At 40.6% G+C, this 72,089-nt stretch overlaps 1 pseudogene; it reads right to left on the bottom strand.

Annotated features, from left to right (window-relative positions):
• Nucleotides 1-48,055: 48,055 nt before the first annotated feature.
• Nucleotides 48,056-48,467, bottom strand: LOC148002397 (ubiquitin-ribosomal protein eL40 fusion protein pseudogene; annotated as a pseudogene).
• Between the last annotated feature and the right edge of the window lie 23,622 nt (nt 48,468-72,089).

Raw genomic sequence — 72,089 nt, 5'->3', positions numbered from 1 at the left:
ACAAGCATAAGAGCCTGAGTTCAGGTGTGCAGCAGCCATGTAAAGGCCGGATGTGGTGGTTGCTCGGCTGTAAGTCTAGCACTGGGTATGTGTTATCTGGCTTACAACCACCCTCACTCCAGTTCAAGGAGATCTGGCGCCCTCTGCATTCGAGTGATGCACTTACGAATGAGCAGCCAAAAAAGACACAAAAGGGCAAATAAATAAATATATTTTTAAAAGTAGAGAACAATTGAAGACACATGGTGTTGCCCTCTACCCATGACATGTATGCAGATGTCTTCAGAATTACTGAACCTCATGATCTCAAAAGTTTAACAACATAACTACAGGTTCACAGAGTTGTAAAAAGCAACATAAGAGGTTTCTTGTGCTTTGCTCAGTTTCCTCCAAAAGTCACGTTATGGCAAGACATAGTCTATCATCACAATAAATATACTGAAATTCACACAACCATACACTGGGTTTAGACTTCCGCTGTTTTATCTTCGTTCATTCGAGAATGTTTGCTCATCCATACTTTTGTCAAATGAGTCATGTGACCACACCACAGTCCAGGCAAAGAACAGTTACATCACTATAATGGCCCCTTCTCCTCACCTCCGATTAACACACATACTTGTCTCTACCTCTCCTAGGTCTCCATCCACTACCCACCTCAGACCCCAAATGACCACTAATTTGTTTTTTGCCTCCATAGTGAGGTAATTCCAACAAAGTCATACTTGTGGCATCATACTGCTTGAAGTGTTTACCACTGTCTGAGTCCATTCACCCCAACTGTGAAGCCATCTCTCCCAATGGAGTGCACCAAGTGATTGTTACAGTTCATTCCATTGTCTGGGACATATGCGTTCATTCCAGTATCAGGCAATTTCAAATAAAGCTGTTATGAAAATTCATGAATAAGAAGCCTGGTGAGGGAGAGAGCTACCATATAAAAGGAATCAGAATAAGAAGACACACAGACCATCTTCTTACTTCAACTTCCCCAGTATGCCTGATTCAAAACAAACTCACTATAGCTCTGTTCTTGTGAATGGAAAATTTGGTATTTATCTATTCTTCCTTCCATTGAACTGAAAAACACCTACCCTCTTGAACATCCTAGGGATATAACATTAAATAAAACAGACCAAAAAACCTGTTTGTGTACGAATAATATATTCAACTGGACTTAATGGATAATATTCTGTAACTATACATTTCAAAAACTTGGTCAAAACCAAGCATCCTGTCACATTCCTAGGCTACACAGCAAAACAAAACATGGGTGGAGGAATGTAGCTCAGTCAGTGAAGTGTTCCCTGTCTCCCTCTCTCCATCTCTGTCTATCTCTGTCTCTGACTCTGTGTCTTTCTGTCTCTCTGTCTTTGTCTCTCTATCTTTGTCTCTATCTTTCTGCCTCTCTAGCTCTCTCTTTCTCATGTGTGTGTGTGTGTGTGTGTGTGTGTGTGTGTGTGTGTGTGTGTGTGTGCATGCGTGTATAGACTAGAGACTATGGTCCATCATCAGAAGCTGTTCATGTTATACATGCACACACAAAACTTTAGAAAGTAGTTAAGGGTGTTGCTGCTAATTTCAGATATATGAAAAAAAAATCTTAAGTTTTCTCAGGCAACAATATTCATGAGTTAGAGAAATGGAGGAGGAGGAAAAGATCCTATTCATAACAGGAAGCTATACTATACAATGCTTGGCAACAGCCCTGTGAGAAATGAAAATGAATAAGATTATGAAAACAAACCCAAAGTTAAAAGAATTACATAGATCACATTTGAATGGGAAATATCAATAATGTAAAAGAAAATTACATCTTTTAAGATTTTTTAAATTATGCATACAGGGGCCGAGGGGTTAAATCTGTATTAGTGCAGTCCCTATAGAGAGGGCCTTAGATACTCTGGACCTGGAGCTATGGTGGTTGTAAGTGACCTGACCGGGGTGCTGGCAACTGATTTCCAGCATCTGCATGGCTGCTTATATCTGTAACTCCAGTGCCAGGGGATCGAACACCTTCCTGACCTCCGAGGGCGCAAAGCACCACATGATACACATCCATGCATGTAGGAAAAATATTTCTAGTGATAAAATAGTAATCAATAAATCTAAAACAATATTTTAAAGCCCAAGGTAGGCCAGGAATAGTGGGGCAGGCCTCTAGTGGCAGCATTGTAAACACTAAGGCGGAGGATTGAGATTTCATGGCAGACTGAGCTACACAGGAAGATCTTCTCTAAAAAATAAAAAATCAATGGTAGTGGGGAGGAATCCTAATAGCATTTAAAACTTTGAAAATTTTATTCTCAGCTGTAAGTGGCAGAAACTTGCAGGTAAGTAGATCTCAAAAACAAAGCATAATTTTAGAAAGACAAGGTTGGAGCTGTGCATAGAGCTCAAAAGCATTTGGCTAGTAAGCGACTATGCTAGGTTCAATCCCTTGTTTATATTATATTCTCTTGGTTTTGTTGTACTAGATTATAAACTGAGAGCAAAGAAGAATATTTTACGTCCTTGTCTGTTAACACAAAGTACATGACTTGATAAACAAAAGATACTGACTTTTTCAAATAAGTCAATAAGGAAATTATCAGTCCTTTCATATACTACTTAAGATTAGGGCAAACAATGGGAATGACTTACACAGATAGACAGACAGACAGACATATCAACAGATAGATATTGTAATGATAATGAAAAAAATACAGCAAAGAAAACAGGAAAAAAAGAGCATTGTTAGCAGGAACCAGGAGAAAATATACACAAGGATCTGAGCCAAAGGCTTGACCAGGCAATTCATTAAAGAAGAAGCTATCTTAGACAACCCTGCAGTAATCGGAAGCATTTAAATTAAATATAATTACAAATATATAATTATAATATCATTGTATAATAAAAGTGTAAATCTTGTGGGTTTAGTTCATGATAAAGTTGACAAGTGCTGGCAAGGTCATTACACAATGGCTTCTTTAGTACATGGCTGGTGGCCAGAACCAAAACAGCCACTTCAGGAGATAGTAAGGTATCACTTCATAACAATAAAGTGATAAACACTGTGCACAGCAGAAACAATTCTCCTGATTATAATTTTGCCAAAGGAAGCATCAAACTTTTTGGTCTTACAACTCTAGATGCTAAAACACTTGAAGACCTTCATGTGCTTTTTAAATATGGTTTCTGACTATATTTCTCACATGACAGGTTAAAATAGATTTTTAAGGCATAAGCCAGAGTGCATCTTCCACTAGCCATAAAAGCACATTTTTTAAAAACTTTTGTTATAAAAGATTTTCAAATTAAAGAACAAACAAACAACAACAAAACCAAAGATAAAATAAAAGTCATCAGGCACTGAGACTGGAGAGACCTAAAATCTACCCATCTCAGTGATTTGCTATTCAGTTAGGACAGCCAAAGCTCACCAGAGTCCAGGTTAGATCTGAGATGAGTGGAGCTGACACCAACCCACAAAGATGGCCCCTGACCTCATTTCTTCCAACACATCTGTACTGAGGCAGCAAGGAAAACAGAAAACTTGGGTGTTTGAGTATATTGAAATCAAGAGAGGGAACTATAAAAAAAAAAAGCAACAACAAAAACACATCTGCAAACTGTCTGAAACCTTTATCCTTGCATTTCAGAGCAGAAGCAGGAGGGGCTTTTAAGTTCAAGACTAGCCTGAAGTAAAAAAAGAGATCCTGTTCTGAAAAACTCTGCCAAGGTGTAGGCTGTGTCTTGGCAGTAGTAGAGCATCTCTGTGATATGTACAAGTCTCTCCTCTTTCCCAGCCCTAGAACCACACGCATACAGAGATATCTCAAGAGTCACGAGATAGACATCTTTGTCAATATCACTGGTGCTCCACCAGTAGAAATCTACTGCTCAGCACACACTGGACGCTCTCTGTAGTCGTCTTCAGGTTGCACGGCAAGTGAGCAGGGTGCTGTACCTGCTGGGTAAAGGCAAGAGATTATGTGCCAAACATCTTACACCACACAGGACAGCACCCACGTTTCCCTTGCTTACAAGATATCTACTATCAATCAACCAACTTTCCTTTTCCTGTTATTGCCCCACCACTACTTCCTGGAACCCAGAACCTCGTATATGCTAGACAGGTTTCTCACACTATGCTACCCCAACCTGCATACAACTTCCAGGCTAAAATTCAAAGGCCTGGTGCTAAGAAACTGCTCTGCTGTCTGCATCTAGAAACAGGCAAACCTAAGTAACATTTCATACTTCACTCATGCTCACCGTCCCTATTATCCACTACTTAGTCTCCCTTCTGATTTCACATCTGAGAAAAAGGGTCTATTTATCTTTTCCCTATTAACCTCCTCTTTTTCTTGCCATATTACTACTCCCTTATCTCTTCTCAACAGTTCTGCTTTATCTTCATGTCTTATGAATATAAATATATACATGGATACACATATAGACTTAGCACATGAGAGGAAAAACTTGGGTATTTGTTTTTCGGGGTGATATATTTTACTTAACATGATCATATCCAGTTCTATCCACGATTATATCCAGTTCTATCCATTTTCCAGCAAGGAATATAACTTTTTTTGTTCACAGATGAATGAAATCCATTGTGAGGCTGGTAAAATGGTTCAGTAGGTAGAGACACTTGCCATCAAGCCTGATAACCTGAGTTTGATCCCTGGGACCTGTAGGGTGGAAGAAGACAATTAACTAAAGAAACTTGTCCTTTGACTTCCATATGTACCCTGCAGTGTGGCTAGACATATATACCCCAATAGTAAAATAATAATAAAAAGAATGATAATGATAATCGTCTCAAAACTCCACTATGTACATGTATGTACCACATTGTCATTAGCTACCTGTCAACTGATGGGAGTCTAGACTGATTCCATACCCTGGCTATTGGGAATAATCACAAACATGGTGCACAGCTATTTTCATGGTCTGTTGACTTAAGGTCCTTTAGGTACATGCACAGGAGTGGTGAAGCTGAATCATATGGGAGTTCTATTCACAGATTTTGAGGAACCACATACTAATTTCCACAATGGCTGCACCAATGTTGAGTAAGCCGCCCCCACCCCATCCTCATCAACACCATTCTAAGCTCAAGAAATTTTAATTTGCATTTCCCCAAAGACCTAGGATATTGAACATTTCCTCAAATATTTATTAGCCATTTATAGTTTGTCCATTGAGAGCTGTCTATCTGATTGGATGGTCCTGACTATGGTAAGATAGAATTGCAAAGCAGTTTGAAACAAGTCACTATGTACGTTGAGTGTCGGAGCAGATAATTGTGCAACCTTCCCAGGTTGGTGCATGGCATACATGTGTGTGATGCACCTGTCCTCAAAAGATGTCTCAGAAGCGGTAGAACACATGAACATTAACGCCCCTTGGTCTCTAGAGTGACGTTTTAATCACCCTTTCAACTTTTGAGAGCTAAAATGTGTTGCTACTTCCTAGCGCCTGGAGGGACATTGGAACCCTCCAGGAGATCCAAAGTGCTTCTGGAACCTTTTGCATGCCTTCTAGGGTTGTTCAGGTACAACCTGAACATTTCTGAGGACCAAGAACAAGAATAAAGGGACACTGGGGCAGAGCTCCCTGGACCCTGCTGCAGAAAAATTAGGTCCCTACCTTTAAAGCAAAGATACTTCTGGTTCAGTATTCTTAGGTCAAACGAAACAAAACAAAAAGGTCACAGAGTGGTGTTCTTATCTGGTTGAACCCTGCCATTCTTTCTGACGTGTAGCCACAGTCCCTTTACTTGGAAGAGAGGATATCTAACCTAAAGAGTTGTGTGTTGATTCAAAACAAGATGCATGTCAGACATGGTGGCACATAAGTGTAACTCCAAGTCTCAGGTGGGAGAGGCAAGAGAATCAGGAATCTAAGCCTAGTTCTCAGGAAGCAGAGGCAGGAGGATCAAGAGTTCAAGGCCAGCTTTGAACACATAGCAACTTTGAGACTCTATCTTTTAAAAAAAGAAAGCAAGCAAACAAGGATGGAAGACATACGATGGGCACAAAAACACCAGGGAGTAGTACTTGATCTAAGATGGACACATTCCTGGACCAGAGACATCTTTTGCGATTATGAGTCATTATATGGAGTGATTGAACGTGTTTCGAGAACTCATTTTCAGAAAGCCACAGAAGGTTAGAAGTGGGGCAGCCTCCAGGTCTAAATGAATTATGCCGCGTGTTTTAAGATGGTGACTGTGGAGTCACAGAAGCCTGGGAGCAAACCATGGCTGTCAATTAATCACTGTATGACTTCCCCTCTACCAGCTTCCCTCATCTCTCTTACTTCAAAGCAGGAAAACCTAAAGGCATTCACAGTCTAGTTTCAAAACCTCCATTGTATAAGATGCAATTATCTACCATGCACAGGGCTTCACATTTCAACTCAGCAAAGGAAAAACAATTGACATTTACTGTCTCATTCATCTCCTGCAGTGTTTGGGACACAAAGCTCAAGGATCAGTTGTGCTACTGCATACTTTTCTCTACAAAAGGACACTAGACAATAAAAATTTTATCCCCAAAGGGAGACTAAAATCATGAGCCACTATTTATCCCTGTGATTGTTTGCTTCCTTCCCTCCGTAGCAGTCCATGACATAGATCTGACCTTTATGCTGGGTTTCTTCCTCTACCATATTGTCATCGCAGAGATACAAGTGTTGGCTGTCTTCACCCTCTGCAGCATCAGTTCCTGGAAACCAGAACCCAGACTGGCCATCTCTCTGTAGCTCACTGAAAGGTTCTTGTACCAACACCAACAGAAATACCTTAGTAAAACCATTTCTACATTCATTCATTCATTCATTCATTCATTCATTTATCATAATGACCTGGGCAAGGAGTTCTCTTTCCTAGTGTTCCATATATGTGACATAAACCTTGCTAGAAGTCAGTGCTAAGGCCAAGTTTGGTTTGCCTAAGCCTATGCTTCTCACTGGTTGGGTTTGCCTTCATTTTTAGAAAGCTCAAAGCATAATGCTGCTTTGAATCAACTACAATCGCAGTGTTTTTTTGAAGCCATTTTTCCCCTCCTGATGTGGAGACGGGACATAATAAAAGAAAGAAGACTCTGCTGGGCCATGCTTAAGATGCAATTCTGAATCACAGACTGTATTTATCATAAGAAGACACTACTCAGACTTGAATGTGCCTGCAAATTCCTGGGAATCTGATTTCTATTCTAAATAGATCACTGGATCTGACTCAGTAACTCAGGAGCTACTGCATTTCTAACCTTGGACCCCAGGTGATGCCACTTAGGCCTGGTCTACAAATTGAGTTGCACAAGGTGAAAGAAACGTTCCCTTGACTCAGCACAATTTCTGTGTACACCTCCTCCACAAAATATGACCAGAGTCTCTAGAAGTGTAGGGACAGACACCAAAAGCACGTAGGATGCTATTAAGAAGTACAAGTCACCCCCAACCTAATTTCCCTTTGTCTCTCTACTAACCCTCTGAGTTCCCGATGAAAGTGGTCAGAGAGTCTCCTGGGAAGCTCTCTAGATGCTTTTGTTGCAGGTGGCCTCAATTTTCAAAATGACTGCTTTTTCCAAGGTTTTCCCAAGGTACACTGCTCGGGACAGCTGTTATCACTAATATTTGGCTAGGATTTTAACATCTTAGTGTTTTCATACCAGCCCTAAAAAGGTCCCATCCCTCATCTTCAATTCAGAGTTGGTTCAGTTCCAGAAAATCTTAGACCCTCACCCCTAGGCCCAGAGCAACCAGGTGGTCTTCCTATTCCTATCCAGACGCCACACCTCAGGCCAGCCAGGTAGAGACAAAGTTGCTCATGCACAGATCGACCCCCAGGCACCAGGGCAGGTTCCCCCGATGCCCCAGCCCTCACTTACCTTACCTGTCGGGACCAGGATGGCCAAGGACAAAAATAGGTAAAGGGGGAGGGCAGTGAGCCTAGCCACCATGCTGGGAGCAAGTGCAGGGCCCCAGAGGAGGACAGCTATCCCAGGAGGGCCTGAGAGGTGGGTGGGGAGGAGGGGCCAGAGAGGAGGAGCCTATCACAGCTGCAGGACCCCGCCAACAGCTAGAACCACTTGAGCAGGTTGGCCGCAGTCTGGGGGTGGGACATGGGGGAGAGGGCGAAGGCGGGGCTAACAGACACCCTTGGGTCACCTGATCCGTGTTGGGTGGTGTGTCTACTTGCTGCCCACAGACCCCTCCCCATCCTACATCGCTATGGGAAAGTCAGAAAGGCCTTCAGGTATCAGAAGCCAGGGGGTTAGAAACAGCAGTGGAGATGGTGCTCAGAAATGGCCACCTGTGAGACCACCACATCCTGGCCCAGAGCTTGCGACCTTGAGCCTCACCATCCTCCTCTACTTCAGTTCTCCCAGCTATGAGGACCCCAGCACCTCAGCAGCGCTTGCTACTCCAGGTTGAAAGCTGCAACAAAATCCCTGCCCAAGACTAAAAGAATTGGTCTGTTTGTGTAGCTGCCGGGAACCTGGTGGAAGATGACAATAGAGCAGGCAACAGGGAGGGTGAGCTCAGTCCAGAGTAAAAGCTGTAGGGAACAGTTCCCAAGGCGTGAGTTAGGGATGGCCTTAGTGAAGGGAAAGTTCACAGCTGCTCAATCTGCTGAGACTAACAGTCTTTCCCCATGAATCTCTCTCTCTGCAAATGGAGTCCATCTCCCTGGTGGTGAGAATGCAGATACTCTCTGCTGTGACAACCAAAAACCTACTGCAGCCTGGAATTGAAAGCTCCCAATATGAGCAGGGCTGCAGCCAGCTCTCAGGACAAAGAAACACTGCTCAGGGTGGCAGCATGGAACCTGTCTATACCATCATGCTACATAAGCTGCCCTGGGGCCACTTCAGAGCACTGCTCCTATTCCTATTCCCGTGGGGTGGAAACAACACACACACACACTCTCTCTCTCTCTCTCTCTCTCTCTCTTTCTCTCTCTCTCTCTCTCTCTCTCTCTCTCTCTCTCACACACACACACACACACACACACACACACACACACCCTAATGAAAACAATACTAAAAAGAAGAGAAATTTTCTGAGCCTTTAACAAAATCCTAATTCCCAGACTCAGCCAACCAAATACTATATGCTTAAAGGGGAAGTGAAAATTTATTGGGAAGGGTGTTCTCTATTCAGAAAATAAGGTTCAAACAACATCTGTCTTCAAACTACACAACAGAGCTGTGGGGGAACTCAACTCCATCCACTACCAGAAGCCACGCGTTTCCTACCTTGAGCTGGTACTAGAAGGTCTCAGCCCCATGTCAACAGCTGCCCAGAGTAAGCCCACAGCTGCTGGATAAACCTCCGGGACACCAGGGTTTCCTCTGAACATAAATAATAACAATTACGTGTTTCTATGCTTCACACAGCTCACCAAACATTCTTTCTTAAGGGCTAGGCTTTCCTACACATGAACCTGTACACATGAACACACATAAATATTTTTTAAATAAAATTTAAATGTATTTTTCTCCTCTATGACTTGAAAGCTTCCAGTTGGACATTCTCCCCCTGAATGTCTTTTTCATAAACATTCTAGCATTTAGATGTCAGCATTGACTACATTCGGCAGCTGATTAAATACCACAGATTATGTCCCTCCTTGGTTATGCTGTTACCCTCAGTTCCCAGTGACTGGTTCCATTTCAGGCCTCTCTGAGCTCTTAAACAGCCACGCACAACCTTTGACACTGTGACACATTGTCATCTACAAAGTTCACGCTTCAAGAACCATGACTGAGTTGCAAAAGAAAACTCTCTGAAGGTTTTAGATCAGTTTACAGTTTTGTGCTGGGCCATAGCCCACTCCTCAGGTTTCAAACTGTACATAGACCCACTTTCCAATAACTGTGTGCTCTTCCTGGGCCAGGAAAATACAACCCCCAACAAAAGGCCACTCAGAAACACATCTGTAACACAAAATCTCTTTGAGGAAATTTTTGATTCGTGCCTTTAAATCTCTTTAGATAGAGAGAACTCACACTGAATATTTTAGGAGATTGTTAGAAGAATTTGAACGTTCTAGAACGTTTAAAAGAAATCCATGCCTTTGGCTTTACAAAAACAAATGTTCATCAAACTTCATCAAGCAGAAAAGGAGCCAGGAGGTAAAAGCTTTTTAATGAAACTTTCTGTTTTCAGTCTCTCTGTTTTCCAGCCCAGCTGTTCACTCCCCCCCCCCATCCTCCAGTTTGCTATGTTTTAAATCCTCTAAAGATTAGTAATGATGGCCGTCATTGTCTTCTAAGAAACAGACTAATCCAGGCACTCAAAACATAACCTATACTAACAACAAATCCTGGCAATACATTTATAAATGAAAATCAGAAACTTGAGGGTGAAATAAGTTGCCTTAGCATGGCCAAGATTCAAACTTGACAACAACAGTCCTACCCTAACTATTACTCTATACCCTGTTAAACACAAAGTGTTTTCTTCCCTCCTGAACTATTTCTCTAAACAACTCCTGAACCTGCAGAAAATGTCCCAGCAGAACCAGAAGGTCATCTTTGCTAGGTTAATGTTTTTGTCAACACACTGACAGAAAAACTGTGAAGTTGAAATGCTGTGGAGAGAGGTGTGACCTCTGACACTTCCTCCTGGCAGAGATCATTGAGCAGGGAGAGGGGGAGAAAGGTGCGGGGGAGGATGAATCTAGGCAGTTTCCCAGTCCATCAGGGTGGATGAAAAGTTGTTCCCTCTGGGCATTCCCCTGCCTTCTTCCTGCTACCTTTAGTGCTAGTGAGTCACAGAACCAGGATAAGGTGGTTCAGGGGAGGTGAAGGCCACAGCTGTGGGGACAAGAACCAGAGCTAGTAGCAGACAAAGGTGTCTATACTATATTCTCTCCCTAAGGCTCTTCAGCATGTTTGCCTAAGCCTGCACAGCTAACTACCACAATCAAAGCTAAATGGCTGTACCCTCCATCCTGCAATGCCTATGACGCCTCAACATGGCTCACCTTCTCTGAACTTGCAAACCGAAATTTTTCATTAAACTTGGGAGGAGAGCTGGCTGTATAATCCAGGCTGGCCTAGAATTCTCTATATGACCCAGGCTACTCTTGAACCTAGACAATCTTTCTGTCTCAGCCAGCCCCAGCCTGCCCCAGCCTGCCCCAGCCTGCCCCAGCCTGCCCCAGCCTGCCCGGTACAGGGATGGGCCCAGGTGAATGTCCATGCCTAGTCTGTCAACTCTGCTATTATTTTCTTAAACAAAACCTCAAATGCCAAGTTTTTCAATGCACTTGCCTTGAGCTTTAGAACTCACATGGTCATCCAGTCCTACCACATACCTCCCTCCACTCAGGGGTGGCATGTGACCAGACTCGGGGTAATTAGGAAGGATTTCTCCTTCCAAAGGAGCAACGGGAGCATCTGGCTCTGAAGGCACTGGCCATGCCTCTGAATAGGACTGGGTGTTTCTGTTCCCCAGGTCTTTCCTGTCTGGAGTTAGGAAAACTGCATCTGCCTGTGGAGGAGCTGGGGTTCTGGTGCCCATTGGATCCAAAAGCAATGCTGGGTCCTTGAAATCCAGAACCTGTACCTCTCCCATAGGTGGCCCCTGTTTGATTTGATGGACCAAATAAGCCGATTCTGTGTCCTGGTAGGATGGCCAGTTACCAGGTGCTGGGTATGGCAAAGGAGAAGCGTGATCAGAATCTGTAGATGTGGTGCCAACATCCACAAAGCTTGGATTAGCCTTTCATTTGAAAGACACATCAATACATCAATTCTGCTGTGGCCTTCCAGGGCCTCCCCTGGTTCAATTGGTGGGTATTCTACATGCTCTCCATTCTCATTGTGATAATTGAAACTGTCCTCAGTACAGATTTCCAGGGCTGCAGCATGGCTCTGGAAGGCTGAAGGAACGCCCATTCAGAGCCTGCCCTACATGTGGACCATATATATACACCCACCGAACTAGATAAGATGGATGAAACAAGGAAGTGCAGGCTAACAGGAACTGGATGTAGATCTCTCCTGAGAGACACAGCCAGAATATGGCAAATGTATAGGTGAATGCCAGCAGCAAACCACTGAACCGAGAACGGGACCTCCCGATTGAATGAATCAGAGAAAGGATTGAAAGAGCTTGAAGGGGCTTGAGACCCCATATGAAAAACAATGCCAACCAACCAGAGCTTCAGGTGACTAAGTCAATACCCAAAGACTGACCCTGGGCTCCAACTGCATAGGTAACATTGAATAGCCCAGTAAGGGCACCAGTGGAAGGGGAAGCCCTGCATCCTGCATCAACCTCCAGTGAACATGATTGTTGGGGGGAGGGGGGTAATGGAGGGAGGATGGGGAGGGGAACACCCATATAGAGTAGGAGGGGAAAGGTGTTAGGGGGATGTTGGCCTGGAAACCAGGAAAGGGAATATCAATTGAAATGTAAATAAAAAATACCCAATTTAATAAATATTGGAGAAAAAAATGACTCTGGAAACTGGGACCTAGCCAATGATATCAATCCTGTGTTTGCACAAAATACCTAAGCTCAAATTCTCCCAGACTATGTAATTTCCTCAAAAGTCAACAATCAAGAATAAGAGGGAATGGCTAAAAAGAAGTATTAAGATTCACTGAATCATATAACAAGATCTTTGTTCACTGGGGCAAGTATTCATCATTCTAGTCTAGGTTTCTACTGCAATAATGAAGAGAGTTGAGGTTTTCTTCAGTTCTCTATCTCTCTCTCATTCTGTGCACTGTCCACTAGCCACTACCTGTACCCAAGTGTATTTGTGATACTCTGCTGTACTGGCTGGATTTCGTCACCCTGATGCAGACCAGAGAAGAGATTGCCTCAATCACACAGGCCTGAAGGCAAGTCTGGGGGAGGGGTGTTTTCTTGGTTAATGATTGGTGGGAAGAAGAGCAGTTCACTATGGGTGATACCACCGTAGGGTACCATCTCTGGTTGTGTAAGAAATCAGGCTGAGTAAGATAGAGGAACCAAGCCAATAATAATGTTCCTCCACAGCTTCTGCTACAGTTCCTACCTCCTTCTAGGTTCCTGTCTTGCTTTAGTTCCTGCCTTAGCTCCCCTAATGCTCTGTGTGACCCAAGACAGTAAACCAAATAAACCCTCTCCTCCCCGAGTCTGGTCAGTGTTCGTCCCTTCGGTGACTTGTTATATTCAATTGCTAAGGTTTCTTTTCATTTTTTGAGACACAGTCTCATGTAGCTGAGGATAACCTTGAGCTTCAGTTCCTCCCGCCTGCACCTCCCAAACACTGGGATACCAGGTGTGATACTAAACCCTGTTTGTATGGCACCAAGGTCAAAACTCTGGACTTTGTGTCCCCAAGGCAAGTGTCCTACCAGCAGAGCTTCAACTCTTGCCCTCAGTTGGTGCTTATAGAAATTATGGTTGCAAATAAAACACATCACAGAAGACAAAACTCCAGGCTAAAAAAATGACTCAGCAGGGAAAGCCACTTCCCTACAAGAGCTTAGAGCAAACCCAGAATCCATGTGGTAGGGGGAGAGCACAAACTCTGACAAACTGGATTCCGACCCAGACACCTCCCCACCAGCTGCCTCCAACCCCCAATTCCCACACAGTAATGTAATTTTAAAAACTGAAACCAATCAGTAAGAAGAGAACCTAGAGCCCAAGCCCATCCCACAGCAGGGGTATTGCAGCTGGGAAACCTCTTGAATTTGGAAGTGGACAGCTTCAAAGCTTCAAAGAGTAAGAAAATACAAATCATGCAAGAGTGGATCTAAATAAATGCCTTCTAATGAGACATAAATCAATATCCTGGCGTTTGCCACAGTGCCTGGTGGGAATCTAAATAGTTAATTTACCCTCCACACTGAGGTAGGTTTGAATGCTCACAGATAGAATTTGTCTCCTAGAAAGAAAAACTGTATCACAAAACAGAACAGCCATGCTGGCCTGCCTGTGACTAATCCCTTCCCAGGAACTATTCTCTTCTCTACCTGAATATGCATATGTTTCAGAAGAGGCCTGCAAACATGAATAATGTATGACCTCTGTTGGAGGAAGAGATTCCAGGACTAGGAAAATGTTCTTCTCCTTGGAGGGGTACAGCAAAGCATCCAGAGGGAGCTAGGACCATGATCCTGAGATACTTTAGTTTACAAATGTTGTCCTCAATACTGGGCATGTGTGATGCAATGTTTCAACCCTCAAGACAATGATACTGACAGAATCTGGAGGAAAGAAGCCTAGGAGACAGTGTTAAGTATGGAAACACTGGAATGGGAGGCAAAGCCCACGCTGAAAGGGGAGGTAGTAGAGTTGTCACTCAGAGTAGTGGTAGGATAATTCTGACTTGCATTTTATGTTATTCCATTGTCTGTAGTTTGTCTCATTTTATTAAGCGTGAGGCACACCAAATCTGTTAATCACTCTGGTCATGTCTCACACTGCTCCTTTTTGGCACATGCCTGTGTCTTAAAAATCGTAGTATTTCGAGCACTCAGCCCTCTTTCCAAGGGGCCCTAGGTACAACGTGGGGAGAGAGAGTCTTTAAGCTAGAGGGTAAGAGGTTAGAGGAAAAAGGATAGAGGCCAAATGCTAAGTCTGTTCTAGAGTCTAGACTACACAGCGGGTGAGATGGAGACCAAGACCCGGTACAGATCGCAGAACAGGAGGGGACACTTGTATGTAGAACCCTTGGAAATAGGGCAGAGTGCTTGAAATACTATGATTTTTAAAGGCAGAGCCCCTGGACACCAACAGCATCTGGGAAGGACCAACAATCACAGAATATTAGAATGAGAATTGTTACCTGAATAGCCATAAGAAGCTGCTGTGCATGTGCAGGTGTGTGCCCGTGTGTCTGTGCAAAAAGCATGTGAGGAGAAAGTTGTGTTTCCCTACTAGACCCATAAAGGCCTTCATACACTTGCGTGCATGCGCGCGCGTGCGGAAACACACACACACACACACACACACACACACACACACACACAAAACACTGTCATCCGTTCACTCCGGTTCTTCACTGTCTCCTTTGATGCTTTCCAGAAATATCAAAATTGTAGGAGAGGGGCAGAGTGAGCTGTAACCGGAGTGACTGATAAAATGAACCAAATACAAACAACCAGGTAACATGAAATCCAAGTAAGAAACACCCTATCTACTCTGCATAAGAGATCACCCCTGTATCCATACTTCAGAGCAGTATTGACTATGGCTCGGCCATTTAACTCTGACATAAGCACCTTTCATAATTTCGGTAAGACTATTGGTAAAACTGGGAAGATAATTATACTTACCGCCTATAAGTTGAGAGAGTTTTAATTAAGATCATATCTGCAAGTGTTTTATCACAATGCTCTGCAGATAAAGTGATCAGCAAATTTTTGCTCTGTCACTCTATCTGCCCACGATCTACTTTGACCAAGAAGCAACTATGGGAAGCCACAAAGTAACTACTGTGGGCTAAGCTGGTATTGCAAAATACAAAGACAAAAGAGCCCACATGAAGTCAATAGTCTCATAGGAGCACCAACTGTACAGACACCTGCAGAATAGCCTATTGCAGCACTAGCAGAATTACCCACTGGGGAGACTAAGAAATGGATTTGTCTCTGGCAACACTGTGGGTAAACCAGTCAGCATGATTTCTGGTGATGGTGCCAGGAGAAACCTGAGGCGACTAAAAGCCTCATCTACCTCCCCCCATTATAGTACTCATAATTTAATCCTTAACAATACCTGTTTGAAAGACTGAATCATGATGCCTCCTCTCCAGAAATCATTAACCTGAAAAGCTTCCACTGAGGCAGTTAGTTATGACTGGATATTTTTATGAAGCCCCAAGAACAATGTTTTTCACAGCAATCCCCAGTAGTTCTGCAAAAACATATAATCACTGCTGGTGCTGGTTTCTATGCCTGACATATAGTGTAGGAAAAAGAAAGAATCTTTTAAATCTTGTTCAGCCTGAAGCTCCAGAGGTCCAGCTTAGCTCTTGGTTTTGAACCAGCGCCCTTCTTAGAAGCCACCAAAGGTTATTATCAAATGGTTTCTTGCCACTAGAGATAGTGTCCCTCCTAAATGTCCTTCCAGTGCATAGCACAGTCACACACTCCACATTACTCACTGGTAGAGATTCTTCACCGACTGCTCACTGTTAGTCAGGCTGAAATACAGGGCTTTTCTCTTCACGTCATCTGCTTCACCTTGGCAGAAGCCCACCTTAGCAGGAAGCTGCAGCTGGACACTGTAGGATTCTTTGGGGTGAGTTCCAAAAACTGAAGACCAATGGGAGGATAGAGAAAGAGGGCAATAGAATCACATTCATCGGATGCCAGAACGGCCTGGAAAGTGTTCAGCTGTGGACAAAAAGGAATTGCAGACATCCTTAAACAAAGAAATAAACAAAAGAAGAAAATGAGAACACACGTAAGGTGTTCCAACAAGGGGGCGGAGGCCAGATCCTTTTTAGGATTTCCCCATGTTGGTTTTGAACATAATCTTGAATCCCCTCGTCAAATTACAAATATAATTTTGTAAACCATGTTTTTTTTAAAATCTTTTCTACCAATTTAGATCAATAGTTAAATAATGCCTAAATGAAACACTGGTTTAAAATCTTTAGGATTGCCGGGAAGAGGATGAAGAAGAACTAACTAACACTAAGGATATTTGAAAAAGCCATATGAAGGGCCAGAGAGACAGACAGTTACAGGCTGCTCTTCCACGGGTCCTGGGTTCAATTCCCATCACCTACTCGCCCATGGTAACTCACCCCTGCTTGTAACTTCAGTTCCAGGACTTCTGACAGCCTCACACAGACATACAAGTAGGTAAAATGTCCAAGAACATTAAAATTAAAAAGCCATATGAAAAGCTACTTGCCAACTTACAACGAACGTTTAAAGGGAATTGACTTACAAGGTGGATAATTCTCCTTCCATTGGCTACAAGTTCTCAAAAAGTCCAGAGCCAGATGTAGGACATCTCACTCTCAAGTTGTTGGTCGAGGATGTCACAGAGATGATACCAGAGATGTCAATTCTCGTTGCTCAGGGCTACCCATCAGAATGTGATGGTAAGATCCTATAGCTGATGACACCACACAAGTAGGTCAAAGAACTTGAAGAAATCACACAGACCTTCCTGCACAGTACTTAGCAGGAAGCTTCCACCCCTGCTAGCTACCCTTTATGATGCTAGAAGATGCTATGCAGACTATTCTCACTCCACTGTGACTACTCAGGGCTACATAACAAAAGCCCTGGCAAGATGTACTCATGGGTGTGCCACAGATGGCAGGAATGTTATGAGGATCACCAATCGTTTTCTGGGTGGATTTAAGGTCTGCACTACAAGAGGAAACTTTTGCCTGGCACTGTAAATCTGGTCAAGAAACCATGGCGGAGAGGCTCATAAGCCCTGGGAATGAACCATAACTACTATTTTCTTAAATGGATATATAATATCAAACTATACCAGTTACAAGCTCATAGATTAACACAGCTCTCGGTGGTCATTGGGGGAGCATCTTCATACAGTGGATGGTAGTTAATACACACTCATAACTAGTCCGACTATTGAGAATGAACTCTCTGTGGAGAGCTCAGCCACAGATGCTCCCACCGTACCAAGTTCCCTCAAGGCTCAGGGAATATTGGAAAGAAAAGAGGTGGAAAGAGTTTAAGAGAAAAAAGTCGGAAGGAATTGGATCAAAACAATGACATGTGCTCATGATATGGCCGTTGAACTCCCAAACTCAGTGCAGTTGGTGTCCAGCAGAAGAGCAAACCACTCAATATTCCAGCACGGATGTGGTAGGGCACTGAAGCCCCTGCCTGCAGCTGAGAAGATTCTGACAGTTGAGAACTGCTAGGGGAGGGTTTTCTTTAGGGGTATGGTCCCTAGTGAGTGGACCATGCTGCAGTGGTGGCCCCTCACCCATGAGTAGGCTTCGCTGTATTCAAGGGATTATTAGAGCAAATACAGGGGGTGAAGTGGATATACTGAAATATACTGTATCAATGTATGAAATTCTCAACAAATAACATTAAAACAGTTTATTTAAAAGAGTTAAGGTTGTAAGCTTCTCCAGTCCAAACTCTTTTGAGAGTTCTGGACAAGGAACAAAATTGACTTGCTCATTCCTATACCCTCAGTTTTTATTTTCTGTCTGAACATCTTTCACAACCATATATTATATTAGCATCCATGCATGCACCCACCCATGCATCATCCATCTATGCATCCATCCATCCATGCATCCATTCAACCATCCATGCATCCAGCAAGCCATGCATCCATCCATCTATGCATCCATCTATCCATCCATGCATCCAAAATCCATGCATCCATCCATCTATTCATCCATCTATCCATCCATCTATGCATCCATTCAGCATGCATCCAGCAAGCCATGCATCCATCCATCTATGCATCCATCCATCCATCCATCTATGCATCCATCCAGCATGCATCCTGCCAGCCAACCATGCATCCATCCATGCATCCATGCATCCAGCAAGCCATGCATCCATCCATCTATGCATCCATCCATCTATCCATCCATCCATCCATCTATGCATCCATCCAGCATGCATCCAGCCAGCCAGCCATGCATCCATCCATCCATGCATCCAGCAAGCCATGCATCCATCCATCCATGCATCCAGCAAGCCATGCATCCATCCATCTATGTATTCATCCATCCATCCATCCATCCATCCATCCATCAATCTATTCATCCATCGAGCATGCATCCAGCCAGGCAGCCATGCATCCAGCCAGCCAGCCATGCATCCAACATCCATGCATCCAGCAGGACATGCATCCATCCATCTATGCATCCACCCATTGCCTACTGCTGGCAACACTCAGTCAGGAAGCAGTCAGGAACATCCTTACTGATCTCACAGTCAAACTCCCTTTCCTCTTCAATCTCTTTACAACATGAGTTATCTTGTCACATGGCAGATGAAGAAAGAGACCCAGGGGGTTGGTTAAGGTCAGGCAATGATTAATGGTGGAAACCAGCTAGACCCAACAGCTCATCCCCTGCAATAGACAGTCATCTGAACTCTACCAAACAAGCCATTCCAGGACACCTGCTCTGACCCAATCTCCCTTCCATGGCTCAGCTCCACTAAGCCCTCCACACAGTGTTTAAGGGTCCCCACTCCTACAAAGTGCTTTGATGCTGTGTCCATATTTCCCTGCACCAAGAAAATCCTAACCAGCAAGCACTGACTCCTGGGGGTTGAGGACTGGGATTCCCTCGGAACCCCTTCCATCCTTCAGCACCCACTATGTTGGTTTTCCAGTATGTATTTGGCTCCTGTTGGTTGTCTGGTTTGGCTTTGGCCTCCACTCACTAACCCATCTGAATAGTAATTCATCGGGGTTGGGTACCCGCTAAACGAACATTATGTTTGATACTGCAGTCAGGACAGAGCCAAAAAACTATGCCCCAAGAGCCTGAATTATAGGAGAGAGAAACAGCCAGGACTGGAATTTTAGGAGAGTGACTGGGGACAGGCATGGTGGCAGAGGCCACAGAAAAAGGGGGGTGTTCAGGACATCAGAGTGGGGGTAGGGCAGCATCACAGTGGCAGCCAAAGAATGAAGATAAACACTGTGGGAGCCAAAGCAGACCTAGTTGAGAGTTGGAGTCTGAATTAACACCAGGGTGACTGTGGAATTACTCCCTGATATTTCATTTAATCACTTTCAAAGGGACCTTTTCTGCCATTACCACCTTCTTCCACCAAAGAATTAGTTAAGGGATGCTCCATTGTCTTAGACTCTGTAGTTGGCTTCTCTCACTAGATAATATATGCCTTACAATTTAATAGGGGACTGGGGAGACATTTCTCTTACAAATAATCGATTTATAAAGAAGGTGGATGACAAGAAGGAAAAGAAATCACTTACTGGTATCATTACCTCTTCATTTTGCTACACAAGACAAACTGACACAGCAAGAACCTCAAAACTGAATACAAGGAACGAATGTGTCCTTGTGTTTTTTTCTGTCTTGTTCTAGAACATCTCAAATGTTACTTTTACCTTTCTGACACATAATGCTAAAGTACAGCTTTGAGGTTTGGTTAATAAGTCAAAGAAATGCAGATATTAATATGGTTTCAAGAAAAAAAAAAACCTCTGTAGCTCCTCTGTATTCTCTAAATGGAAGAGTCTGCTTACCTTCCTTGTTTTTCAAAAAAAAGTTCATGAATTCAGTCCCCACATTCTACATTTGTTGCGGCTGTAGTCCTCAAGAATGTCATCAGCGGGGCTTGACCCTCCCCAGAAAGGTCAAAACCTCTAAGTTTCCAACTCAGGTACACACAGAACATGCGTCATCCATCATCAGTCAGGGTAGGGCCAGAGGCTGCCAAAGCTTTATTTCAGTCACAACAAAGTTCAAGTAGGAGATAAAAAGCCGAACTAATAATCCCATCCTTGAATAACCAACTGTGGAGGCTCCTGGTATGGTGGCCACAATCAACATCACAAGATAAGGGAGAACCAAGGTTCTAAATTTAGAGAAATTCCATATGATAAGGGCTGTCTATATGTGGAGATCAGAAGGCAGTGGGGAGGAGGTCTGGGAAGAAGTGAGGAGGCTGTGATGGGAGAGCCTGTCTTTTAACTTGGAGATCTGCACATGTAGTGCCTTATTTGCTCTATGTCTTTTCTGTGTCACCTTTTGGCGAAGCACTCACTTCAGATGGCAAGTTTTTAATTTCCTCATCCCCACTAAAAGAGGCAAATAACAGAGGAGAAAACAACAAAAACTTCCTTTTAATATAGTTTATGATTCCAAAGTACATTCCGGAAGAGTTGAGCTGCTTGAAATCTGCCACACATGAACCCCTTGTCAGGGCTACAGACTTCCACACAGAATCACTAAGAGGCCACTTCATAGGCTCTGAAGAGCCCCTCCTTAGAGACACCCTCTGTCTGACTCTTTTCCAAAGGGAAAGGCCCTCACATTCCCAGAGACAAGTTTTCCAAGAATCCTCCACACAGGTTCTGAAGGTAAGCCCTCAGTTGCACTGCCAAAACCTGTACAAGAGTCATTGCCTCCCAAACTCCCCAAAGAGAAAGAGAGAGTGCCAGCTAGGAGAGGAGCTCTCCACAGCATGCAGAGCAGTACAAAGAGGATCAGGTCAGAGTTGTCCAGCTGCAAGGTCTCCAGTTTCCTGTTCAGACAGAAAACCAGAAGGGTTCTCAAACATACCATCCAACAAGGGTAAAACATCAACCAGCAGAATATCAACTTTACAACAAGGGATTTGACTATTCAGCCTTACCAAAATGATAACAAAATAAGAAATGAGGTGACTCCTTCCTGGGGGACAAAGTTCAATGCTCAGTCTTCCTTAAGGACACATTCTCTGGAGATGTAAGGCCACTGATTCTGGCCTCCGATGTTTGGTGTGAACACCAACCACCACTTTGTATGTTACTTTTTCCCCATTCCCGTGGGGACACTGATGTGCTTGGCGTGTTCCAAATTCACCCTCGTACTGCAGAGTTAAGAGAATGCCTAATGCTTTCACGATGGCATAGTGTATCCTCCTTCATATGTAGTCTTCAAGGACACCTACGCAGTTCTCTTCAACCCATTTTCATATATCTAGTTATTCTCTATCCTCTCTGTCTTCACTGACATGTGGTAAATTACACACGTACCGTTTCTGTGGACTCTAGCTCCATAAATTAAAAGCTCCAGCTAAATCCAAAGTTCTTGATCAACAACTGTCACCTCTGCACCAACTCAACACCCACCATTCCATGTTAAAGCATCCAGGGACCAGCTGTGATGCATACTATTAGCTGTCAATCTGACGCTATATACAACCATCCAGGAAACAGGCACCAGGCATGTCACTGATAAAGTATCTTGATTAGATTAATTAAGGAGGGAAGACCCACCCTAAATATAGACACCACCATTCCCTGGGCTCAGGCTTGCACTGCATACAAAGAAGAAAGAAAGCTTAGAAACAACACCCATCTTTCTCTGCTTCCTGGCTACAGATACAATGTTTCCGTCCTTTTCTGAAGCAACTTCCACGCTCCTATCCCTCTCCCAGGATGCAGCCCAGACTAGGGCAAGCTCTCCTACCACTCACCCTCGGTTCCCATTCCTGTGGTCCTTCCAACCCAAATGAAATTCCTCATCAACAAAAAGCTTCAACATACTATCTAACTCAGTTCTAGATAACACCCTCCTCCCCAGTGAGAACACAACAGCCTTCCCCTGACACCAAAAACACACAGAGCAACAACGACAACGACAACAACAACAACAACCACAACAACAACAACAACAACCACAACCACAACCACAACCACGACAACAACAACAAAAAACGGTACCCATCATTACTCAGATCTTCCGGCCATAACCTCTTTGCTCTATGAAGTGACAGTTTAAGAAATCTCAGATTAACTAAATGAACAAACACTTTATTTGTTCATTTTTGTAATGCAGTTGCACCATGCCATTCTTGCATGCCAGGTAGAACACTCTGTCACACCCATGTGAACATCTGGAGGGAATGAAGAGAGCAGAAACATTTCACACTGTAAAGATGTTATTCCTCTGCTGTCATTTCCAGTGACTAATATTAATATTACTATATGAGATATAAGAAAACTATGTAGAGATCACAGAATGTTCCAGGCAAAGGAGATTGGTGTGTGCCAAAATCTACCTCAAAAATAAAAAACAAAATCTATCAAAGCAAGAGTTCAATCCCAGGGTCTTCAAAGTATTCAGAAGAGCCTTCCACAGGAGCAATTGAAAACACATTTTGTGCTCAAAACCTCATCGAACGGAACAAATCCTGAAGACCATTCAGCCTATGGCAATATCTGAAAAACAATATGGATGTTTGGAAAAGTTAAAAAACAAGAAAGCTACAGAATTTTCCCCACCAAATTCCCCTACAAAAAGATAAGAAAAACAGAGGGGAAAAAAACCAAGACAGTAATTTGGAAAACCCTCCGTTTAGAAAGTACTTATAGAGAGGGCAAGAGAAGGCTCAAAAGGTAAATAAATCCCTTGCCTTGAAATCCAAGTTCAGTTCCAGGAACCCATGTAAAAGGAAAGAACTGGTACCAGGAGGGTCTCCTCTCAATCTCTGAATGTGCACCCCGCTACATGCACACATAAATCATACAAAACCACATACCATACTTGTCCTATACACATACCATACACACACATACATGCAGCGGTGTGTAGACATATGACCCATGTGCATAAACACAATTTTAAAAATTTAAAGAGAAGTCTGATGGTGTGAATAAACAGACTATTTAACAGTTGTCTAAGTAGTTTGCCCTTCGACCCTTACTAAGGTCACCAGAAAGTCTGTGGCTCAGGTAGTAGAGTTCCTGGTCACCCTGTACTCTCAGTCAAATCCCCATCAAACGGGTAGGGTGTGATGCTGCACACCCACTATCTCAGCACAGGTCAGTCAGGTCAAAAGGAGAGATTCAAGAGCATTCCTGACTGCTCTGTATTCTCTTAGTGGCCAGTCTCTGATCCACATTTTTATCTTTAAGCCATTAAATACAGCATTTCAAACTGTGGTGAAGTGCTAAATTGCTTAAAACATAAAAATGTAACATTTTGATGATCCTTTTTTAGTTATCATTTTATGTGTAAAGGTATTTTTGCTTGCTTGTATGTCTCTACAACACATTCTTGCCTGGTAATGACAGAGGCTAGAAGAGAGCATTGGGTACTCCTCTAATAGAGATAATGACAGCTGTGAATCACCATGTGGGTCCTGGCAGTGGAGCCCACCATAGTCCTCTGAGAGAGAAGCCAGTGCCTTTGGCTGCTCAGACATATCTTTGGTCCCAACCATTTTTACATGGGTTGTTCAGTAACATTAATACAGTGTGCAACACTGGAAAAAAAATCCTGAACAAAACACCAATGGCTTATGCTCTAAGATCAAGAATCGACAAATGGGAACTCATTAAACTGCAAAGCTTCTGTGAGGAAAAGGACACTGTGGTTAGGACAAAACGGCAACCAACAGATTGGGAAAAGATCTTTACCAATCCTACAAGAGATAGAGGCCTTATATCCAAAATATACAAAGAACTCAAGAAGATAGACCGCAGGGAGTCAAATAACCCTATTAAAAATGGGGTTCAGAGCTAAACAAAGAATTCACAGCTGAGGAATGCCGAATGGCTGAGAAACACCTAAAGAAATGTTCAACATCTTTAGTCATAAGGGAAATGCAAATCAAAACAACCCTGAGATTTCACCTCACACCGGTGAAAATGGCTAAGGTCAAAAACTCAGGTGACAGCAAATGCTGGCGAGGATGTGGAGAAAGAGGAACACACCTCCATTGTTGGTGGGATTGCAGACTGGCACAACCATTATGGAAATCAGTCTGGAGGTTCCTCAGAAAATTGGTCATTGAACTGCCTAAGGATCCAGCTATACCTCTCTTGGGCATATACCCAAAAGATGCCCCAACATATAAAAAAGACACGTGCTCCACTATGTTCATCACAGCCTTATTTATAATAGCCAGAAGCTGGAAAGAACCCAGATGCCCTTCAACAGTTGAATGGATACAGAAAATGTGGTACATCTATACAATGGAATATTACTCAGCTATCAAAAACAATGACTTTATGACATTCGTAGGCAAATGAAGGGAACTGGAAAATATCATCCTGAGTGAGGTAACCTAATCACAGAAAAACACACTTGGTATGCACTCATTGATAAGTGGCTATTAGCCCAAATGCTTGAATTACCCTAGATGCCTAGAACAAATGAAACTCAAGACGGATGATCAGAATGTGAATGCTTCACTCCTTCTTTAAAAGGGGAACAAGAATACCCTTGGCAGGGAATAGAGAGGCAAAGATTAAAACAGACACAGAAGGAACACCCATTCAGAGCCTGCCCCACATGTGGCCCATACATATACAGCCATCCAATAGGCAAAATGGATGAAGCAAAGAAGTGCAAGTAGACAGGAGCCGGATGTAGATCTCTCCCGAGAGACACAGCCAGAATACAGCAAACACAGAGGCATATGCCAGCAGCAAACCACTGAATTGAGAATAGGACCCCCGTTGAAGGAATCAGAGAAAGAACTGGAGGAGCTTGAGGGGGCTCGAGACCCCATATGTACAACAATGCCAAGCAACCAGAGCTTCCAGGGACTAAGCCACTACCTAAAGACTATACATGGACTGACCCTGGACTCTGACCTCATAGGTAGCAATGAATATCCTAGTAAGAGCACCAGTGGAAGGGGAAGCCCTGGGTCCTACTAAGACTGAACCCCCAGTGAAAAAGATTGTTGGGGGGAGGGCAACAAGGCGGGGGAGGATGGGGAGGGGAACACCCATAAAAAAGAGGAGGGGGGAGGGGAATGATTGCCCGGAAACCGGGAAAGAGAATAATACTCGAAATGTATATAAGAAATACTCAAGTTAATAAAAATAAAATAAAATAAAATGAAAAACCTAAAAAAAAATACAGTGTCCAACAGACATTACCACCATTCTTCAGTAAATCCCTTTCATCTTGACCTAGGATGCTCCTGTTATTTCCCCAGTCCCAAAACACACTCTCCTATTTTCAGTATCTCCTAAATACTTGAAGTATCTGGTCTGAGTGGGATGGTAGAGCAGTTTAATTTTACAAATGACTGCTTTTCTTAGCATCTTGTTCTCCTGACTATGCTGTTGCACATCCTAAATTTCCTAAGTTTAAATAATATTTCATATGTGTATGTGGCATGTTTTGTTTTTTGATCATATATCAATGTATATTTGGGATTGCTTTCACCTTTTAGCTACTATGAATGCTGCTGTTGGGAATACATGTGTACAGATAAAGGTTTCATTGTGAGCAAGTGGACCATGACATCAGACAGAAGAACTCAGAAGGTTTAGTGATCTCAAACACCATGAATCTCAGAATTGATAACGGTAGGAATGAGGCCATTGGCTGCTCTAGAACATGTAACCAGGACGCCACACTGAGAAGACCAGGACTATTAGTCACATAGGAAAAACACCTGGAGTCCTTCCCCATGCAAGTAGAGCATCACTAGCTTCTCAAACTGATCCAGTGGGAAGCATCTTCCCTTGGATCCCACTCTACTCCTCCAAAAGTATATTTCCTATTCACATTTAATAAACTACAGAAGCTACGTTACCTAGAGTAATCGGAGAGTGTCTGTTTTACTGAGCTGTAACTCTTGGGGAAGAGCTTTCGCTCCAGAAGCTGTCATCAGAAGCTTTCATCTCGAACTTGGCGCAGCCTCATGCCATCAGGAAAGCCTACTGCTGCTAATGCCACCCTGGCACTGGCACTGGCACTGGCACTGGCACTGCCACAGTAGCAGAGGAGACCCAGGACCCTGGATAGCTCTCCTGTATTTTCCTCCCAAACCTCCCCACTTTCCTGGTAAGAGCTGTTAACACTCTGCCCATTCCCTGCCATACCAGAGACCCCAGGAAGCAACTCAACCCATTTTCACCAAGTGCCACATCTACTTTGAGTTTGGGTCTATACTCAGAAGTGGACATAGATAATGTAGTGCTGTAGTAATGCTTTTGATTTCTGCCATGTTTTTTCCCACAGTAGGAGCATCATTAAATCCTCTCGCCTATTTCCTCTATTGGGAGATGAAAGTAAGAGGATCAGGAATTCTGGCTATTTGGGTTACATAGAGTCTGACTCAAGGGAAAAAAGGGCTGAGGCTAGAGTTAAGTGGTAGAGCACTTGCTTAGGGCACACATGACACTGGATTCAATACTTAGATTATGCCCAACGCCCCGAACCCAGTACCCATCCATTTGGGTGTGAGGAGGCCTCTCCTAGTGGTTTTGTATGATTGGTGACTGGGAGCATATTTTCCTGTGCTTATTGGCCATCCATACATCAAACCTGTTAGATTACTTTTTCAGTGATGATAAAATTAGTTTTAAGTAGCCTATATTTTCATTTCTTTTTTTTTTCTTAGATCCGATTGGTAAGATATAATTGCTCACTTAAACATACAAAGCCCGGCACTATCCATCTCTTGAGAACATTAATAACAACCTGTAAATACACAGAGCAGAATCTTAACATCACCTGCCATCTTGTCCTGCCACGGCTTCTCAGTCCCCTCTCCTCCGCCCTGTCTCCTCTTCTCTCCCCTAGTCTCCTCCTCTTCCTCCAAACTTCTCTCCAGCCCATCCTTGCTTCTCCTCCAATGACAGGCCTCCTTCTATCCTGTACCTGCCTCACCTGAGACATCATCCTACATTTCACCTTTTTTGTCTAATAAACAAAAAAAACTTTTCTCTCAAATATAACCTGAGCACAACTAATATCTTTTTGTAATTAAGAGCATAAAATATATCTAACACCCAGTCCAACACTATATCAGTTAAAGAGAATATTTAGTTATCCATTCCAGCTTAAGAAAGGCTTAAAATCTGTATTATATCTTGGCTAGCTTGTATACTATCTGATAACTATCCAATAAAATATGTATATTTAGAGTTACACAGCCTGATAGGCTATGAGACTATAATGTCTTCAACCCCATCAGAAATCTGGGAATGACAAATATCTGTACACATAGGAAGCCTAACATGGCTTCCAGAACTGAGAGGTTTTAGAGACAAATCTCCACCAGCACAGTCCCCTGTTAGTAACATGTGAGCACAAGTCTTCAGCCTTCTGGCCCAAGATCAACTGACAGACTCTTGAAATGCAGATTTTGAAGGGCTGATAACCCTGATTGGCAGAGTTTATCAGTCAACTATTCTGTATAATTTGTCCTTTTTCCGGACAGTATTAGTCAGCAGATGAAACAGGCAGTTTTGTGTAGTGGCTGCCTAGCCACAAAGTATTGCCTCACCTGGAGGTAGAGATGTTCACATTCTTCATTAAATTCACCAAAGGGTAACTGTTAGGAGCAGATATGTCTCAACAAAAGATAAATAACTTTAAATCTCAAATTTTGTGGATTTCTGACGTTTTTGAAAACCACCTATCTATATAAGACAATCTGGACTGTTGTCTTTATATCTTAATAGTATCTTGAAAGTTCTCTCACAAACTCAGAGCCATGACTCTGCTATTTGAATCTTAACTCACAGGTGTAATCAACTCAGAAGTTTGTAATGGCAACAATAGAAGGACTGGCTCTTTAAACTCTTTTGAAAAATAAATTTAATACCAAAGCAAAGATACCAAATGAGATTATGATAGTACAATTCAATCTAGCTAATTCCTCCCTGTTAAATTACAACCAATTTTAAATTCCTCATAAAAACAATTTTAGAATAACCACTTTCAGCCCCCCAACATACAGGGAATTGGGGCGACGACTCCTCCATAACTTCTTCAAGCTGTACATGGGCGTTGAGATATCCTTGGGGGTAGGAGGTAGGAAGAATGAAGCAAATGCTGTAGTGGATGTGTCCTGACTGGATCCAGCTGAAAGTCCTTGAGACCAGGATTCCAAGTAGGTAGGCACGCTCTGTAAAATACAACTCTCAAGAAAAAGTTTACAATCGAGATACCTTTTTGTTAGATTCTCCTGAATAAATATTTCAGGTGGTCTACCTCTATCAAATCTGATCATTATGACTCTGTGAGGTTTCCAGAGCCTAATCACAGGTTTTAAAAACACAAAGACAAAATCTTTCTCCCAAAATACTGTGTTCCTTAGTCTGAAACCAGAAAAGCTTGTATCTTGCACTCTCTCCCAGATTAATAATATAATCATAAAACTCAAAGTCACACCCATCATGAATATTAAACAATTCTTTAAAAAAGGAAGTAAGCTAAACAATGAGCCTGATAGGCTTTTGTACTCTGTGATATCGGGAAATTATCCCAAAGTTCCCGTGGAGCCCACGTTAAGAGAATTCGAGCTTCCTGTTGTGGTATATATGAAAAGTAACCACAAACCCTCGCTAGCCGGCATCAACGAGCCATAAAGGCCTTTAGCGGTGTAATCCATAAAACAAACCAAATACCTTTTATCAATTCCAGTATCAATAAGCAACACATCAAACCAGGAATTTAGTCCAAAATATATCAATCTGCTAAGCTCTCTACCCGGAGCCACGGATTTTTCTTTAACCTTAATAACTTCTAAAATATATGCCTGCATTCACTCTCCTTGGTGTTACAGACATTAATCACATCTCTCTACTTGGAGTTAGTGACTAATTTTTCCCTATCTAAGTTCCGAACCATAGATGAAAATCTCCTTGTGATTCGGGTGATCTCTTTACTCCCCTTAAAACAAACTTAAACACCTTCTATCAATTCTAATACCAATAAACAACTTAAAACTCGGGAATTTAACCCAAAATATATCCACCTGTTAAGCTCTCTACCCGGAGCCACAGATTTTTCTTTAACCTTAATAATTTCTAAAATATATGCCTGCTTTCACTCTCCTTGGTGTTACAGACATTTCATCACAACTCTCTACTTCGAGTTAGTGACTAACTTTTCCCTATCTAAGTTCTGAAGGATGGATGAAAATCCCCACCTGATTCAGGTAATCTCTTTACTCTCTTCTTTCTAAAAACAAACTCAATCACCTTTTAATAATGCCTGTAATTAAGAAGTAGCTTGTCTAACTAGGATTTCAACCCAAAATTCCCGTGGAGCCCACATTAAAAAGAATATGAGTATCCTGAAAGACATTCTAAACAACTTTCTTTAAAAAGCAGCTTTTAATCTCTGACTCTCTGATCTGCCATTACTTATCATACAGCAGGTGACCTACAGCCTGCCAGCCCAGGTGGCTTCCCCTTTCTTTGTTTGAATTCCCATGCTTAAGATATCACATGACTTAACATGGTGCCGGCCTCCTCTTACTTAGAAAATAAAAACTTTCTCTCAACTCTCAGGATTACTAATGGATTCTTGCCCATCACCTTGGCGTGCCATCTGTTGTTGTAAAAATATAAAAATAAAAAGGAGTAATTGTCTTTACCCCGCTAGGTCCTCACTGCGGTGCCCCAAGATATCTGCTAGATATCTTGGCGTAAACACAGCCCAGCCGCACACTTTCCTACTCTCAAACCCTCACATAAAAGAACACACAACAAAATAATCTTAGATCCAATTGGTAAGATACAATTGCCCACTTAAACATACAAAACCCGGTAAAATCCATCTCTTGAGAACATTAATAACAACCTGAAAATACACAGAGCAGAATCTTAACATCACCTGCCATTTTGTCCTGCCACGGCTTCTCCTATCTTTATCTCTTATTGAATATAATTTCACATACTTTCTTCCACTTTGTAAGTTGCCTTTTCACTGCTGTGTGATTTGATGCAGTTTTAACTTAAATATTTATTTTCTTATTGTGTATGAGTGTTGTGGTTTGGTTGTAATGCTATTTGTGTTCATTTGGCTCCCAAAAGCACATGGGAACCACATGTCTGCCTGTAAGACTCTGAGAGTCCTTCCCCCCAGTTGGCTCTGATTGGTAATAAAGTTGCTGGTGGCCAGTGGCTAGGCAGGGAGACAGAGACGGGACTTGGGAATCACCATTGCCAGGAAAAGAGAAGGTCCTGGCCTAAGAAATGTAGGACAGGGAGTCAAAGACACAGAGACACTGAAAACATGTAAGAGTTGGAGATCATGGCGCATTTGGGCTGCAGGCTTGGGTCTGTGGCTGCCAGTATTGAATATAGTCTTTAGTAAGAAATAATTAAAGCATATGGGATGGGAGAATGTTTTAGTTGCTGGGTTGTTTGGATGGGTCCAGACATTTCGATGTATAAAGTATATTAAATAGAAGGCTCTGAGTGTGTGTGTGTGTGTGTGTGTGTCTGTGTGTGTCTGTGTGTGTCTGTGTGTGTGTCTGTGTGTGTGTCTGTGTGTGTGTCAGTGTGTGTGTGTCTGTGTGTGTTTGTGTGTGTGTGTCATTGCGTGTGTGCTGTGTGTGTGTGTTTGTGTGTGTGTCAGTGTGTGTGTGGTGTGTGTGTGTTTGTGTGTGTGTGTCTGTGTGTGTGTATGTGGTGTGTGTGTGTCTGTCTGTGTGTGTGTGTTTGTGTGTGTATGTGTGTGTGTGTGTCTTTGTGTGTGTGTGTGTGTGTGTGTGTGTGTTTCATTTGCGAATCTAGAGCATTTTGGCGGGTGGTGAGGATTGTGATTGTGTGCTGTTGCTACCGGCGGCAGCATTTGAGTGCTGATAATTACTAATTCGACATACAAATATTTGACTACATGTTTGTATGCTTACAGCATGCATGTAGAGGCAAGAAAATGTTGCATATCCTGAAACTGCAGTTGCAGATGGTTCCAAGTTGCCTTGTGTGCGCTGAATACTAAACCTTAGTCCTATGCAATAGAAGCAAGTGTTCTCAAGTGCTGAACCATCTCTTCAACTCCAGTTTTTACTTTTTCTCCCCAAAAGTTTAGTTAAGAGTTTTAGTTGGCACACAAAATCATGGGATTTATTCTTGTCATGGACCCCCTTCTGCTTTCACAGTATTATGTCTGAGTATTTTCTAGTTTATCTACTTTGTTGTGAGTATATGTTCATATCATATCCAAGAAATCATTAACAAATCCACTGTCAAAATATTTACCTATTTTCTTTTTCTAGAGTTCAGTAGTTTTGGTCTTATGTTTAAGTCCATTTTAAAATCTATTGTGAATTAATATTTATATATAGTGTAAGCTAATGGCCCATCTTCTTTTGCATGTGATATCCCAGTTTCACTCTCTTCATTTAAAAGACTGTCCCATTGATTTCTTATGATTTCTTAAGCCCCTTTAAATACAGATGTCCCTGGATTGCACTATACCTTAAGGTCCTCAGTTGTAAGTAACTGCCTAAGTAGGAAACTGATGGCTAAGGTAAGGGGGAAAGGTACTGAGAAGAGAGATATGTGTGGGCCCAAACCCAGCTTATCTCTCCTTGTCTAAGAGTGGCCCCAGGTTGCTTTCTCTACATTTGTGGCACATTATGTGTTATGTCATATGACTACAATGGGCACAACGGTGAACTCATTGTACATTTGTTTTAGTTAACAAATATTTCTTGTAACTATTAAGTGAGGGTAGGGTAGCACTTTGTATCTGTATATGACCACAGCAGTGAGACTGAATAAGGACACTCAAAGTCAGTTACACTTACCTGTTTTGGTTATTGGTTTGTTTGAGATAGGATCTAAGTACATAGCTATGTAGCCTCTGTTGGCTTGGACGCAGAATCCTCTTGCCTTAGCTTCTTCCTGTGTTCTGGGATTACAGGTGTGACTTACTGTACCTGGCTTGTTCTTCCTATGTCTCCTCCCCACAACATCGCCATTACCACTCCTAGGTAGCCCAAACCAGCCATAACTGTTCGGCCTCAGTCTTCTGAGTGTTGAAATTACGGGGGTGTGGGGGGACAGGCAAGCTTCAGTTTCCTTCATTAATACTTCATATCTTTAGGAGTTACAAATGCCATTAGCTGTATTTGGGAGAATTTTGTCAGGGTGTTATAAATGAGCTCTGTATTATTTATTGTATAAGTAATTTTCTTAGTAAATATGTGAAATGCCACTTTTGCAAACCCTGATTGTTCCTAATGAAGACAGTTCCTTTGACAAATATTAAAATTAAGAATCAAATGTGGTAGTATATGCCAAGACCCAGTCTGAGTCAGTAGGATAACTTTGAGTTCTAGGCCATCCTGGGCTATAGAGACTCTATGTCAGAAAAACCAAAAAATAAACAAAATTAAGTAAATTAATTAAAAAATTAAGTAAAGCTTACCAATGCCCACGTATTACAGAACGCAATGTAAATGTTGCATTAATTTATGAAAGTTAATGCAGTGGTGGTCTAACTTGTACCTAGAAAAATTTAACTTTGTGCCTCTTTTGATGCAACAATGACTTAACTAGCTGACTAGTTAGTCCCTAGGCTGGAAGCTTGAGATATGCCAGGATCTGGTAATCTTGGTGTGGTATAGTACAGTTAAGTGTTGCATTAAGAATGCAGTGTTTTCTGTCCTCTGACCTTGTCTTCCCTTCTCTGCCCTCATGGCTCTGCTCTTGTCTGCCTGCTTCTACCCAGTCCCCAGGCCCTCACCCCCCCAAACACCTTCTTACCCCTCATCTCTTGCATGAACTCATTTCTCAAGAGCACATCTTGGCATGGGTCTGGAGTAAGTAATACTCCCTTAATGTATTTTGCTTCAACCTCATGTATTAAATTGGGTATCACACTAACAAGTCCCTTATGTAGATCTTTTAATGAACTTCTTGGGGGTGAATTTTGTTTAGCAGATGTGTTATACTATGTGTGTTTTCTTGAGTGGCTTGTATGACACCGTTTAAGAGTCATTTTAGGTCAGATGACAAAGGGAATATTTTAGTAGATTGTTTAACTAATTAATGGTAACAAGTAAGTGACAGTTGGATTTATTGATGTTTTATGCAAAGTGGATGTTAAGTGTTATTCAGGAGGGCATAGATTCCCCATTGACCCCTCTTACAAGTAGAAAGTTGGAAAGTGTTTAAATATGAGACTAAAAGTGTAGGGAGGATGTTCTCTGGACAGACTGCACTGATAAAGCAACCTGAAAAAAACACATTTTGATACGGTTTACTTGGGATTATACTTTTGTCTTTCGTTAATTGGACATTTGAGTTTTCAAGTTTCCATTTCCCTTGATAAAATATCAATGAAGAGTACGTTATGGTATAAAACTGACTTTTTTTTTCTCTCCACACAGAATCTCCGCCTAAAATGAGGCAGTGTTGTTGGAGGACAGAATCTGAAAATCATGGCTGGGAAAAAGGCTGTGTTTTAATGAATAAAGATATTTACATATCCAGATAATTTCTGTTCATTTTAATTTTCAATATGGCTTCAGGTAGAATATTTTCACTGCTCATAAATTCTAACCTTTAAAGTTAATTTTACTCTCAAAAATTTTGTTCAGAGGAAGTAGATATTCTTGCTCAGAACAATTCAATATATTTTTGGTTAGCTCAGCATTGCTAGTAATACTGAGAATTAGGAAAAACATACAAGTATCTAGTACATAGTGTTATTAGTTAATCATCTGTATATAGCAAAACATTTCCTTTTTATGTTTCTAATTTATGAAAAATACAAAGAACATATAAAATTTACTAATCAGTAAAAGTAAGTTGTTTGCAGTTTGGACAAAGTATACCACTAGCTGTCACCTATAGCTTCACTTTCAGGCAAAATAATCTTTACTATATTAACCCTGCTAATCCATGAGCTTGGGAGATCTTTCCATCTTCTGAGATCTTCTTCAATTTCTTTCTCCAGAGGCTTGAAGTTCTTATCATACAGATCTTTCCCTTGCTTGTTTAAAGTCACACCAAGGTATTTTATATTATTTGGGACTATTATGAAAGGTGTCATTTCCCTAATTTCTTTCTCTGCTTGTTTCTCTTTTGTGTAGAGGAAGGCTACTGATTTATTTGAGTTAATTTTATACCCAGCCACATTGCTGAAGTTGTTTATCAGGTTTTAGTAGTTCTCTGGTGCAACTTTTGGGATCACTTAAGTATACAATCATATTGTCTGCAAATCGTGATACTTTGACTTCTTCCTTTCCAATCTGTATCCCCTTGATCTCCTTTTGTTGTCTGATTGCTCTGGCTAGAACTTCAAGAACTATATTGAATAAGTAGGGAGACAGTGGGCAGGCTTGTCTAGTCCCCAATTTTAGTGGGATTGCTTCAAGTTTCTCTCCATTTAGTTTAATGTTAGCAACTGGTTTGCTGTATATGACTTTTACTATCTTTAGGTATGGACCTTGAATTTCTGTTCTTTCCAGGAACTTTATCATGAAGGGGTGTTGCATTTTGTCAAATGCTTTCTCAGCCTCTATTGAAATGATCATGTGGTTTTTATCTTTCAGTTTGTTTATATATTGGATTATGTCGACAGTTTTCTGTGTGTTAAACCATCCCTGCATCCCTGGAATGAAGCCTAATTGACCATGATGTATGATTGTTTTGATATGCTCTTGGATTCGGTTTGCAAGAATTTTATTGAGTATCTTTTGTTGCTATTCATAAGAGAAATTGGTCTGAAGTTCTCTTTTTTTGTGGAGTCATTGTATGGTTTAGGTATAAGAGTAATTGTGGCTTCAGAGAAGGAATTCGGTAGTGCTCCACCTGCCTCAATTTCATGGAATAGTTTGGATAGTATTGGTATGAAGTCTTCTATGAAGGTCTGATAGAATTCTGCAGTGAACCAATCTGGACCTGGGCTCTTTTTTGTTGGGAGACGTTTAATGACTGCTTCAGATTCAATGCAATCCCCATCAAAATTCCAAGCCAATTCTTCATAGAGTTAGACAGAACAACTTGCAAATTATTCCAAAATAACAAAAAAGCCCTGGGTAGCTAAAATTATCCTCAACAATAAATAGACTTCCGGGGAAATCACTATCCCTGAACTCAAGCAGTATTACAGAGCAATAGTGATAAAAACTGTATGGTACTGGTATAGAGACAGACAGATAGACCAGTGGAATAGAACTGAAGACCCAGGGGTTGGGGATTTGGCTCAGTGGTAGAGCACTTGCCTAGCAAGCACAAGGCCCTGGGTTCGGTCCCCAGCTCCGAAAAAAAGAAAAGAAAAAAAAAAAGAACTGAAGACACAGAACTGAACCCACACACCTATGGAAACTTAATTTTTGACAAAGGAGCCAAGGAAAAAAGATAGCATTTTCAGAAAATGGTGCTGGTTCAAATGGAGGTAAGCATGTAGAAGAATGCAGATCTATCCACTCTTATCACCCTGTACAAAGCTTATGTCCAAGTGGATCAAGGATCTCCACATCAAACCAGATACACTCAAACTTATAGAAGAAGAAGTGGCTAAAAATCTCAAACACATAGGCACTGGAGAAAATTTCCTGAACAAAACACCAATACCTTATGCTCTAAGATTAAGAATCAGTAATGGGATCTCATAAATCTGCAAAGCTTCTATAAGTCAAAGGACACAGTTATAAGGACAAAACGGCAACCAACAGATTGGGAAAAGATCTTTACTAATCCTACAACCAGTAGAGGGTTTATATCCAAAATATACAAAGAACTCATGAAATTTGACTGCAGGAAGACAAATAACCGTATTAAAAAGTAGGGTTCATCAGGACACAGGCCCACAGGAACAGCTGAAGACCTGTAGATAGGAAAAACTACATGCCTGAAAGCAGAACACACTGTTCCCATAACTGGCTGAAAGAAAACAGGAAAACAGGTCTACAGCACCCCTGACACACAGGCTTATACGACAGTCTAGCCACTGTCAGAAATAGAAGAACAAATTAACACTAGAGATAATCTGATGGTGAGAAGGAAACACAGGAATCCAAGCAACAGAAATCAAAACTACATAGCATCATCGGAGCCCAATTCTCCCACCCAAGCAAACACGGAATATCCAAACACACGAGAAAAGCAAGATCTAGTTTCAAAATCATATTTGATCATGATGCTGGAGGACTTCAAGAAAGACGTGAAGAACTCCCTTAGAGAAACACAGGAAAATATAAATAAACAAGTAGAAGCCTACAGTGAGGAATCACAAAAATCCCTGAAAGAATTCCAGGAAAACACAATCAAACAGTTGAAGGAATTAAAAATGGAAAGAGAAGCAATCAAAAAAGAACACATGGAAACAACTCTGGATATAGAAAACCAAAAGAAGAGACAAGGAGATGTAGATACAAGTTTCACCAACAGAATACAAGAGATAGAAGAGAGAACCTCAGAGCAGAAGATTCCATAGAAATCATCGACTCAACTGTCAAAGATAATGTAAAGCGGAAAAAGCTACTGTTACAAAACATACAGGAAATCCAGGACTAAATGAGAAGATCAAAGCTAAGGATAATAGGTATAGAAGATAGTAAAGACTCGCAGCTCAAAGGATCAGTAAATATCTTAAACAAAATCATAGAAGAAAACTTCCCTAACCTAAAGAAAGAGATACTGATAAGCATACAAGAAGCCTTCAGAATTCTAAATAGATTGGACCAGAAAAGAAACTCCTCCCATCACATAATAGTCAAAACACCAGACGCACAAAATAAAGAAAGAATATTATAAGCAGTAAGGGAAAAAGGTCAAGTAACATATAAAGGCAGACCTATCAGAATCACACCAGAATTTTCGCCAGAGACTATGAAACCTAGAAGATCCTGGACAGATGTCATACAGACCCTAAGAGAACACAAATGCCAGCCCCGCTTACTGTTTCCTGCAAAACTCTCAATTAACGTAGATGGAGAAACCAAGATATTCCATGACAAAACCAAATTTACACAATATCTTTCTACAAATCCAGCACTACAAAGGATAATAAATGGTAAAGTCCAAAATAAGTAGGCAAGCTATACCCTAGAAGAAGCAAGAAACTAATCGTCTTGGCAACAAAATAGTAGAAGAAAAGCACACAAACATAACCTCATATCCAAATATGAATAAAACAGGAAGCAATAAACACTATTCCTTAATATCTCTCAACATCAATGGCCTCAACTCCCCAATGAAAAGACATAGATTAACAAACTGGGTACGCAACGAGGACACTGCATTCTGCTGCCTACAGGAAACACACTTCAGAGACAAAGACAGACACTACCTCAGAGTGAAAGGCTGGAAAATAACTTTCCAAGCAAATGGTCAGAAGAAGCAAGCTGGAGTAGACATTCTAATATCAAATAAAATCAATTTTAAACTAAAAGTCATCAAAAAAGATAAGGAAGGGCACTTTATATTCTTCAATGGAAAAATCCACCAAGATGAACTCTCAATCCTAAATATCTATGCCCCAAATACAAGGGCACCTACATACGTAAAAGAAACCTTACTAAAGCTCAAACACACATTGCACCTCACACAATAATAGTAGGAGATTTCAACACCCCACTCTCATCAATGGACAGATCATGGAAACAGAAATTAAACAGAGAAGTAGACAGACTAAGAGAAATCATGAGCCAAATGGACTTAAGATATATTTATAGAACATTCTATCCTAAAGCAAAAGGATATACCTTCTTCTCAGCTCCTCATGGTATTTTCTCCAAAATTGACCATATAATTGGTCAAAAAAATGGGCCTCAACAGGTACAGAAAGATAGAAATAATCCCATGCGTGCTATCAGACCACCACGGCCTAAAGCTGGTCTTCAAAAAAAATAAGGGAAGAACGCCCACATATACGTGGAAGTTGAACAATGCTCTACTCAATGATAACTTGGAGAAGGAAGAAATAAAGAAAGAAATTAAAGACTTTTTAGAATTTAATGAAAATGAAGGTACAACATACCCAAACTTATGGGACACAATGAAAGCTGTGCTAAGAGGAAAACTCATAGCTCTGAGTGCCTGCAGAAAGAAACAGGAAAGAGCATATGTCACCAGATTGACAGCACACCTAAAAGCTCTAGAACAAAAAGAAGCAAGTACATGCAGGAGGAGGAGAAGGCAGGAAATAATCAAACTCAGAGCTGAAATCAACCAAGTAGAAACAAAAAGGACCATAGAAAGAATCAACAGAACCAAAAGTTGGTTCTTTGAGAAAATCAACAAGATAGATAAACCCTTAGCCAGACTAACAAGACGACACAGAGAGTGTGTCCAAATTAACAAAATCAGAAATGAAAAGGGAGACATAACTACAGAATCAGAGGAAATACAAAAAAATCATCTGATCTTAGAATAAAAGCCTATATTCAACAAAAATTGAAAATCTGGAGGAAATGGACAATTTCCTAGACAGATACCAGGTACCGAAGTTAAATCAGGAACAGAAAAACCAGTTAAACAACCCCATAACTCCTAAGGAAATAGAAGCAGTCATTAAAGGTCTCCCAACCAAAAAGAGCCCAGGTCCGGACAGGTTCAGTGCAGAATTCTATCAGACCTTCATAGAAGACCTCATACCAATACTATCCAAACTATTCCACAAAATTGAAAAAGATGGAGCACTACTGAATTCCTTCTATGAAGACACAATTACTCTTATACTTAAACCACACAAAGACTCAACAAAGAAAGAGAACTTCAGACCAATTTCCCTTATGAATATTGACACAAAAATACTCAATAAAATTCTGGCAAACCGAATCCAAGAGCATATCAAATCAGTCATCCACCATGATCAAGTAGTCTTCATCTTAGGCATGCAGGGATGGTTTAATATACGGAAAACCATCAACGTGAACCATTATATAAACAAACTGAAAGAACAAAACCACATGATCATTTCACTAGGTGCTGAGAAAGCATTGGACAAAATTCAACACCCCTTCATGATTAAAGTCCTGGAAAGAATAGGAATTTAAGGCCCATACCTAAACATACTAAAAGCCATAAACAGCAAACCAGTTACTAACATTAAACTAAATGGAGAGAAACTTGAAGCAATCCCACTAAAATCAGGGACTAGACAAGGCTGCCCACTCTCTCCCTACTTATTCAATATAGTTCTTGAGGTTCTAGCCAGAGCAATCAGACAACAAAAGGAGGTCAAGGGGATACAGATCGGAAAAGAAGAAGTCAAAACATCACTATATGCAGATGATATGGTAGTATATTTAAGAGATCCCAAAAGTTCCACCAGAGAACTACTAAAGCTGATAAACAACTTCAGTAATGTGGCTGGGTATAAAATTAACTCAAATAAATCAGTAACCTGCCTCTACACAAAAGAGAAACAAGTAGAGAAAGAAATTCGGGAAACGATACCCTTCATAATAGACCCAAATAATATAAAGTACTTCGGTGTGACTTTAACCAAGCAAGTAAAAGATCTTTACAATAAGAACTTCAAGCCTCTGAAGAAAGAAATTGAAGAAGACCTCAGAAGATGAAAAGATCTCCCATGCTCATGCATTGGCAGGATTAATATAGTAAAAATGGCCATTTTACCAAAAGCAATCTACAGATTCAATGCAATCCCCATCAAAATACCAATCCATTTCTTCAAAGAGTTAGACAGAACAATTTGCAAATTCATCTGGAATATCAAAAAACCCAGGATAGCTAAAACTATCCTCAACAATAAAAGGACTTCAGGGGGAATCACTATCCCTGAACTCAAGCAGTATTACAGAGCAATAGTGATAAAAACTGCATGGCATTGGTACAGAGACAGACAGATAGACCAATGGAATAGAATTGAAGACCCAGAAATGAACCCACACATCTATGAGCACTTGATTTTTGACAAAGGAGCCAAAACCATCCAATGGAAAATGATAGCATTTTCACCAAATGGTGCTGGTTCAACTGGAGGTCAACATGTAGAAGAATGCAGATCGATCCAGGCTTATCACCCTGTACAAACTTAAGTCCAAGTGGATCAAGGACCTCCACATCAAACCAGATACACTCAAACTAATAGAAGAAAAACTAGGGCAGCATCTCTAACACATGGGCACTGGAAAAAATTTCCTGAACAAAACACCAGTGGCTTATGCTCTAAGATCAAGAATCGACAAATGGGATCTCATAAAACTGCAAATATTCTTTAAGGAAAAGGACACTGTGGTTAGGAAAAAATGGCAACCAAGAGACTGGGAAAAGATCTTTACCAATCCTACAAGAGATAGAGGCCTTATATCCAAAATATACAAAGAACTCAAGAAGTTAGACTGCAGGAAGACAAATAACCCTATTAAAAATGGGGTTCAGAGCTAAATAACGAATTCATAGCTGAGGAATGCCGAATGGCTGAGAAACACCTAAAGAAATGTTCAACATCTTTAGTCATAAGGGAAATGCAAATCAAAACAATCCTGAGATTTCACCTCACACCAGTGAGAATGGCTAAGATCAAAAACTCAGGTGACAGCAAATGCTGGCGAGGATGCGGAGAAAGAGGAACACTCCTCCATTGTTGGTGGGATTGCAGACTGGTACAACCATTCTGGAAATCAGTCTGGAGGTTCCTCAGAAAATTGGACATTGAACTGCCTGAGGATCCAGCTATACCTCTCTTGGGCATATACCCATAAGATGCCCCAACATATAAAAAAGTGCTCCACTATGTTCATAGCAGCCTTATTTATAATAGTCAGAAGCTGGAAAGAACCCAGATGCCCTTCTACAGTTGAACGGATACAGAAAATGTGGTACATCTACACAATGGGATATTGCTCAGCTATCAAAAACAATGACTTTATGAAATTCGTAGGCAAATGAAGGCAACTGGAAAATATCATCCTGAGTGAGGTAACCTAATCACAGAAATGGTATGCACTCATTGATAAGTGGCTATTAGCCCAAATGCTTGAATTACCCTAGATGCCTAGAACATTTGAAACTCAAGACAGATGATCAAAATGTGAGTGCTTCACTCCTTCTTTAAAAGGGGAACAAGAATACCCTTGGCAGGGAATAGAGAGGCAAAGATTAAAACAGAGACAGAAGGAACACCCATTCAGAGCCTGCCCCACATGTGTGCCATACATATACAGCCACCCAATTAGACAAGATGGATGAAGCAAAGAAGTGCAGGTAGACAGGAACCAGATGTAGATGGCTCCTGAGAAACACAGCCAGAATAGAGCAAATACAGAGGTGAATGCCAGCAGCAAACCACTGAACTGAGAACAGGACCCCCGTTGAAGGAATCAGAGAAAGAACTGGAAAGCTTGAAGGGGCTCAAGGCCCCATATGAACAACAATGCCAAGCAACCAGAGCTTCCAGGGACTAAGCCACTACCTAAAGACTATACATGGACTGACCCTGGACTCTGACCTCATAGGTAGCATTGAATACCCTAGTAAGATCACCAGTGGAAGGGGAAGCTCTAGGTCCTGCTAATTCTGAACCCCCAGGGAACGTGATTGTTGGGGGAAGGGCGGCAATGGGGGGAGGATGGTGAGGGGAACACCCATAAAGAAGGGGAGGTGGAGGGGTTAGGGGGATGTTGGCCCGTAAACCAGGAAAGGAAGTAACATTCGAAATGTAAATAAGAAATACTCAAGTTAATAAAAAAAATATTTAAAGTAAAAAGAAAATAAATAAAAGTAAGGTTCAGAGCTAAACAAAGAATTCACAGCTGTGGAATGCCGAATGACTGAGAAACACCTACAGAAATGTTCAACATCTTTAGTCATAAGGGAAATGCAAATCATAACAACCCTGAGATTCCACCTCACACCAGTGACTTGCCTAAGATCAAAAACTCAGGTGACAGCTGATGCTGGCGAGGATGTGGAGAAAGAGGAACACTCCTCCATTGTTGGTGGGATTGCAGACTGGTACAACCATTCTGGAAATCAGTCTGGAGGTTCCTCAGAAAATTAGACATTGAAATACCTGTGGACCCAGCTATACCTCTCTTGGGCAGATACCCAAAATATTCCCTAACATATAACAAAGACACATGCTCCACTCTGTTTAAAGCAGCCTTATTTATAATAGCCAGAAGCTGGAAAGAACCCAGATGCCTTTCAACAGAGGAATGGATACAAAAAAAGTAGTACATCTACAACATAGAATACTACTCAGCTATCAAAAACAATGTCTTTATGAAATTCATAGGCAAATGGATGGAACTGGAAAATATCATCCTGAGTGAGGTAAGCCAATCACAGAAAAACACACTTGGTATGCACTCATTGATAAGTGGATATTAACCGAAATGTTCGATTTACCCTAGATGCACAGAACACATGAATCCCAGGAAGGATGACCAAAATACGAATGCATCACTCCTTCTTAAAAGGGGAATAAGAATACCCTTGGGAGGGAATAGGGAGGCAAAATTTAGAACAGAGGCAGAAGGAACACCCGTTCAGAGCCTGCAACACATGTGGCCCATACATATACAGCCACCAAACTAGATAAGATGGATGAAGCAAAGAAGTGCAGGCTGACAGGAACTGGATGTAGATCTCTGCTGAGAGACACAGCCAGAATACAGCGAATACATAGACGAATGCCATCAGCAAACCACTGTACTGAGAATGGTATCCCCATTGAAGGAATCTTAGAAAGGACTTAAAAAGCTTGAAGGGGCTTGAGATCCCATATGAACAACAATGCCAACCAACCACAGCTTCCAGGGACTAAGCCAGTACGCAAAGAGTATACATGGATTGACCCTGTGCTCCAACTGCATAGGTAGCAATGAATAGTCTAGTAAGAGCACCAGTGGAAGGGGAAGCCCTTGGTCCTGCCATGTCTGAATGCCCAGTGAATCTGATTGTTTGGGGGAGGGTGGTAATGGGGGGAGGATGGGGAACGGAACACCCATGTAGAAGGTGACGGGGAGGGGTTAGGGGGATTTTGTCCTGGAAACTGGGAAAGGGATTAACAATTGAAATGTAAATAAGAAATACCCAAGTTAATAAAGATGGAGAAAAAAAGCAACCTATTCAAAACAGTGTAAAAAAAACATGAAATTGTATTTGTAAGTGTGTTGGGATTTTAAAGTTATTTTTGTGTCAGGGAGCTGTACCTGCTGTTTATTGGAAAGTCTTTTCTTGGTTGTAGGATGAGCACCTCGCTGCCTTGTTCCAGAAGCTGGAGGAACCGTTTATTCTGTTATCAGGAGGATGGGACACTGCAATATTTAGAGGAATTGCTATCTATATTAATGGTTAGGGATGTTGAGTGCTTTTTACTGTTTTGTGCCCAATTTTATCATGAACTTTTTAAGATTAAGAAAAAAATGTTTTAATCTTCAATTACTTATAGTCTGACTTATTTGCTTTTCTGTTGCTATGATGAAATACCATGACCAAGTCAGTTTATGGAAGAGTTTATTTTGTGTGAGCTTCCATGAGATCATCATGGCAGGATGCTGAGAGATCACATGGTAAACACCAAATATGAAGCAAAGAGAGTGAACAGGAATTGGGGCTAGTCTATATACTAGCCTCAGAGCTAGTCCCTAGCAAGGTAGAGCCTGTAAAGTCACCACCAGGGTTCAGACTTTAGAGCCTATGGGACATATTCTCATTCAAACCACCACATTTCCCTCCCAGGCTCCAAAGGCCATTGTTATGATGCGAAGTATATTTAATCCTACTTCAGAAGTCCCCACGGTCTCCCATGGTCTCCCACAGTCTCGTTAAAACCCCGTGATTTCGAAAAGTGAATTAATTTCAACATACAATGGAAAAGATATATATTACTATTTCCTAAAAGAAGAAATGGGGGCATAGTCAGAAAATGCTGGACCAAGCAAGACTGATAAGGCAGCATGTAAACATCAAGTCCCCTAGGTCAGACTTCCTACCTGTGGGTCATGACCCATTTACAGGGGCTCCCTAAGACCATCTGTAAACCTATGTTTACATTATGATTCATGACAGTAGCAAAGTTACAATTATGAAGTAGCAACAAAGATAATTTCAAGGTTGGGGATCACAACAACACAAGGTATTACATTAAAGGGTCACAGCATTAGGAAGGTTGAGAACCAGGGCTCTAGCTTAATATCTGATATCAGAGGCTTAGATGGCAGCATCCCTCCATCTTCTGCCTTTAAAATATATCTCTTCCAGGCTGGTTCTATCCCATGTAAGCAACTCTCCCTGGCAGAAATCACAGCTTTGGCGCTCCAACACCTTGGAGTCTGTACAAGTATCCCAGGCTTCACTTCATCTCTCAGGGTCTTCATGCAGGAACTCAGGATTAGGGTTGGCCCTGAGGTCCTTTGGGGTGCATGCTTGTGATTTCCTAGAGAAAGATCTGTTTTTTTCTTGCTTGAGAAAGGGTACATACGTAGCAGAGAACATTTTTGGATTTGTGAAAGGTCAGGAAAGGGCCATAATTGTCAGTCTAGAAAGGGTATCACCGAGTTACCCCTTTGTATTAGTTGCCTCTTCTACCAGTTCTATCTACTCCTCCTGGGTCTAGTCTCTGGAATGAATGAGTAGTTTGTCTTGTGAGTTGGTGAAGATATCTGGAAATTTTAATTTTTGCATAGCTTTAGCTATGAACTCCCTGTCTGAAGACTTATCTGCTGTGATGATTTGAATAAGAATGACCACCATAGGCTCATATGCTTGAATGCTTGTCCTATAAGGAGTAGCACTATTAGGAGGTGGGGCCTTGTTGGAGTATGTGTGGCCATGTTGGAGGATGTGGGTCACTGGGAAAGTGGGCTGTGAGATCTTTATATTCAAGCTATGACCAGTGTCGACACAGTCTCCTGCTACTGCCTTCAGATGAAGATGTAGAACTCTCAGCTCCTTCTCCAGCACGATGCCTCCCTGAATGCTGCCATGCTTCCCACCATGGCGATAATGGACTAAACTTCTGAGAGTGTAAGCCAGGCCAAAGTCAGATTTCCTTATCAAAGTTGACTCAGTAACGGTGTCTCTTCACAGCAATAAAACTGTAAGACACCTATTCACCTCCTTTTTTTTTGCCCAGTGAAATTGTTCCATCTGTTTCAGGCCCCCAATTATTTATTTATTTAATTAATTTTATTTTCCTTTTTTTTTTGTACCAAATAATTTCTGAGTTTTCATTTACCCAATCTAGGTTTATATCTTTCTGATCATTTTAGCACTTGTCTTTCTTTATTGAGTATTACTACCCAATTTTTTCTTAATTGAGTCTTCTTGATGGTCATAGTTGTGTATGTTTACCCAATTGACAGCAAATTGCTGTCAATATGTATGTCAGTGTCATTTTTTTTAACCTGTGCAGTTGACTGATACATATTTGTCATTTGAGATCTCTTCATATATCACTGTGCTTGATTCCTGGTTGTCTTCATACAGGTATAGATGATTTCACCTTGTTTCTCTGGGTCCATGGCTAATTAATTAATTAATTAATTAATTAACATGAGTACACTGTAGCTGTATTCAGACACATCAGGATATATCATCAGATCCCATTACAGATGGTTGTGAGCCACCATGTGGTTGTTGGGAATTGAACTCAGGACCTCTTATCCACTGAGCTATCTCTCCAGCCCAGGTCCATGCCTCTTAAGGTATGTGCAATATTACCCCTCTTTAGACCTTATTATAGTTCCTTGTTATATAGACACAAGGTAGAGTTACATTTTCATTACTGTATAATTGTACTGTTGTTGTCTCTGTGATGACTGAATCTAACTATTTTATTTATTCGTTGAGTTAAAGTTAAGTACTAATCAATCAAGATATTTGCTTAACGAGAGCAGATCATACTGTTTATAATTACAAGTTTTGCTGGTAAAGTGTTACTTCAGAGTGGATCCTGGTAGAGCTTTTAGAGTTAGCCTATAGAAAATGCAAAAATTTTCTTCAACATACCTTGGCAAATTTAATTTCTTAGACTTTGGTCATATATACTCTGAGAAGTTAAGAATGTTAAAAACAAAATCACTGCTTTTTATATTCACTACTTAAGAAACTCCTCAATTCTCTATAGCACCTTATGTGGGAAAAAGCGAAGGAGGAAAAGAGTGCAGTAGTACTATTTTAATTCTTATATTTGGTCTGAAGTTTCTTTTATCTTTGTTTCCTTCTGGTGTTTGATTTAGGACATTAAGGTCCTTTCAGATTCTTTCACTAGTAGGGAGGGGCTGACTGTACACAGACCCTTGACTTTTGTGATTTGAGCCCTTTAGGTCTTTTGACTGTCCTGTATAGCCTTCAGCCTGTGTATTGATCTTACACACCTGCAGTGTAAGCAGTTGAGAGAGCTGGTCTTGCTGCCTGTGTCCGGTGCCCTGTTTAGAAGTGGAGGGATATTGGAAATCAAAGTGTGCACGGGAAGGTTGACTTGGGAGAGAGATGCCTAGATCAGCCCATTGTTATCTGTGAGAAAGCTTTGGAAAGATACCTGCTGTGTTGTCATTTGCTAATTTTCAGTTGTGAAGGCCTCATCTCAGGCAACCTTGACTTCCTGTCCTTCTTTTTTTCTCTCAGACTCAGGGAACCCCAACTATGTTGTGGCATTGGCGTCACCTTGTGTCCCAGCTCAGGGCTGGTGTGCTCCCTCTGGTTGCCTAGGTTTGCTTGGGGCTTGGGCAGGGAGCCTCTCAGTTAGCTCTCTGTACACCCTTTAGACTCATGCTTAATTTCTACCCTGAAGCAGCTTTAGAGTGAAGCCTAGTTGTTAATATTGAGTGGATGGGGGTGGATTTCCGTATCGGGTTACTTCGGTTCTAAGCCAGACATGGGTTTGTCAATTTGTTACTAAAATTTCCAACCCTAACAGTCCATGTAAAAGACACACAATCCAAATATTTTAATTATAAGTTATATTTCTAGATTGGGCATATGTAATACAATACTAACTTATTTCCCAATTCTAAGACTCCTTATTGCTTCTGGTTTCTCCCAGCCACATGATTCTGGTGCATAGTGGCTTCCTTTTCTTCTCTTCCTTCTCTCTTTTTCTCCTATCTGCCACCCCCTCCTGAGCCTCCAGTCCCACCTTTCCTATCCACTACCCAATCATAGGCTCTAACCTTTTATTGACTTATTAAAGTGGAGAGAAGGTTCACATAGCATCACCTAAGTACATGATGCTCTGCTTGTGGGCTGGGGGCAACCCCTCTTGAGGAACCAATATGAACAATAATATACAAGCAGCATCAAGCCAAACCACTACAGTTTACTCGTAAGATCTGTTTTTAGTACAAAATCCAATAATTTCAGTTGTTTAAATGTGTGTCTTACTATATTTCTTATACAGCTGTTTTCCAAATGTGGGTATGTCTGGTGTGTTTTACCGGCATAGAGTATTCATAATTAACAGTGTATTTTCTTGCCACCAATACATGAATTTTTGTTGGATATGCTACAGATTCATAATGGTGTTACACAGGAAAGCTAATTGTCAGAATTTTGTTTTGTTTTTGAGACAGGGTTTTCTGTATAGCCCTGGCTGTCCTGGAACTCACTTTGTAGACCAGGCTGCCTTCAGACTTACAGAGATGTGCCTGCCCTCTGTCTCTGAGTGCTAGGGTTTAAGTCCTGTGCCCAGCTTGATATTTTTCTTTCTTTCTTTCATTCTCTCTCTCTCTCTCTCTCTCTCTTTTTTTGCCCCTATCAATGGATTTTATTTGGTCACAGGGTCACAGGCCAGGTATGGCCCCAGCTTTATTTGACCTTCTTCTCTGGGTCTCAGGTTTTTGGTGTTGCCAAACTTCTTGTAGCATGTGACTACACTCTGTGCAGGCATGAATAGCACTTGTGGCAGATCATCTTGTCACAATTGTAATTCTGGACAAGGTGACAAAGTGATGACTCAATGATGCCACTGTGCAGACATAGCAGCAGGTGCAAGGTGGACTCTTTCTGGATGTTGTAGTTGGACAGGGTGTGGCCATCCTCCCAATGTTTGCCAGTGAATATCAGCTCTGCCGTTCGGTGGGATGCCTTCCTTGTCTTGGATCATTATTGATGGTGTCACTGGGCTTGATCTCAAGAGTAATGGTCTTGCCCATTTGGGTCTTCATAAAAATCTGCATGTTGGCATCTGCCACATGGCCACCTTGTTGAAGAGAAAGAGTGGTTTGGGGTTTTTGGGGTTTTTTTGTTTGTTTGTTTTGCTTTTTCTTTTTAATACTTAGATCATTTTGTTGACTTCTCGGTGTTTGTTGAGGGCTGGTATAATTTGCATTTTAAATATATTTACCTAGAACTTCACTGCTTCCTCTGTCCTTTATCTTAACAGGCAGGTGTCCTTTGATTTGGGACTGTATAGACTTTTTTTTAATTGTTTCCAGTCTGTGTTCTTCTTTCACTGGCCTTTTATGAGTCAGTTATTCACAGAATTGGCTGTAACAGTGCACGAAAGGTTTGGCCAGAGCTTGAGACAAGTAGAAATGGGTGGCAGTTTTAGTACCTGTACTATAATATTTCAGAACACCAGGGGGATTATTAGAAGTAATATTATTATAAAGTTGTGTTATCCTAATAGTTGGGTTATAATAATCCTTATTAACAATCTCTGGTTATTCTAATTCAGCAATTTTCCTTATGAGATAATATATACTTTCATCTCCATAAAATATAATAGACATGCGGCAGAACTAGTAACAGCTAATGATGAAAGAACAATTCCCTGTGTATATAGACTTTGGTTTTTTTGTGTGAACTACTTTTTGAAATATGTTGAATTATGACAGCAGTATTGTTGGTATCAGGAATTGCCTTGAGCAGCGACACCATTTGGTAACTGTTGACATGGCAACAGCCCTACATTCCCAGTATTCCTTTGGTCCAAATCCCAGCTCCACGTGGGAGTAGTTATGTCATATTCCAAATGAAAGGCAGACTTTTTCTGCCCTCATGCTCTCTCTTCTCTTCATTCTTTTCTCTTCTTTCTCTCACCCCTTTCCCTTGTCTTGTTCTCCCATTGAATCTCACCAAGTGTTAACTGTGTTAGTTTTGTGTGCTCTATTTGGATGGGTGTGGTAGGTATTTTATTAAAACGAGATTTTAATAACAACAAGTATGATAATTTAAGAGCTTGGATATCAAACTGACTGGAAATAAATTCTAATTTGGGCACTCACCAGCTGTTGAACTTATATTATTAATATAAAAGTTGTGGGTGATAGTAATTTTTCCCTATAGTGTTATGAGAATTAATTTAACTCCTTGTAAACCTCTTGTGTTTTATTACTTATCAGGAACATTGGGTAGTAGTAGCCATTGTAATTGTTTCATTAAATAAAGTGTGTAGAGTTGTGCAGAATGGAGTTTATCAAAGCTAAAAAGGTGAAACTACACATAACTAAATTGTATAATCAGATTTATCTTATAAAATTATAATCTTAAAGGAAGAAGGTTAGAATGTAGAATAGGAAATAATGCTATGCTATTGTTAGAAGTGATTTAACATTCTATCAGAAAACTGGAGAAATGGAAATTCATGAACTAAGGTGGCGTGACTTTCTTTGTGTGCTGTTTCATGAATCATCTCTATGATGATTCCGTTTAGAGCTATTTAATCTCTGCAAATGTTTGGGCCCTTTTACAAACCCTTCCTGGACTCCCAGGATGCAGATGTTTTCTGCCCTGTTAGCAACTTTACTTTTCATTCTACAGGAGCAACAGTTTAAAAATTCTATTAGTCACAGACTGACTCTCAGCGATTTCTCTTTCACTATCTTGTGTCCTGGTCTCTGATTTCTCCAACTATTCCTCCACATCCTTTCTCCATGTGCTTGTCTAGTTTGCCCTCCAGTGAGAACCATGTTTCCTTGCATTTCCATGAAGCTCACATGGAGTAGCTCACTCTGCTTGTGGAGAGACCCATGTACTCTGCTGCACTGTGGAACAGGTCAGCTAGCCCAGTGAAGAAGAACACTATGGTGTTGCCTCTCAGGCCAGGGCAGTGGGGGTGCATGGCCCACACTCAGTGGTCAAAGATGAACTTTGCATAATTTCCAAGTGAGACTCTTATTTTAAAAGTCCTTAAAATATAAAGGTTATGCAACTTCCTTTTAAAGCTTAATTCATGGTTGTAACTTTGGAATATGATATATCATTGCTGTGGTCTTTGTTTAGTGGCATTTTCTGTTGGTTTGTTATTGATGACCCTTAAATTCTTCCAGAATAAATAGTGGACTGTTATGGAAACACTGGATAATCTGCTTACTTTGTCTTGAGTTTGTAAGAATGTGACACGTACTTACATTTTACCAGAAGCCATAGCTATGGGTGCTAGGATCTGAAAATATATGTATGGGCTGTGTACTAGGTAAAGATGTTGATGGTTATTGGTCAGATAAGGAAAAGTTATTGGTGGGGTTGGTGTGGGGCTGCTTGTATTTAAATGCTCCCTACATACTGGCTCCCAAGATCTGGAAGCCCTGAGGAACAGATCCTCAAGTACCCCAAGTGATGCTTTGTAAACTTTGCTTCTTAGTTTAACTCATCAAAAATGGATAGAGTCTGTGATTAGGCAACAGAAGAAGAAAGGTGGGATTGATGATGGAGTGGAGGGTCTCAAGAGACAGGATAAGGGGGAACAAGAGAGGAGACCAAGGGAAGAGGAAACCGCCATGTGAGGAGATGGACCCTGAGCATATGGCCTGGAAAAAGAGCAAGTAACAAGGGACATTATGGCATGGATATAGGTTAGTGTAGCTGTAAACCTGCCCAATTAGGCTTATGACTTGTAAATAAAGTACCTGGATTGTGTGTCTTTTATTTGGACTAGTTAGAGTGTTTAATTCCTTTTATAATTGGTGCCTTTGACCCTGAGATTAAGTCTCATGCTCTACTGAAATGAAGTTAGTTATTGTACTTTGTGTTTCTCGTGGTGCAATAACTTTGCTGTTTTTCATAGATCATTGAAGTGTTTCAATATGTGTGAAAAAGAGGCAGTGAGTAGTTTTTTTTTTTAACTATGTGCTACTGAAGTGTACACAGAATAGCTTTGTTTGGAATTAGCTAAAGTGATAGGTTTGGGTCTTGCTTTACTAACAGTGTTGTTTGTAGCAGAAAAAGTTCTATAAAAGCACACATCATGATTAACCAATTAGTATTATCCAGAGAATGACCAATTTCTTTAATATACTTATCCATTATTAATGGACTTCTTTATGGTTCAGGTGCCAGGCACATTTATACATCTGGGTGAGATTGCAAATTTTGTTTGGATATTACAAATGCTGGTAAGCTGTTTTTCTATCGAAACTGGAATTATGTTCTGTAAAGCAGTTACTACTGACTAAAATTGAACTCAGGTTTTTTAGTTGAAGGTGTACTTGTTTCATGACAAGTAGAAAATAATGCTGTTAGACTGTTTTTACCTGTACGTAAAAGAAAAACTTTAATGTTTAAGATAAAGTGTCATTATATTATATAAAAATATTTATATAATGTGGGTATATTTGTGTATGTGTGTGTGTGTGTGTGTGTGTATGTATGTATGTGTGCGCGCGCGCACGCACCCATGTATGTGTGGATGTAGTGTATAGATGAGATCATCTTGTTACACTGACATAGTTTCTGGATATGGGAAACAGGAAACCAAACTTTCTAAAAATGATTAGTAAGTTTTTGTTTAATCAAATGGCTGGCAGAAACTTAAATTTCTTTAACATATTAGTTTTAAGTTCTATAGAAAGTTCTTTTAGGAAAGAAAAAATAACCATTCCAAGAAACTTCTTTTCTGTTTTTCCTATTATAGTGAGCTGCACAGTTCTCCAAAGCAAGGAGGTGGACTTCATCCTCCTTACCACTTTCATCCTTGCCTACCCCAGGGACTGTGTGACAAGGTAACAGAATGGTTTACATTTATTAAAACATGATACCGTGAGTTTATTGTGACGTGTTTTTGTCTGAACACTGCTGAAGAATAAAAAAAACAATTTTACTAGTTTTTGTACTAAGTATAGAAATAACGGCCATTCATGCAGGTGTTTGGAACCTAAATATTTGCACCTGAAAATAATAGAAACCATATTTCCTTAATAAACCTTAAGGAAAATATATTTTAACATAATGATTAAATCTTATTTTAATGCAGACCTAATATCAGATTCATCAGTAAGAATCCTGATTCTATGCAATGAAATTGAATTGATTCTGTTTTTTTCATGAGATGAAATTGCTTCTTGTAGCTATGAAGGCAGGTATGGAGAAGCTAAGTGAGTTCTATTTCTTAATGGATAGTTGATTTTTTTATATTTTTAGAAGATTAACCCTCGCAAGTCAGTTCTACAGTTTCCACATATGAAATATATATTACAAAGGAAATATTTTAGTCTGAGTCCTTCATCTATACTACCATGTAAAGAATTTTAAATAACATAATAGTCACTAGTGATCCTCCATTGAAAACCAAAATAATAATAATAATAATAATAATAATAATAATAATAATAATAATAATAGGCATTGTCATGTTTACCTTCCTTCAGGTATAAAATGGTAAAAAATTAAAAGTTACATTTTTCTTTTTCTTTTTCTTTTTTTATTTGAATGGCATTGGCGGGGCCTTATTTGTCAGTCTTTACAAATAAGAAAAACTCGCCTCACAACTGTTCATAACTGCAGTTCTGGGCAGTGCGTCCTTCACGGACACAGTCACGTATATTCAAAAAAAACACACAGAAAATTAAGCTGCAACTCGATATCCTTCTAAATTAAAAGTAAACTATTTTCTACCATTGCTGATGACCAATGTTGGCATCTGTGTGGTGGGTAAAATGAGGCAGGCAGTCGTTGGATGTCATTGCTTAAAGCTATTGATGGGGGTGGATCCAGACACCTATCAGGATGCTGCCCCAGGGAGCCAGCGACTAGAGATGTTACTCAACAGGCAGTTTTCTGAGGGAGCAAAGCTTAAGTTACTGGGGGGTTGGCACTCTCTATGATCAGCGAAAAACCTATGAACTCTTAACTCCTTGGGGTCAGTGAGAAAGACCAGGGAAGAGAGAAAATTCACACACACACACACACACACACACACACACACACACACACACACAGAGTTGATGGTAGAAGGAACAGTGTTCCAGCCCATCAGACACAAGCCTAAACAGATACACATAGTTGATGGATGCCCTAACCCTTGTGCTTTATTCTTTGTTCCATCACTTATATATCCCAGCCAAATCTCTCAAGCAGCATTAAATTGCAATGTAATTGTTTTAGTTTTCTTCTAGACAAAGACAGGAGTAATTATTTCATCATTTATCCTTAAAAAGTATTCTTAAAAGACTCACAGATCTAACCACTTATATAAAAATCAGTCATATCTACTTTAAATCCTCAGAATGAGTATCTACTCAAGAGCAATTCTTAATAAATCTCATCAGGAAGCTGAGGGCAAAAATGTGTATAAGAAATCAATTGTTAGTGTCAGAGATGTTGGCCAGTGAGTGATTTGAGGCCCCTTAGAGTTTTCCCATAATTCTTAGATAATGAGGAACATGCTGGCAGTGAACAGAACAGAACTCCATAACATCATAACAGCCTCAAGTCCTCAGGACACATAGCTCTCAGGACACATAGTCCTTGGAGCTGACACACTGAGTCGCACCCAAACGACTGTGGTAATGGGGGGGGGGGGGTACATACTAGATCCTATCTCCATTTTAAACTTGATACTTAAATGGTTTTTTTATTTACATGATAAATGCATGAAGCTTGGGATTTGCTTCTCAATAACTTAAGAGGTTTCTTAGTTGTTTGGAGTTCTCTGTGGTGATGTGAATGTTAGGAAAATCCCAGAAGCCACTGAGTACTAACAGAGTATTATTTATTCTTCTGCTCTTAGCAAGAGGGCAAGAAACACCGGTAGCTGTTTCTTAAGCAGGAATATGTTCAGTGAATTTCTTTATTGTTTTACAGTTTTCATGGCACACATTCCTTTGTCATATTAATTTCAAGTATTTTGTTGTTGTTTTGTTTTGTTTTAGTTTATTGAGAATACTATTGTCCCCTTGCTTTCGTGTTTGTCTTTTGTATATAAAAAGGATACTGATTCCTGTGCTTTAACCTTGTGTTTTTCAACTTTTATCAATATTTATCAGCTCTAGGAGTTTTTTTTATGATTTAGTTTTTATGTATAGAATTTTAAAACCTGAAAATAAACATATATTGATTTCTTCCCTTCTCATTTGTATTTGCTTCATTAACTTGACTTGTTTAATTGCTTGACATAACACTGTAAGAAGTATGTTGAGAAGTGAGTAGAGTGAACATCCTTGTCTTGGTCCTGATTTCAACACAAACACTTTGAATTCTTCTCTCTTTTGGATGACTTTTGCTGTATACTGCCTTTATCAAGTTGAGATAAATCACTCGTATCTCTATTCTCTGCAAGACTTTCATCACAAATGGAGGCTGTATTTTATCAAAGGTCTTTTATGTCTGCCATAGGGTGGTACTTGTACTTATGTGGTAGATTATGTTAATTCTCATGTATTGACGCTTTCCTCCATCTCTGGGATGAAGTGGCCTTAAGCCTAATGGGAAATCTGTTTGTGTTACTGCATTTGGTTTACACGTATTTATTAATGCCTTGTGCACATACGGTTATCAGAGATGTTGGTGTATGACTTTCTTTTTTGGTTGTTTGGTTTGAGCATAGGATTAGACTCCCAGTAAATGTTTTCTAACTGTTTTTGGACTATCTTACCTTTTCAGCTTTGAGAATGTGGTGGCTGCCATTTTCATACTTTTCTTCCCCTACCTTTATATCGGCTCAAATAGAATTCAGGAAGTACTATTGACTTATAGTCAATACAGATTACAATACTGTGCATACTCAAAAGGTATACTTCTTGGTTCTGAACCATGTATGATCTTGGTTCCATTACTATAGGCGGAAATATTTTCAGAACAAAATCTGCTTCCTAAATGTCATAGTTTAGGGCTCACCTGCTTTGTTTTGCAACATACCCTGTTTTTGCTTTCTGTTTGTTTGTTTTGTTTTGTTTTTTGGAAAACTGCTTTTATTTGTTGTAGCACAAAAGTGTTATTTAGCCTATAATTTAAAATTAATATTTTGTAATTACATCCTTGATTTATATGAAAACAAGTCACTAGACCATTTATTTCACTTCTTAGTGTGTTTTTATTGAATTTCACCAGGTCCATTAATGAACATTAGAGGAAGGACCTTGGAAAGGAGTATATCTCTTACATATTCACAGAAGCTTATGCCAAGCAGGAATACTGTGTATAAGACCTAAATTTCTTTGGAAGAACCTGACTGAGGAAGTGAAAAGAAAATGATGGGAAATAGGAAAACATTTGAAAATAAGGCTGTTGACAGGCTGGAGAGGAAGGAGGAGATTGAAATTTTAAATTATGCTACCTGAAACAATGTATTTTCATGGATACAAATATGTCTTTGCCTATTTAAAAAAGTACTAGTTACTATGAGGTAGGATTTATCCATGTCAGTTATACTACAATATGCTTTAGAAATTTAATTCCTGGGAACTTAAATTGAAAGTTAGTGGTATGGTTATTTAAAAACTCATTAAAAACAATTTTAAAAGAAATAATTTCTCACTGTAATTGTGTACTTTTCTCCATTTCCATTGCTTATATAGATACTTATTGCTTCTTCTTACCATCTTTTAAATGATGTTTAGTTACTTATAATAGTTTTCTTTATGTGAGCATAGTTATAAACACACATGATAGTATAAAATAATACAAAGAATAGTGTACTCTATCTTACTTATCAGTTTGTAAATACTCATTTGTGTGTGTGTGTGTGTGTGTGTGTGTGTGTGTGTGTGTGTGTACTTTTAACGTGAGTGAGGCATGTGCCTTGAGAGTGTGGCGGTTGCCATGGCAACAGAAGCAAGCAGGTCTTTGTTACCTAAAGATGATGTCATTGCTGGATTCAGAGGCTAGATGTAAACCACTTCTGATGATAACATACCTCCCTTTTTCTTATCATAGAGAGAAGAAAAAAGGGAAATAGGGGAAGCCGATGCTAAAAGGGAAATAGGGGCTTTAGACATCTTAAACTGCTCCCTGCTGTCTAGGAGCATTATCAGTTTTGGGGTGTAGCTGACTTTCACCATTCAGGTCCACTTGATAGTTGTGTAAAAGGAACTGTTTGAGTTTTCAGTTACAAAATTTTGACTTTTTCTTTGAAGGAATGTGGAAACAAGATTAATGAGGCAGGGAGGAAATAGTAGCTCCAGGAAAATGGGGAGAAGAGGCATTAAGAAGGGCAGTATCCTATTTCCATGTAGGGTTTTGAAAAACCCAGGAATTGGAGGCCTCATGCTGTTCCCTAAATTTCTAGATGTCTGGTTGCAGCTGATGGAATTTATTTCTTACTGCCCCAGATTCATTGACATAGAAACAGCATTCTTCCTGGAGAAACAGACAAAGACCACCTTCTTTAGCTGTCAGAACATCTAGTCCCTGTCAGTTCTGAAGCACAAATGGTGCCAAAGAATCGATCTTTTTCTGGATTATGAGCATGGTTTCATACATTCCTTGGAAACCATTGTCAAGCTGGGATAAGAACTTCGTGTATAGGGTTACGGAAATCGTCGGCCCTGCTGTTCCACTGCCAGCACCTGTAGCTACTTCTGCAGCAACCAGGAATAGCACAACCTGCAGTGCCCTCTTATGCTGGACAGGTATATGTCAAAAACTGGAACTGGTAGAGATTCTTTGCCATGTATTACTCCTAGTTCAGGGAATGAACACCAGTGTGCAAACTCCTCTTGCCCAGCTGGCAGGTAGATGACGATATATACCAGTGCCACAGAGAATTGACGTGTTTTGGACTGCAGGGCACTGAGGCAGAGATGGGGTGACCAGGTTGGGTGCCATAAGGAGTTGGTACACCAAGGTCAGGGTCTGAATCAAAAGGCTAAATGACAAGTTATTACCATTTGTGAGGGAGGATGTCAAGGACGTAAGGACCTTGGAGGAGTGTTTGATTATTTCTCCTATTTTTTCGATATCTAGAGTTTGGGAAATTGGACAAAATTTCTCTGGATGTGGATAGTACTCACTGGAGACCCTGCTTTGTTTTTACATTAGAGCTTACCAACAACTGTTTTCTACCTGGGATTCCATGGGTCTTGCATATAGAACAGGGTCTGGCATTGCTGACAGAAGTGATTGGTCCTTGATCCTAACATATGTATCTGGAACGACCGATATGGGCAGCCCCCATATTTGTCTGGCCATTTTTTGCAATCATCTTTTGTCTGGTCAAAGAGGAAGCAGACAAAGAGAACATAGTATGCAGAAGGAATGACAGATATAGGGATGACAGCAATTTGGATTGGCTCCAGCATGGAGCAGATTCCTGATCCTATTGGGAAAGTCTGTTTGTTACCAGTGGGGATTCCTTGAACCACGAATCTCTAATGTAAGTGATATCATGGATGGAAACGATCAGATGAGAAGCCCAGGTCTAATCCAGTGGAGTGGAGCGCAGATGCTAGAGTGGAGTCTCATTCTTCTGGGATTGGGGAAAAGGTGGGTGGTCTCAACATCTTGTGGAGCTTAAGAGAGCAGGGTCCATGAAGGTCCCTACCATTTAGGAGAGACAGCTAAGAGCTGCTGATCTGGAGGGGACAGAAGAACTTGGTCTCAATGTTGATAGGTAGTGGACAGGAGACAGCGTGTGGCCTTAGTCAGTGGTGGTCAGTAAAGTTCCATAGGAGAGAAAGGGGGTGACAAAGTAATGGGGTAAGTGAATGGTCTAGGAGGGGAGCACATTTAGTTGAAAGAAAAGGAGTTAGTACTGACATCCGTACATGAGTTTGAAAGGTGAGACAAAGAGGTCACTTGGGGAGAGCTTGTAGCCTAAAATGAGCCAGAGGTAGGAGTTTTGCCCAATCAAAGTTCCTGTGACAGTTTGACAAGAGTGGTTTTTAGGGAGCAGTTAGTTCTTTCTACCTTACCTGAAGATTGAGGGTGGTATGGAATATGAAAATGCCAGGTGACATCTAGGGCCTTAGACAGAATTTGAGAAATTTGGGAAGTAAATTAGGGACCATTGTCTCACTGGACGGAGGCTGAGACACTAAATTGGGGATGATCTCTTGGAAGAGGGGCTCAGAAACTGTCTGAACCCTTTTGTTAGTTGTGGGATATGCCTCCACCCACCCCGAGAATGTGTCAATCAAAACTAGGAGGTACTTGGCATATTTGGCATGTGGGTAAAGACAAGTGGCCAGTCAGCTCCAGGAAGGGAACCTCTGGCCTGATGGGTAGAAAAAGGGGTGCTACAATACCAGAGGTTGAAGTCTGACACTTGACAGACTTTGGAAGAGGCAGTGATGGATTTTAAGAAACTTAAGTCCTTAGGAGTGGGCTTCAAGTGGGTTTTAACAAAATAAGACAATGCCTTGCTGTTAGGATGAAAGCTGTGTCGAAGATAGGACAGAGTTTGATGAGTGTTAGGGAGTGAGAGTGGGGATGTGGGTTGCAGTGTAAGAATGTCCTGGGGAGGGTGAGACATGTGTAGGCCCCTAAAGGGCCTCAGCTCTGGCTGCCTCTTCAGCTCAGTCTTTCCCTTGGAGACAATAGAGTCATTCGTCAGGTGGGAACTGCAGTAAACAAACCCTATAGCTGTGTGGAGATGGGAGGCTCTAGCATGGCCATAATTTGGTTTGCATTAGTTACTGATCCTCCTTTAGTCATAAGTACCCCATGCTCCTTGCAGTTAGTGGCATGGGTCAGGATGATACGGAAAGCATGTTTAGAATCTGTGTAGATGTTGAGGGATTGTCCCTGTGCCAGTTTAAATGCATGGGTAAAGACTACTACTTCAGCCTGTTGATTGGTGGTATGAGTAGGAAGGGCCTGTGCCTCAGTGTCTGACACTATGGGGTTGCTGGCTCTTATGGCTCCTTCATGTAGAAAGGAGCTTCCATCTCTATACCAGGTATAGATGGTCTTAGGCAAATTGCCCTCCTGTATGTGGGAAGGGTGAGGTAATAATTCTTCTAAGGTTTTAATGCAGGGGTGAGATAAGGAGTGGTTAGTATTTGGTGGAGAAAGAAGATTGGAAAGGCAGGTGTCATTGAAAGGTTAGTGTGGAGTCTTCTATTAGTGCTACCTGAAGAGAAAGAACCTTGGAGGGAGGTAGATTCTGTAAACCTTTGAATGGTAGGAACTGTGACATGTTATAAGAGGAGAAGACCATTACAGGCAACCCAAATGTTAGGTTTTCTTATTCTTGAATAAGGAGTTCAGCAGCTACTAAGGTACAAACACAAGGTGCCATCCCTGCATGGTTAGATCTAGTTTTTTTTTTGACAGGTATGCTACAGGTACAAAGGAGGGTCCCAGTTGGTGACCTAAATTACCAAATGTTGGTATCAGGAACTGCTTTTGCCTCCAGCAATGATGTCATCTGCTCACCTGAGCATCTGTTGTCAAGGCAACGGTCATCCATATCCAGCATACATTTCATGTTACAGTTACACTACATTTCACATAAGAGGCAGATCCTTTCTGCCCTCTTCCACTTCTCTCTCCTCTCTTCCCTTTTTCTCCTCTCTTTCTCTCCTACCTCTCTTCACCCCTTGGCTTTTGTCTCTATCATTCCAATAAACCTCTCCACGTGGAGCCCTGTTGGCCTGGTGTGGTTTGTCCAGACGTGAGCCATAGAGCCTCTCTGTAAAAGACAATGTAAAAGGTGGTATGTGTATGGCTACTTAAAAAGACAACCAAAAGCCATCAGTGGCTGAACAAAGAGGAAAGTGAAAGGAAATGGATTCATTGGAGTTCAATCAACCTGATAACATTTTACATTTTATACCCAGGTTTGGTGCCATAGGAGAACAGCCTATAGTATTGTTGGTGACATCCAAAGGAGCTGGGAGTTGGGTTGGATCTTGTGAAAAGATCAAATACAGAGAACTCATTCTGAACCATACAGATTCCATAGGATGCTTTATGCTAAGAAATATAATGTCAGTGCTGGAAAATTGTTATTGGTTAAAACTTAGGCTTTAATACCAAAGTACTCATTTTGGTTCAAACTGAATATGAACTCCTGCAGCATGAAATACCGAAGAGGGAACCATCCCATATTACCCCATATACTAGCAGGTCACACGGCACCAATGGGTCATTTGGCCCTGGTGGGCTGTTCTCATCTTGACAGACTTTCTGGCCTGTAGCACTAGAAACCTCTTCAACCAATTTGCTAAGTCACTTTAGAAAGTTACTACCATGACAAACCTCAGATTCGAGCATCCACATTTATCGGCTGGCTGGGGGTGGGGGTGGGAGTGGGGCTGTACCTATCTCTGGAAATCAGTTGAGAAGCTGTGTGAAGGCAAACACAGCACAAACTTAGTTTAGAATCAACAGGTAATTCAATCACTGGGTACAACTACTAACATCCTTACTAGTAAGCCATAGTAAATGAAATCCTTCAGTGGCTGATCCTGACTGATCAGAAATCTAAGTGGGAAGCTCTAGTTCATTATATCACCTACCCCAAGTTCTCCCACAATCCAACAATCCACAGGTCCCTATTCTCATCCTCTCTTTCTCCCTCCAACCTGGAAGTCTAACCTGGAAGTATATGTCCAGTGATTGGTGCCCTGAAACCTTTATTCATTAAGGAAAAGACCTGCCGCAAACACCCACCATATCAAAAACTAATCCAGAAGAAATAAGCATGGGCATGGTTGATTGGATACCACAGGTCATATGGTAAGGTGGAAAGAGAAAAGAAGATAAGTCTTGTATGCTTCTGATCAAGGTAGCCTTGTCTACTCAGTGGTAGTGGCAATAGAGCCTGCCCAGGACAAGGTAAGGGGTGAGAACCTACACATGACCTTTTCCTCTGACTTTCACATGTGTTTCCACACAAAAGGGTGTGCATTTACCCATAAATATATACACATCACACACATGCCACACACACACACACACACACACACACACATACACACACATACAGACCACGTACATTAATAAAGACAGATGTGCAAAAAAGACACCTAACCCATGGGTATATAACAGCCACACCTGTATATGTGTATATATGTAGGCATGTGTGTACATATGTCTACTTGAATATTGTAAAATGTTTTTTTAAAGATTTATTTATTTATTATATATAAGTACACTGTATCTGTCTTCAGATACACCAAAAGAAGGCATCAGATATCTTTACAGATGGTTTTGAGCCACCATGTGGTTGCTGGGAATTGAACCTATGACCTCTGGAAGAGCAGTCGGGTGCTCTTAACCACTGAGCCATCTCTCCAGCCCTTGTAAAATGTTTTTGAGTAATTTAGTAAATATGTAATTTATTTACACGTGTATATAGATATCTGTCTGACACACAGTTAGATACACTGTGTGTCATAGGTTCATTGTATATTTGGTTTTGTCATGAAGTATATTGGTTTCTCCATCTTTGTTAATTGACAGTTTTGCTGGATAGAGTAACCTGGATTTGTGTTCTCTTAGGGTCTGTATGACATCTGCCAAGGATCTTCTGGCATTAATAGTCTCTGGTGAGAAGTCTGGTGTAATTCTGATAGGTCTGCCTTCATGTGTTACTTGATATTTTCCCTTACTGCTTTTAATATTCTTTCTTTGTTTTGTGCATTTGGTGTTTTGACTATTATGTGATGGCACAGATTTCCTTTCTGGTCAATCTATTTGGAGTCCTGTAAACTTCTTGTATGTTTATGGGCATGACTTTCTTTTCTTTAGGGAAGTTTCCTTCTATAGTTTTCTTGAAGATATTTACTGGACATTTATTTTGGAAATCTTAGCTCTCTTCTATACCTACTATCCTTAGGGTTGATCTTTTCATTGTGTCTTGGATTTCCTCAATGTTTTGGGTTAGGAGCTTTTTGCGTTTTACATTATCTTTGATGGTTGTGTCAGTGTTTTCTGTTATCTTCTGCCGATGAGATTCTCTCCTCTATCTCTTGATTTCTGATTGAAAATACTTGTGTTTCTGACTCCTGATCTCCTTCCTTCTTTTTCCATCTCCAGGGTTGTCTCCCTTTGTGCTTTTTTTATTGTCTCTATTTCCATTTTTAATTCCTGGATGACTTTGTTCAATTCCTTTACCTGTTAGTTTGTGCTTTCCTGTAGTTCTTCAGGAGATTTCTGTGTTTCCTTTTCAAAGGCTACTATTCCTTACCTGTGTTGTGCTGTATTCCTTTAAGATAGGTATTTATGTCCTACAAAGAATAATAGATCGAAAACTCAAACACAAGGAGGAAATCTAACCCTAGAAAAAGCACAAAAGTAGTCTTCTTGCAACAAAGCCAAAGGAAGAGAAATACACAAATATAATTCCATCTCTAACAACAAAAAAATAACAGGAAACAACCATCCTATTCTTTAATATCTCTTAATATCAATGGACTCACTTCTCTAATAAAAAGACATGGACAAACAGAGTGGATACTTAAAGAGGACTCAGTATTTGCTGCAAACAGGAAACCCACATAAGTGACAATGACAGACATTACCACAGAGTAAATGCTGGAAAATAATTTCCCAAGCAAATGGTCCAAAGAAAAAATCTGGACTAGCCATTCTCATATCGAATAAAATCAACTTTCAACTAAAAGTTTTCAGAAAAGATAAGGAAGGACACTTCATATTCATCGAAGGAAAAGTCCAACAAGATAAACTCTGAGTCCTGAATATCTATGCTCCAAAGGCAAGGGCACTTGCATTCATAAAAGTAACCTTACTAAAACTCAAAGCATAGATTGCATGTCACACAATAACAGTGGGAGATTTCAACACCCCACTTTCATCAATAGACAGCTCATAGACACAGAAATTAAACAGAGACATAGAGAAACTAACCTCAGTTATGAACCAAATGGACTTAACAGATATTAATAGAACATTTCATCCTAAAACAAAAGAATATACATTCTTCTGAAAACCTCATGGTACCTTCTCCAGAACTGGCCATATAGTTGATCACAAAACAGACCTCAATACATATAATATTGAAATAATTGCATGCATCCTATCAGATTACCATGGACTAAGGCTTGTTTTCAATAACAACAATAGTGAGAGAAAGCTCACGTATACATGGAAGCTGAATAACACTCTACTCAATGATAACTTGGTCATGGAAGAAATAAATTAAAGACTCTTTAGGATTTAATGAAAATAAAGGTACAACGTACCCAAACTTATGGAACACAATGAAAGCAGTGCTAAGAGGAAAACTCACAGCTCAAAAAGAAATTGGAGAGAGCATACATTAGCACCTTGACAGAACACCTAAAACCTCTAGAACTAAAAGAAGCAAATGCACCCAAGAAGAGTAGAAGGCAGGAAATTCTATTAAACTCAGGGCTGAAATCAACCAAGTTGAAATAAAAAAGGAATATACAAAGAATCAACAACAGTGGGAGTAGGTTTTTTGAGAAAATGAACAAGATAGATAATAAACCCTTAGCCTGGCTAACCTGAGGGCACAGGGTATCCAAATTAACAAATCAGAAATGAAAAGTAAGACATAACAAGAGAATCTGAGGAAATTCAGAAAATAATCAGATCCTACTACAAAAGCTTATATTCAACAATACAGGAAAATCTGTATTGAATGGATAATTTTCTAGACAGATACCAGGTACCAAAGTTAAGTCAGGATCACACAAAGCATCTAAACAGTCCCATAACTACTAAAGAAATAGAAGCAGTTATTAAAAGTCTCCCAACCAAATAAAGCCCAGGACCAGATGTGTTTAGTGAAGAATTCTATCAGACCTTCATAGAAGATGTCATACCAATATGGTGCAAACTATTCCACAAAATAGAAAAAGAAAGAACACTAGCGAATTCCTTCCATGAAACCATAATTATGCTTGTTGCTATTCAATATTGGCTGCGCCCGTCCAGAAAGAGCACACCAAACCAATACCAACACGGTTCCATGTGGTGAGATTTAATAATTCCCTTATTAAATACAAGGGGAAGGGGCCAGAGAAAGAACAGAAAAGAGAGTGAGGGTGGAGGGAGTCTGCTTTTATTTGTACTGTGAGGTAAAGATGCCCAGGTGGAAGTGAGACTTGAACCAAAATGTCTTCTGGGAATGTATGGTGTTACTGCTAAAGGCAACACTTGATACCAACAATGCTTATACCTAAACCACACAAAAAAACAAGAAAGAAAGAGAACTTCAGAGCAATTTCCCTTATGAATATCAAAGCAAATACACTCAATAAAATTCTTACAAACCAAATCCAAGCAACCATCAAAATGATAGTCCTTCATGATGAAGTAGACTTCATCCCAAGGATGCAGAGATGGTTCAATACATGGAAATCCATCAATGTAATTCACTAGAGGGGCAGGCAGTGAAAGGTACCCTGATTCCTGCTGGAGATAGGTTGAATCCCCAGCATACTTAAAGGGGACTGCCGGTGCCTTCCCAATTTCCCAGGATATCAGTTCCCCCGAAAGACCCCTTTACAGAGGTCTGAGACAGACCAGTCATGTAGGGCAATGCTGCAAGCCCCTTGACCACAGGTCATGTAGGCTCAAGACAGATCAGAGGTAGAAGCAGGATCACACCTACAAATAAGTATATGAGGAGGTCTTCTCAAGCTCTCAGGACAAACCAATAGGAAGTACCTTCTGTCAGACACTGACCCATTCACAAAACTATTTAAGCACAATGAAAGGCGTGCAGGAATTATTGTCTATGAGCTTGTTACAAGAGCTGTTACTCTGCCACTTGGACATGAGATCTGCTCTCCGGAAATCATCACTTCCAGAATCTCCCTTGCACTCCTCACTGGCTAGTCAGTCCCCTGCTGATTCAGCCCAGCCCAGGTAACCAAAGTGGCAGGCAGTCAGGGTAAGGAGAAGGACAGGCAGTTGGGGTGGCAAATAAATGGTCCCCCTCCCTGACTGAGATCTTTCTCCCTTTACCTGTACCCACACAACTAGCCAGCCTGGTCAGAGATCACTGTGGAGAGCACTTGGGCACCAGAGCCCTAAAATATAGTGCTCCAACAATGATCAACAAAACTGCAGTTCGGGAAGGTGAGTCACCTCCCCCAACTCTGGAGACTAACAACCTATCTTTTCCTGCTGAGTTTTCAGTCAGCACCATCTCAAGCTTAGGTCAAGCTGAAGGGGCACCTGAAGGCTCCTGTCCAGTGCTAATCTCTGGGGTTGGCTGAATGTCCCTCTAGCCCCTGTCTAAATCCAGACAGCCTGCAAAACAGCCTGCAATCGGTTTTGGCAGACTCCCTATCTAACCAGGTAACACAGCAGACACTTAAAGCTACAGGGCACCTAGTTCTTTAATCTGCAAAAAGGCTTAACGTTTTGGACTTCTGTGGAATCCCCCAAAGCCGATATACCTAGGGAATGTTCCCATTGGACAAACCGTTTCTCCCCTTTTCTGTGACAGTTCACTGACACACACGAAAACACAACATTAAAAAAAAAAAATTCCTCAGTTCCTGCACCCGCCCTCCCCCCTCCCCTGCCAGCAGTGTTGTTGCAGCTTTCCACAGCCCAACACCCACCCTGTGGCAGTGTGGGGTAAGTGTGGTCAAACTTCTAAGTCCTGTATCACCTAGGGGATGTGCCCTGTGGCAGAGCTGATGCCAAAAACCCCCAAGGCTTCAAAGGAGACACTAAGCAGACTGTCTGCTCCTCCATCTCCCCCCAGTACAGGACTCCATTAAAAAAACAAAGGAGCTTCCACTTGCCTCTCCCCTTATTCCACCTCCCCCCATCCAACTAAGGAGATCTCTCCTTAGAGGTAGTTCTTAAAACAGCCAACCAGATAAAGACCACATTAGGACAGAAGCTATCACCTATAAAGACAATGGAATACCCAAGGAAACCCAGAACCCCACCTCCAAATCACCCCCAATTCTAAGGGCCACTGTTGACAGCACACCTAAAAGCTCTAGAACAAAAAGAAATAAATAAACCCAAGAGGAGTAGAAGGCAGGAAATAATCAAAATCAGAGCTGAAATCAACCAAGTACAAACAAAAATGAGTATACAAAGAATCAGCAAAACCAGGAGCTGGTTTTTTAAGAAAATCAACATGATAGATAAACCCTAAACTAACCAGAGGTCACAGAGAGTGTATCCAAATTAACAAAATCAGAAACGAATAGGGAGGCATACCAGCAGCATCTGAAGAAATTAAAAAAAAAATTAGATCCTACTACAAAAGTGTATATTCAACAAAACTAGAAAATCTGGAGGAAATGGACAATATTCTAGACAGATACCAGGTACCAAAGCTACATCAGGAACAAATAAACCATCTAAATACCCACATAACTCCTAAATTAATAGAAGCATTTATTGTTATTAAGAGTCTCCCAACCAAAAAGAGCCCAGGTCCAGATGGATTCAGGTCTGAATTCTACCAGACATTCACAGAAGACCTCATACTAATGCTGTTCAAACTATTCTACAGAATTGAAACAGATGGAACACATCTAAATTCCGTCTATGAATTAATAATTGTATAATAAGATTATACAGGGGCTGGGGATTTAGCTCAGTGGTAGAGCGCTTACCTAGGAAGCGCAAGGCCCCGGGTTCGGTCCCCAGCTCCGGGGGAAAAAAAAAAGAACCAAAAAAAAAAAAAAGATTATACAATTAATCTTATACTGAAACCACACAAAGACCCAACAAAGAAAAAGAAGTTCAGAACAATTTCCCTTATTATTATATATGCAAAAATACTCACAAATGTCTTACAAACGGAATCCAAGAACACATTGAAATGATCATCCATCATAATCAAGTAGGCTTCATTCCAGGGATGCAGGGATTGTTTAATATATGAAAACCCATCAATGAAATCCACTATATAAACTAACCCAAAGATAAGAATGACATGGTCATTTGATTAGATGCTGAAAAAGCATTTGACAAAGTTCAACACCCCTTCATGATAAAAGTCCTGGAAAAATCAGGAATTCAAGGCCTATATCTGTACATAGTAAAAGCAATATACAGCAAACCAGTAGCTAACATCAAACTAAATGGAGAGAAAATTGAAGCAACCCAACTAAAATCAGGAAGTAAACAAGACTGCCCACTCTTTCCCTACTTATTCAATCTAATAGTCGAAGTCATAGCCAGAGCAATTAGAGAGTGAAAAGAGGTCAAAGGGATACAAATTTGAAAGGAAGAAATCAAATTATCATTATTTGCAGAGGATATGATAGTATAGTTAAGTGACCCCCAAAAGTTCCAGCAGAGAACTACTTAACCTGATAAACAACTTCAGCAAAGTGCCGGGGTATAAAATTTACTCAAACAATTCAGTAGCCTTCTTCTACTCAAAGGATAAACAGGCTGAGAAAAAAATTAAGGAAATGACACCCTTCACAATATTCCCAAGTAATATAAAATATCTTGGTGTGACTTTAACCAAGCAAACGAAAGATCTGTATGACAAGAACTTCAAGTCTCTTAAGACAAATTTGAGGAAGAACTGAGAAGATGGAAAGATCTTCCATACTCATGGATTGGCAGGATTAATATAGTAAAGATGGCCATTTTGCCAAAAGCAATCTATAAATTCAATACAATCTCCATCAATATCCCTACTCAATTCTTTATAGAGATAAAAAGAGCAATTTGCAAAACCCAGGATAGCGAAAACTATACTCAATATTAAAAGAACTTCTGTGAGAATCACCAACCCTGACTTCAAGCACTATTACAAAGGAATCATCATAAAAACTGTATGGGATTGGTACAGAGACAGACAGATAGATCAGTGGAATAGAATTGAAGACCCAGAAATAAACCCACACACCTATAGTCACTTGATCTTTGACAAAGGAGCTAAAACCATCCAATGGCAGAAAGATAACATTTTCAACAAATGGTGCTGGTACAATTGGAGGTCAGCATGTAGAAGAATGCAAATTGATCCATTCTTGTTACCATGTACAAAGCTTAAGTCCAAGTGGATCAAGGCCCTCCATATCAAACCAGATACACTCACACTAAGAGAAGAAAAAATGGGGAAGTGTCTCGAACACATGGGCATTGGGCAAAATTTCCTGAACAAAACGCCAATGGCTCATGCTCTAATATCAAGAATTGACAAAAGGGACCTCATAAAGCTGCAAAGCTTTTGTAAAGCAAAAGACACTGTCAATAGGATGAAATGGCAACCAACAGATTGGGAAAAGATCTTTACAATTCCTACATCTGATACAGGGTTAATATCTAAAACATACAAAGAACTCAAGAAGTTAGAATCCAGAGAGTGAAATAACCCTATTAAAAATGGGGTACAGAGCTAATCAAATCATTCTCAGCTGAAGATTATCGAATGGCCAAAAAACAGCTAAAGAAATGTTCAACATCCTTAGTCATCAGGAAAATGCAAATCAAAACAACCCTGAAATTCTACCTCACACCATTCAGAAAAGCTAAAATAAAAAACTCAGTTGACAGCAGATGCTGAGGAGGATGTGGAGAAAGAGGAACACTCTTCCATTGTTGGTGGGATTGCAAACTGGTGCAACCACTTTGGAAATCAGTCTGGAGTTTCCTCAGAAAATTGGAGATTGCACTACCTGAGAACCCAGTATACCTCTCTTGGGCATATACCCAAAAGATGCTCCAACATACAACAAAGACACATGCTCCAGTCTGTTCATATCAGCCTTATTTATAATAGCCAGAAGCTGGAATGAACCCATATGCCCTTCAACAGGGGAATGGATACCAAAAAGTGGTACATCTACACAGTGGAGTACTACTCAGCTATCAAAAACAATGAGGTCATGAAATTCATAAGCAAATGGAATGAACTAGAAAATATCATCCTGAGTGAGGTTACTCAATCACAGGAAAGCACACTTGGTATGCACTCATTGATAAGTGGATATTAGCCAAAAAGCTCGAATTACCCAAGATGCAATCCACAGACCACAGGAGCTCAAGAAGAAGGATGACCAAAGTTCAGATGCTCCCACTCCTTCTTAAAAGGGGATATATATATATATATATATATATATATATATATATATATATATATGTGTGTGTGTGTGTGTGTGTGTGTGTGTGTGTGTGTGTGTGTATGTGTGTGTGTATGTGTATGTGTATGTGTATGTATATGTATGTATGTGTATGTGTATGATTATGTATATATATGTATACTAGATAAGATTGATGAAGTTATAAAATGCATCTTGAAAGGAACCGGATATAGATCTCTCCTGAGAGACACATCCAGAGCATGTCCAATACAGAAGTCAATGCTAGCAGCAAACCACTGATCTGAGAACAAGAGCCTTGGAGGGAATTAGACGAAATATTGAAAGAGTTGAAGGAGCATGCAACCCCATCAAAACAACAATGCCAACCAAACAGAGCTTCCAGGGCCTAAACCAGTTCCGAAAGACTGTACATGGAATAATCCAGGGCTCCAACTGCATATATAGCAGAGAACAGTCTTGTTGGGCACCAGGGGAAGGGGATGCCCCTGGTCTTGCCAAGGTTGGACCACCAGTGCAGGGGAATATGGGGGAGGGGGGATAAAGTGGATGTTTAGGGGGAATACCTGTGTGGGGGACGGGGATGGGAGGAAATGGGGGCTTATATACAGGAAATTGGGAAGGGGAATAATGTTTGAAATGGAAGTAAAGAAATGTATCTAATAAAAATTTTTAAAAAATTAAAATTTAGGAACCAAGAAGATACCAATGCCAGTTCTAGCTATAATGTTTAGGTCCTGAAATGGAGAAAGGGAGTTAATAAAAGTGAAGACACTGACCACCTTTTGATTTTCAGGCAAGTGGCCACAAATAACTTGAGCATTCTATATTTATACAATGACAAATGTGCTTACCCAAGCAGTGATATCATTGCTTACATTATTAAAAAAAAACGTAATATCCACATTTCAAAAGCTCTATCTTTACACAAAGCCCCCGATAGTTCCCCCTCCTCCTTCTCCCATTCCTTGGATCAATCACCACCTAAACTTATTTTGCATTAAAAAGCACAATTTCAGCAAGACAAAAGAGATGTCTGGCCAGGCATGTCCTGTAAACAGGAAGACATAACCCGTCTGGTAGCAAACATGGTTACATAGTTATGCATGGTGAGAGGCCGAATTAAACATTTGTTGATGAACTATCTCTAGTTATTATCTCCCATAATAATTCCCTTTTAATTGCAGACAGACAAGTTCATTTTACAAAGCAGATCTTCTAGACATCTTTCTAATATATAGATCTTTGTAAGATGTAATCATTCTAAGAGCCATTTTCAAGTCTCTATCAATCCAACATAATCTCTACATTTCCCATGTCTCCATTGATCAGATATAGCTTCTTAAATATAGTTATGTAAGCAGGACCTACCTCTCTCCACAACTGACACAGACTTGCTCAGTGTGACTGGGTACTTCTCTAAAGATATGATTATAAGTCTCAAATTCCCAGGATTTTTGGTAGCATCTGGAGGATTGATAGATACAAAAAGTGGTGAAGAACATTTTATCCCTTGAAAGAGTTTTGAGAAAGATGTAGAATCATCCACAGTGACTTAGCCTGTGTGACTCCAGAAGGCCTTGTCCATGTCTGATGAAGTGATACAATTTTGATAATGACTATATGCAGTACAATGAAGGAAAGGAGAGCTTGTAGGGCATGCAAACTTGGTACTAAATATAAAGGCCACCAAATTTCCCTTGTCAACTGAGAAGTGGTTTAAATGGACTTGCCACATTAGAATCCTGTCACTGAATCACTCATATGCTATTCCTTGCAGCAGCTACATGGCCACTGCCAGAAAGAGGTAGCACCTCTGCTAAATTATTTCTGATACATGCATGAGGATCTGAGTGCAGTATCCAGAGAACATGTAAAAAGTCATGGGACTGTGCTCCAAGCTAATCATCCTGGTGCCTGTGAAATGGAGAAGAAAGAAACCCTGTGGCTTGACAGTCTAGCTAAATTGGTAATTCCATGGTCAGCTTGAGACCATGTCACAAAATCAATACAGTAGAGAGTGACTGAGAATGATACCCAGTATTGACCTTTGACCTCCTTATTCCCACCTGTGGACATTCACCTGCAGACACATGTACCCCCACACAAACATGTACACACAAATTTCTGCGACCTTATAAGCAGATTCAAGCCTCTTTAGAAAGTTTCATGTCAATATTTACTCTGCAACATCTCTCATACAGCACACTGTTCCTTATTGTTTGCACTTTATCTCTTCTTAGTTTTAGATATAGTATGCCCATTGTCTATCATAATGAACTTCATCTTTAAAAATAACATCAGAATCATTATATTCATTCAGCCTCCTTGTCTTTAGACAACAGAAATCATTTTTTTTTACTTATTTTTACAGGAGACTGGAGAGATGACGGAGAAGTTAAGAACATGTACTACTTTTGAAGAAGACCCATGTTAGATTCAAAGAACTAGATGACTCATAATCACTGGTAATTTCAGTTTCAGGGACCCAATACCCTTCCTTTTCTAGCCTCCACAGGCAACCCTATGCATGCAAATACTCACACATAATTTAATAAAGACACACACACCCCCACACACACGTTTACAATTTAAATTATTTTCTGGCCTTATTTTTTTTTCTAGGACGAAGAGGGTAAAATTATTCAATCTTCTTCAAATTTCTGAAGG

The sequence above is a fragment of the Rattus norvegicus genome, chromosome 11, assembly GCF_021556685.1.
Source record: "Rattus norvegicus strain SHRSP/BbbUtx chromosome 11, alternate assembly SHRSP_T2T, whole genome shotgun sequence".
Taxonomy (NCBI): Eukaryota; Metazoa; Chordata; class Mammalia; order Rodentia; family Muridae; genus Rattus; species Rattus norvegicus.
Note: the sequence above shows the minus strand (reverse complement) of the source record. Positions and strands in the feature narration are given on the sequence as shown.